This window comes from Schistocerca nitens, chromosome 9 (assembly GCF_023898315.1).
Source record: "Schistocerca nitens isolate TAMUIC-IGC-003100 chromosome 9, iqSchNite1.1, whole genome shotgun sequence".
Lineage (NCBI taxonomy): Eukaryota > Metazoa > Arthropoda > Insecta > Orthoptera > Acrididae > Schistocerca > Schistocerca nitens.
In genome coordinates this window covers 88226868-88298956 of record NC_064622.1, presented here as the reverse complement: position 1 = coordinate 88298956, position 72089 = coordinate 88226868, and the positions used below count along the sequence as shown (strand labels likewise).

Below are 72089 nucleotides of genomic sequence, written 5' to 3'. Positions count from 1 at the left end.
AGTTGGAGTGTCGGTCCGGCACACAGCTTTAATCTGCCAGGAAGTTCCTTATCAGCGCAAACTCTACTGAAGAGTGAAAAATCTCATTCTGGATGTATCAGGCTGTTTCAAAATAGCATCGCGAATTCCATCGTTACAAACATTGTGAGCTATAGCGTCATGCAGCATGACGTCACTGTACGATTGTCCATAACGAGACAAAAATTTACAATGCCTAACTAAACAGTGTAATTCAGTGATCCACTGGTTACGATTTTGACCTAATTCTCGCTGAAGACCGAAAACCTTGAACTCTGCAGCAACCACGAGTGTTTGTTCGTGAAATTATGTGTTAACTAAAGTCTTAAACTACAACTGTTCCTGGTTTTTTGTCGGAAAAAATTTCTGTGTGAGCCTGTGATCTTCTGTGCCCAATTCGGAAACAAAAAAAAAGTTTTGCTTCTCGTACCCTGCGGTCAGTGTGCTCCCAAGTGATTCGTCAACTGAGCCCAGTATTCCGACCAGTTCTCATGCTGTTTGCTGAACTGTGGAAGGGAGGAATGGCGATATGGAAATGGAGGCTGCGGTTGATGCTACTGTTCGGCTTGTAGACTCTGCTGTTGTTGTTGTATTAGCTGCTTGACGGTTTGTAGAAACTGCTGGTTTTGCTTGTCCTGTAACAACACGCGCTAGTGAATCTTCTTGTGACGCAGAAGATACGCCTGAAAGTATTTGGATCAGACACGGCACACAAAATAACACACCCGTCCCAGTAGTGGTGTCCGTCGTGAGTCAAAAGTCCACACACTAATGTACTGGGCATATAAAAAGAAATAGCAAGAAGTAAATAACAAGTAACTGGGGTGGATGGGTAGGCAAAAACAAAACTTAATCCTGTGACTTGGGCAGACCCTCTCCACCCTCGGTGCCAGTTGTTGTTTCGTACGTTTGCTACAACCAAAGAAAGAGATTTTATTCGTCGCTACCCTGGATTACTTACTTACAGTGCGCTAAGGTAAACAATATGACAAGAGCAAGAGGAGCAACTGAAACGCTCATAATGATTATTGACAAGAACACACATATTTATCGAGAAATACTTAACTTTGTACAGATCGGCTCAGGGACCTGATCCTGGAGTTCAACAACTATTCCAGAAAGTAATGCTGCCGGCCGGTGAGGCCGAGCGGTTCTAGGCGCTTCAGTCTGGAACCTCGCGACCGCTACGGTCGCTGATTCGAATCCTGCCTCGGGCATGGCTGTGTGTGATGTCCTTAGGTTAGTTAGGTTTAATTAGTTTTAAGGCTAGGGGACTGATGACAGATGTTAAGTCCCATAGTGCTCAGAGCCATTTTAACCACTTTAAGGTATGCTGGATAGTAAGCAGTTCTTGTCCACTAGCATGTTCACTGAAGACGGATTGGTGTGGACTCGCTAGAAGCAGACAATGTGGCGCGAGGTACACAACAAGAAGGCGGTCTTATAGGTCGTTGAGCTGACTCGGAATTGCCCTTCTGTTGTGGCGTCGGCACATACACTATCACTTCTCTGTCTGCGCCGCCGTTGATACTTCTTGGTGCGGCAATCGCTGGGCTATACTCCTTCTCTGGAGTGGGCTGTCGACCTGGGAGTGCGTTCTGTGCCAACGACACCACAACGCCAGAAGATGAATCATGCGTCACAATGGTATGAGTCAAAGTTGTACCTCGGTGTTCACCTGAGTGGTCAGCGAGGTCACTTCAGGTACACGTTAGACCCCTGGTATTGTGCTAACAATTTCTTTGTCTTTCACTTAATAACATACGACTTGCTCAATAATACTCACTGCCTCACACGATACTTGGGCAGCATGGAGATTCCTTTTATGCACCTTCCTGCCACGCTATGGCTATTGTCTTTATTTCTTTATCTTGGCGCTATATGCCCCTCAATATCTCAGTAAAATTACTTGCAGCTGAGACGTCTTCCCCGGGGCATGGTTTGCACAGTTTGAAGGGAGTGGGTATCTTCTGATGGAGTGCATCTTCTGCTCGTAAATTATCCCACATAGTGATATTGCCGTACTTTGAAGCACTTATGAGTCATAAGCTGATACCACACACTATAGCAGAGCATATCAGCTTCTATGGCAACTATTTATGTAATAATTTAATATTTTTCCTAGAGCTTTGTGCGCCGATTTTACCCTCCCATCTCCCTGTGGATGAAATGCACTTGTACATGTTTTCATAATGTGAAAGTTTACGTAACTCTTTCATTAGATCGAACATATAATCGGTACGCTTGTGTGTTATCACAGTATAACTTTGAAATCGAGTGGTTCATATTTCTCTTAGTTGCTATTTCTGCTGCTGCTTCAGCACAGACGTCGTAGATAAATAATGTAAAAGGTGATACATTGTAATCGAGAAATATCAAGTGCCCAAAGATATCTATGCAAATGATTTCAGAATGTCCATACCAATCATTTGTATCTGCTGGATTCTCGAAAACTCTGGAAAGTAATGTGCTGATGGTTAAGCTCAGCCGTTTGTGCACAGGGTTCACAGGTTTTTTTTTTTTTCAGAAATTGTGCCATGAAGTGTTTGGACGATTTCCGCCAATAATTATCCGTAATACGTCATTCTGTAGTTCCTGTGCCCTTCTAAGACAGAGTCAATGTTGCGCATCAGCTACTTGTCACGTAAACTTGTCGGTGTGACTGTATGTTGACTGCACTTTGCTTGTTTGTACGTTACCCACGGTCAGCGTGGAACGGGACTTGTGTCAAAGACTGCTGACAGTCTCTGCAGACTGAAGCCACTCATCTGTAGAAATACCGAGCCACTCCACCGTGGATACCTTGTAACCCAACGAAATCGCTATGTACTTTCCAGTAGCAGTGTGCTACTTGAGAATAAAACTTACTGTGCCATACGGCCCGTAAGGTTAAATAGCTGGTTGGATCTCTTAGGCCCTTCAGCTGTTTTAATGCTACGTCATCTTTTAAAATCGCAGCATCGAACAGTAGTAGCGTGGAAATCAGGTTTCCTTCAAACACATCCTGTAACGTCGTGAGCATCAGTTACCTTGATATGTAGAAGTCGATGTAGACGTAGATAGTTCATGGTTAGTTTACGTTGGTGAAGAATATCTCTAAGGCTACAAAGAAGCGATTATCAGCTCCCAAGTGAGTTTAACGATTTCTTGTAATAGGGCTGTGAGAAGCTGGATGTTCCTTCTGCGTCACTGCAGACAGATTTGGCAAGAATGTAGCCATTGTATATGACTGCTGGCACTGGTGGTGACGACAATGTACAGTCAGAAGAAGACCGGGATCCAGATGGGCTCATGGCGCTACCGAGAGGAAAGACCCATCATGTTTGGCTTATGGCCCTGGTGCATCATACTGCATCTGCAACATCAATTTGAGTATCAGTTGGCACCACAGTGACACAACGAACTGTTACTAATCAGTTACTTCTAATACAGCTACAAGCCAGAAACCCTGTGGCTTGTATTCCACTGATCCCAAACCACTGCCATTTGATACTTCAGCGAACTCAAGTGCGAGCTCAATGGAAGCCAGGGTCGAGGTCCATTGGGTTTTCTTATGAAAGGTGACCCTGCCTCGATGCCATTGATGGAGTGCAGTTGAGCCCTACAACCAACCTGTCTGCATGTTAGACACGCTGGACCTAGACCTGGAGTTATGGTCTGGAGTGCGATATCGTATGACGGCAGTAGCACTTTCGTTATTTCCCAGTACCTGATTGCAAATTTCTAAGTCAGTCTTGTGATTCCACCCGTTAAAATGCCATTCATATACAGTATACCATAGGGTGTTTCCCAACAGGATAACGTTCGCCCACATACAGAAATTATAGCCCAGTATCTCTACAAAGTGCCGACACGTTGCCTTGGCCTGCTCGATCGCCAGATGTGTCATCATCGGGCGACAACTCCAGTGTCAACAATAACTAACTTTAACTTTCTCTGAACTGATCGACCAAATGTAAGAGACATATAACTCCATCACAGAAACTGACACCTGGTACCTGTACAAGACAATGCATGCACATTTGCATTCTCGCTTTCATCACTCTGGCGGTTACACCTGTTATTAATGTATAAGCATTTCACATTTGCAATATCTTCTCTCACGGTTATATTAACTTGTTGTCTTGAAATGTTAATCACTTAATTATGTTAGCTGGACAAATTTGCTGTCAAACTTTCCTTGCTCTACGTTAATTATGTATTGGTGCACCGATTTTTTCCCGTTATTGTATATACCATACGAAATATGAGATGAACCAAGCTTTTCTGTAGCTGACTAATGGTTTACTACGTTATTCAGTTGCCTAGAAGCATAGCCCACCTGGCGCTTTGACTCTTCCACATTGTTGGTCTAACATGGACCCTAAGGCATTATTACTGGCATCAAAAAGTAGTACCAATTGTTTTCGTAAGCTGGAAATTTGAGGACAGGACCAGATGTTGATAGGTCTTTTAAATGCATAAAGACCTGATCACAATCCTTCGTCGACTGAAACTTTATTCCACATCTATATCTACGTACATACCACGCAAGCAATAGTATGGTGCATGGCAGAAGTTGTCCTGTATCACTTCTGTTCATCTCCTTTCCTGTTCCACTCGCCGGCTGCTGTGGCCGAGCGGTTCTAGGCGCTTCAGTCCGGAACCGCGCTGCTGCTACGGTTACAGGTTCGAATCCTGCCTCGGGCATGGATGTGTGTGATGTCCTTAAGTTAGTTGGGTTTGAGTAGTTTAATTCTACGGGACTGATGACCTCAGATGTTAAGTCCCATAGTGGTTACAGCCATTTGAACCTGTTACGCTCATAAACACAGCGAGGGAAAAACGAATATCTGTATCCGTCCATGCGAACCCTAATTTCTCTCACTTTATCTTTCTGACGAAATGTATGTTGTCAGTAGTAGAGTCGTTCCACCGTCACGTTCAGATGTCAGTTCCATAAATTTTCCCTGAATGTTCGTTGAAAATAATATCGTCATCCCCTCAGGGATTCCCATTTGAGTTACTAAAGCATCTGTGTAATCAGAATGAGATTTTCACTCTGCAGCGGATTGTGCGCTGATATGAAACTTCCTGGCACATTAAAACTGTGGGCCTGACCGAGACATGAACTCGGGACCTTTGCCTTTCGCGGGCAAGTGCTCTACCAACTGAGCTACCCAAGCACGACTCACGCCCCGTCCTCACAGCCTTACTTCTGGCAGTATCTCGTCTCCTACCTTCCAAACTTTACAGAAGATCTCCTGAGAACCTAGCAGAACTAGCACTCCTGCTAGGTTCGTAGGAGAGCTTCTGTAAAGTTTGGAAGGTAGGAGGCGAGATACTGGTAGAAGTAAAGCTATGAGGACGGGGCGTGAGTCGTGCTTGGGTAGCTCAGTTGGTAGAGCACTTGCCCGCGAAAGGCAAAGGTCCCAAGTTCGAGTCTCGGTCCGGCTCACAGTTTTAATCTGCCAGGAAGTTTCATATCAGCGCACACTCCGCTGCAGAGTGAAAATCAAATTCTGGAAACATCTCCAAGGCTGTGGCTAAGCCATGTCTCCGCAATATCCTTTCTTTCAGGAGTACCAGTTCTGCTAGGTTCGCAGGAGAGCTTCTGTAAAGTTTGAAAGGTAGGAGACGATATACTGGCAGAAGTGAAGCTATGAGGACAGGGCGTGAGTCGTGCTTGGGTAGCTCAGTTGGTAGAGCACTTGCCCGCGAAAGGTAAAGGTCCCGAGTTCGAGTCTCGGTCTGGCACACAGTTTTAATCTGCCAGGAAGTTTTATCTCTGTAATGCTTGCGGGCTGTTCGAACCTATTGCTAACAAATCTACCAGTTCACCTCTGAATTGCTTCAATGTCTGCCTTCAATCTGTCTTGCTGTAGATCCCTATTACTCGAACAGTACTTAAGAGTGGGTCCTCCTAGTGTCCTATATGTGGTCTCCTTTATAGATGACGCACACTTCCCTAAAATTCATTCAAAAATATTAAGTCGACCATTCGCCTTTCTTCCGGCTCATTCCATTTCATATCAGTTTGCAACGTTACGTCTAGATATTTAAGTGACATTACTGTGTCAAACTGCACACTACTAATGCTCTATTAATCGGAGAAATTAATGAAACAGAAGGCCAGATTCCTAAACTGCCATCCGTTTGCGATATGACTTAGTTGGTCACGCAGTACACACAGCTTACAGTTTTTCAAGCGTTTGATACTTCCTCAGTAATATTTTTTTTGCCACTTGATTACTGTTATATCTTAAAAGTAGGCATTTTCATTAGTATATATAAAGAGCACATACATCGTTTCTCATTGAGATACACACACACACACACACACACACACACTGAGAAGACACTTAAAAAATGTTGTGTCATGATAACATTTACTACACAGAGCTCCAACTTTGCACAATAAACTTAAAGTAGTTTAAATAACGTGTACTGGAATATGTTAGTAGTGTTATAAAGGTATTTCCGTTAATGCTCAATATTTCCTAAACATATGAAAATTACAAGAAGGTTTTGTAGTGTCACAAACAATAATAGATGGCAACTCGATTTTTAGGACTGAGGTTTCTATTGAACTGTACAATTTCGTGTTTGTAACTATTAAACGGAACTTCTATAACGAGGCTGCAAAAGTATTGTTACTGTATCAAATGTCACGAAACTCCGTACCTTCAACTTTTTTTTGCGTATCAGATTGTACAAATAAAGTAAAGGGGTTCCCTTATCATCAATTTTATTTCAGGAGATAGTGGGCTTCATACATGCAATGTGGAAGCGTTCAGTAAAGAGATAGCTACAGGTGTAGAGTAGAGAAGACACACCTGCTACGCCTGAAACTCACAATGACTGGCAACATTTTGAACCGAGTGGTGTAGCATGAATAACAAATTTCGCACAATTCTGGTTGAATCAGCATGAATATCCAGTTTCGCACTACCTCAGCCTTTATCGGTTGAGAATAGATTAATGTCTCCTACAACGCACAAAGGCTGTATTAGGGTAAAGCTGGCACTAGTACGACTACGAGAGCTTCCATACAGTGATAATATTTTAAGTCAGAGCGTTTCTCTACTCTCGAGCTTTCTGCCTGCTTGAACTCCTTTATTTATTATTTTTTTCATTTCATCTACAAATTGACACGTGGCAATAGTGTTGGCATCCAATGTGCACGCTAGTTGTACTCCTCCCTATGACTGTGTAAACTAAAATAATTAAAGGCTACATGAGCAAGGAATAATATATTTAGTTGCGTAGAAAATTTTATTATGAGAGGTGTTCAATAAGTAATGGAACACTTTTTTATGAAAGCTGGTTGGTTTTGTCTAGGACTCCAGTACACCATATTATTTCCCTCGGTCCTGGCTACAGAGCCATATTTTCAACGTAATCTCCTTCCAATGTGATGGCCCTAAGCCTCTTGACTGGGAGGGCTTGTATGCCAGCATCGTACCACTCTACAGGTCGACATCGGAGCCGACGTCTTTCTTCATCAGAAAACTCCCCATTATGAATATACTACTTCCGACAGAGTGCATTCTTTCAATGGGCCACACAGATGGAAGTCGGAAGATGTGAGGTATGAACTATACGTTTGATAAGAAAGAAACGTACACTTTGTTTTGTGAGCTCCTCTCCGGTACACAGAATTGTGTGAGGCCTCGCGAAGTCATGAAGAAGGAGAAGATCTCCTCTCATTAGAGTGTCCACACGTTTCAACATTGCTGGAGACACAGCCGTGATCAGCTGGCCGACATGTGGGAGATCGGACAGGATTGTGCGACCAGATGCCTAACTCTCCGACTCAAAGTGCTTTTGTTCACTGCCAGATCTCCGTAGACATTCTCGAAACGACTGTCAGTATCTGTGAAATGTGATGCTGTGGCTTCCCGGAGCTACGAACGCACCTCCGTCACAAACGCCGTTTTGAAGACTACGTACACTCTGCAAGCCACCCAACGGTTTGTGGCGGAAGGCACTTTACGTGTCACTGTCATTACCTCCCTTTCCTGTTCCAGTCGCGTATGGTTCGCGGGAAGAACAACTGCCGGAATGCCTCGGTGCGTGCTCGAATCTCTCTAATTTTACATTCGTGATCTCCTCGGGAGGCATAAGTAGGGGGAAGCAATATATTCGATACCTCATCCAGAAACGCACCCTCTCGAAACCTGGCGAGCAAGCTACACCGCGATGCAGAGCGCCCCTCTTGCAGAGTCTGCCACTTTGCTAAACATCTCCGTAACACTATCACCGTTACCAAATAACCCTGTGACGAAACGCCCCGCTCTTCTTTGGGTCTTCTCTGTCTCCTCTGTCAACCCTATCTGGTACGGATCCCACACTGCTGAGCAATATTCAAGTATAGGTCGAACGAGTGTTTTGTAAGCCACCTCCTTTGTTGATGGACTACATTTTCTAAGGACTCTCCCAATGAATCTCATTCTGGTTCCCGCCTTACCAACAATTAATTTTATATGATCATTCCACTTCAAATCGTTCCGCACGCATACTCCCAGATGTTTTACAGAAGTAACTGTTACCACTGTTTGTTCCGCTATCATATAATCGTACAACAAAGGATCCTTATTTCTATGTATTCGCAATACAATACATTTGTCTATGTTAAGGGTGAGTTGCCACTCCCTGCACCAAGTGCCTATCCGCTGCAGATCTTCCTGCAATTCGCTACAATTTTCTAATGCTGCAACTTCTCTGTATACTACAGCATCATCCGCGAAAAGTCGCATGGAACTTCCGACACTATCTACTAGGTCATTTATATACACTCCTGGAAATGGAAAAAAGAACACATTGACACCGGTGTGTCAGACCCACCATACTTGCTCCGGACACTGCGAGAGGGCTGTACAAGCAATGATCACACGCACGGCACAGCGGACACACCAGGAACCGCGGTGTTGGCCGTCGAATGGCGCTAGCTGCGCAGCATTTGTGCACCGCCGCCGTCAGTGTCAGCCAGTTTGCCGTGGCATACGGAGCTCCATCGCAGTCTTTAACACTGGTAGCATGCCGCGACAGCGTGGACGTGAACCCTATGTGCAGTTGACGGACTTGGAGCGAGGGCGTATAGTGGGCATGCGGGAGGCCGGGTGGACGTACCGCCGAATTGCTCAACACGTGGGGCGTGAGGTCTCCACAGTACATCGATGTTGTCGCCAGTGGTCGGCGAAAGGTGCACGTGCCCCTCGACCTGGGACCGGACCGCAGCGACGCACGGATGCACGCCAAGACCGTAGGAACCTACGCAGTGCCGTACGGGACCGCACCGCCACTTCCCAGCAAATTAGGGACACTGATGCTCCTGGGGTATCGGCGAGGACCATTCGCAACCGTCTCCATGAAGCTGGGCTACGGTCCCGCACACCGTTAGGCCGTCTTCCGCTCACGCCCCAACATCGTGCAGCCCGCCTCCAGTGGTGTCGCGACAGGCATGAATGGAGGGACGAATGGAGACGTGTCGTCTTCAGCGATGAGAGTCGCTTCTGCCTTGGTGCCAATGATGGTCGTATGCGTGTTTGGCGCCGTGCAGGTGAGCGCCACAATCAGGACTGCATACGACCGAGGCACACAGGGCCAACACCCGGCATCATGGTGTGGGGAGCGATCTCCTACACTGGCCGTACACCACTGGTGATCGTCGAGGGGACACTGAATAGTGCACGGTACATCCAAACCGTCATCGAACCCATCGTTCTACCATTCCTAGACCGGCAAGGGAACTTGCTGTTCCAACAGGACAATGCACGTCTGCATGTATCCCGTGCCACCCAACGTGCTCTAGAAGGTGTAAGTCAACTACCCTGGCCAGCAAGATCTCCGGATCTGTCCCCCATTGAGCATGATTGGGACTGGATGAAGCGTCGTCTCACGCGGTCTGCACATCCAGCACGAACGCTGGTCCAACTGAGGCGCCAGGTGGAAATGGCATGGCAAGCCGTTCCACAGGACTACATCCAGCATCTCTACGATCGTCTCCATGGGAGAATAGCAGCCTGCATTGCTGCGAAAGGTGGATATACACTGTACTAGTGCCGACATTGTGCATGCTCTGTTGCCTGTGTCTATGTGCCTGTGGTTCTGTCAGTGTGATCATGTGATGTATCTGACCCCAGGAATGTGTCAATAAAGTTTCCCCTTCCTGGGACAATGAATTCACGGTGTTCTTATTTCAATTTCCAGGAGTGTATATTGTCGCACTATCGGCCCCTACGGCTTAAAGTACAGCCAGTTTCACGATAAACACCGTGGCAAACCGTTTCGCATTTCGGTTGCACATGATCAATTTCATCACTTACGATCACCCTGTTACACCAATACGATTCTACACTGAAGAGCCAAAGAGACTGGTACAAATGCCTAATATCTTGTAGGGCCACGGCGAGCATACAGAAGTGCTGCAACACGATGTGGCATGGACTCGAATAATGTCTGAAGTAGTGCTAGGGGGAAAGTACCAGGAATCATTAGGGGCTGCTCATAAATCCTCAAGATTACGAGGGGTAGTGATCTCTTCTGAACAGCACCTTGCAAGGCTCCCCAGATCTGGTCAATAATGTTCATGTCTGGGGAGTCTGGTAGCCACCGTAAGCGTTTAAACTCAGAAGAGTGCTCCTGGAGCCACTATGTAGCAATTCGTAACGTGTGGTGTGTCGCATTGTCCTGCTGTAATTGCCCAAGTCCTTCGGATTGCACAATGGACATGAATGGATGCAGATGATCAGACAGGATGCTTACGTACGTGCCACATGTCAGAATGGTATGAGGGGTCCCATATCACTCCAACTTCACACGCCCCACACGATTACAGAGCCTCCATCAACTTGAACAGTCCCCTGCTGACCTGCAGGATCAATGGATTCATGAGGTTTTCTCCATAACCGTAGACGTCCATCAGCTCGATACAGTTTGAAACGTGACTCGTCAGACCGGGCAACATGTTTCCAATCATCAACGATCCAATATCGGTATAGACGGATCCAGGCCAGGGGTAAAGCTCTGTGTTCTGCAGTCATCAAAGGTACACGAGTGGGCACGCTGAGACTTGTTTATGGCCCAGCATTGAAATCTGCAGCAATTTGCGGAAGGGTCACACTTCTGTCATGTTGAATGATGCTCATCTTGGTACAGTTCTTGGATTATCGTTATCCGGCCGCAGCGATGTCGGAGATTTGATGTTTTACTGGATTCCTGATATTCATGGTACACTCGTGGAACGGTCGTAGGGGAAAATCCCCACTTCATCGCTACCTCGGAACTGCTGTGTCCCATCGTTTGTGCGCCGACTATAACACTACTTTCAAACTCATTTAATCTTGATAACGTGCCATTGTAGGAACAGTTACCGATCTAACAACTGCGCCAGACACTTGTTGTCGTACATTGTTTTCGACCGCAGGGCAGTATACTGCCTGTTCACACATCTCTATATTTGAATACGGATGCCTACACCGTATACTGAAGTGCATATATATTCTTTAGGAGTCATTACTGATCACATCGAGGTAATAGAATCTATCTCCTCTGGTTCAAAGACTATGTAAGCTAGCCAGTATCGATTTGGTTTCGCGCTGGCTGGGTATATAGCGCATGTCCGAGGCAAGCAGTGTGGCTGACGGAACTGAGTGAACAGGAGGCGTAACTGTCGTACTCTGTGGCTGGAGCACAGTGTGCGAGAGAGGCGAGTGACGGCTGGACTGCCTTGGTTCAAAAATGTTCAAATGTGTGTGAAATCTTATGGGACTTAACTGCTAAGGTCCTCAGTCCCTAAGCTTACACACTACTTAACCTCAGTTATCCTAAGGACAACCACACACACCCGAGGGAGGACTCGAACCTCCGCCGCGACCAGCAGCACAGTCCATGACTGTAGCGCCTGAGACAGCTCTGCTAATCCCGTGCGGCGGACTGCCTTGGTGTTAACACCGGACGTTGATCTGTTCTCCGCCCTCAGACGTTGGTTATGGCGCTCCGTTTCCATCTGCTGGAGTTTCAGTCTCACCGATAATCTTTCTAGTGAGCATCATTCCAACGACAACTGTGGTTACCGCAAAAATTAAAGAATTGCGCAGGCTCGTTCGTCGTATAAAAACTTTCTCAGTTCAGATTCAGATTATGATACTGGTGCTGTTCATTACGTGTCGTTAATTAATATTCGATTAAGCCGGGACATGCTAATTGGTGGCGAAAGAGGCAGTTTGGTTTTAGTATGTGTATATCAGTGAATTTTCTTTTCATTCATTGAAGAGAGATGTATAATTGTTAAGGTTTTTACTCGTAATTAAGTTGCGGGGTTGTTTTCTTAATTGTATGGCCACTATTTTATTGTTTTATTTGCGTGTTAAAGACTGCAACGTATGTATAAGGCCGTGGGTAGAAATGTTTCTAATAGCAGATTTCTGTGTGTTCTAGAAGGCTTTCTTGTTCTGGTTTCAACGTTTATGTACCTTGGCCCGGAGGAGTAAGCGGGTCGTGTGGGTCCGTTCGGAGAGCAAGAAGGGCATGTGTCCAGAGCAGGACTGTCATAAGCTAAATTGTATTTTCTTCCTGTAATTTAGCACTTATATTGAGCTATAATTGTCTGAGTAGCTTATGCTTGAATGTGTGATAATTAAACTCGAAGAAATTTTGCTTTGTTCAAGGTCTGCTAAGATAATGTTGAACGTTCAATAATTTTATTAATTGGGTGCATACTTTTTTAAAATGCAATTATGCATGTGTCTTTTTAACGTTGAGTTTTTTAGTATATTTTATTTAAGGGAAAGGTAAACTTTAGCCTGGTTGTGAGGCGAATTTCTGAGTCCACTTCGAAAGCCTTTGCTTAAATTTTTGGTGTACTAAAATGGTTTAAAGAGAATTTGATAGTGATCGTATTTATTTCAAAATTTGTTTGCTGAAGGATAAAGAGTGTAATGAATGTAAATTGTACAGTATATTTTTTTGAGTACCGAGGAATGTGAACATGTGCTGACGAACTACGCTATAAAAAAAATTTATTATATGTGTAAACTTGGGCCTAGTCCTTCCTTAATCAAAAGCGAGAGCCTGTTCTAAAGATTTTAAGTCATTGCTACAGATACCTAGCTCAAAGTTCTCCACTTGTTTATGAGTTCGCCTTCGATCTTAATGGTGTGTACTTTTGTGATCACTGATAGGGCGTCATTTTCCTTTCGGTGTTCATGGAGCAAGTTAACTGTTTGTTTTGAAGATTTCTTGAACGTCGACGAAGTCCATCTACTGAGAAGTGTAACACACACTACTCAAAAACGGTTGATCTCTGTGACTCCTGTCACACATTCTCTGTCGCCATCCTGATGAACATGGTGAGACATCAGCAGCTAATATTTTTCCTGTCATAACTGTTTAATTACACTTTCAAATGAGCTGCACTAAAGGCTGAACTTGCGACGTCCCTCTCCATGGGTTCCTCGTTAGTATGACGTCATTTTCGCCCAGGTGGTGTAAGAGACAGGAGAACGCGTCACTATTAGGGAAGATCGCCGGTGGGATTTGAAGCGAGCTGACGTATCATAAGCCTGCTCTGCATTTATCGAAAAATGAATGTGTTCGCGCGTATTTTATAAATAATGGTTCATATGGTTCAAATGGCTCTGAGCACTATCGGACTTAACATCTGCGGTCATCAGTCCCCTAGAACTTAGAACTTCTTAAACCTAACTAACCTAAGGACAACACACACATCCATGCCCGAGGCAGGATTCGAACCTGCGACCGTAGCAGTCACGCGGTTCCGGACTGCGCGCCTAGAACCGCGAGACCACCGCGGCCGGCTATAAATAATGTTGTCTAAAGTCAAATTACATGGGAAATGAATTTTTTATGTGGGAAGTGAATTTGTTTGGTAACTGTGTTGTTTGCTTTGTGGGATACTCAGAGACTTAGAGGATGCCAGACGAGGCGCCAAGCTTTTGGCAGTCGCAACGCTGTTGCTACAACGCAAGTAAGTAAATTGGCTGTCTTTATTTTTCCCCTGTATGTGTGTCAGTGGTGTGTAATTAGCGTCGCTGATGCCAGTTTGGCGGCTAAAGGTAAAGATTTTAGTCAGTCTGTGTTAGATGCAAAAGTGTCAGCAATTACGCTGGCGTTTTGTGGCATCAAGACCCGCGTGGTAGGAGCAGTTTCAAATAGAACAGTGTGAGATTATTATTGTACGCCTACGGCCCAGGTAACTGATCTTGCATGTCTGTAGTTTCGGGCCGAGAGACAACAGTTACGTTCGCGAGTGCACCGTGAATTCTGATCGAAGAAGTTGATGCGTCATGTGAGTGCTGTAACGAATAAACGCATACGAAACAGGAGGACACTGGGCTTCGACAGTACATCCAGATTTTCCAGCTTTTTTTGTGGTTAACTTGAGAGGGCAATCAGTTCTCCATGGCAGTATTTTCGTAGTACTTTCGTACTCAGATTTCGCAGGCAGGGATGAAACATGCAATAAGCTGTCCTGAGGGTAAGTCAGTTAAGTTCGACAGGAGATGGAGATGCGTTTGGACTTCAGATTTTCAGAAACACAAAGGTAGGTCGGCAAAACTCTCGATCCAAGCAACCGTGTTACACCACAGCGTCCCGAAGCAGTTGTGTTGTACATTGCTCAACAGAATTCTTACCTTTGACCGAGCGAGGTGGCGCAGTGGCTACCACACTGGACTCACATTCGGTAGGACGACGGTTCAATTCCATGTCCGGCCATCCAGATTTAGCTTTTCCGTGATTTCCCTAAATCGCTCCAGGCAAATGCCGGGATGGTTCCTTTGAAAGGGGACGGCCGACTTCCTTCCCTGTCTTCCCTAATCTTGTGAGGCCGATGAACTACTATGTGGTGTCCTCCCACAAAACAACTCAACCCAACCCAAGTTGCTACCTTTGGTATTTCCTCTCGCCATATATCGATGTGATTTAATTTGGAAGACACGAAAAAAATTATAAGACAAATTCATTTAAAATATGAGAGGAACGACAGAAGAGTTTACAATATGAAACTAATGTTGTAATTACCGGTTTCGACACTACGAGGGTATTGTCAAGTGACCTTCCTAGGAAAATAGAAAGGTTCGCTGTAAAAAGGAAATTAAGTTAGGGATCAAACCAGATTCTGTATACAACTATACGTTCTTCAGTTCGTTCAAATGGCTCTGAGCACTATGGGACTTAACATCCGAGGTCATCAGTCCCCTAGAACTTAGAACTACTTAAACCTAACTAACTTAAGGACATCACACACATTGTAACTCCTGAGCCACTTTGATGTATATAAAATTGAAGATCAGAAGAAACGGTTACATGGGTTACATGTAATGTTTAATACGAAAATTCTGTTGTGTCGTATATATATATATATATATATATATATATATATATATATATATATATATATATATTACAAAGGATTGAAGCGATTTCATAAATTCACTGTAGCTCCATTCACTGACATATGGTCACGACACACTACAGATACGTAGAAAAACTCATAAAGTTTTGTTCGGCTGAAGCCGCACTTCAGGTTTCTGCCGCCAGATCGCTCGAGAGCGCAGTGAGACAAAATGGCGACAGGAGCCGAGAAAGCGTATGTCGTGCTTGAAATGCACTCACATCAGTCAGTCGTAACAGTGCAACGACACTTCAGGACGAAGTTCAACAAAGATCCACCAACAGCTAACTCCATTCGGCGATGGTATGCGCAGTTTAAAGCTTCTGGATGCCTCTGTAAGGGGACATCAACGGGTCGGCCTGCAGTGAGCGAAGAAACGGTTGAACGCGTGCGGGCAAGTTTCACGCATAGTGATGTGAAATATTCAGTATTTAAACCTCCTCTACCAAGAAACGTGCCAGAACTGCGAGCTCGCATCAACAATGCTTTCGAACTCATTGATGTTGACATGCTGCGCCGAGTGTGGGAGGAACTTGATTATCGGCTTGATGTCTGCCGAATCACTAAAGGGGCACATATCGAACATTTGTGAATGCCTAAAAAACCTTTATGAGTTTTTGTATGTGTGTGCAAAGCATTGTGAAAATATCTCAAATGATAAAGTTATTGCAGTGCTGTGAAATCGCTTCAATCATTTGTAATAACCCTATATATATATATATATATATATATATATGTGTGTGTGTGTGTGTGTGTGTGTGTGTGTGTGTGTGTGGCCGGCCGAAGTGGCCGTGCGGTTAAAGGCGCTGCAGTCTGGAACCACAAGACCGCTACGGTCGCAGGTTCGAATCCTGCCTCGGGCATGGTTATTTGTTATGTCCTTAGGTTAGTTCGGTTTAACTAGTTCTAAGTTCTAGGGGACTAATGACCTCAGCAGTTGAGTCCCATAGTGCTCAGATCCATTTGAACCATTTTGTGTGTGTGTGTGTGTGTGTGTTGTGTGCGTGTGCGTGTGTGTGTGTGTGTGTGTGTGTGTGTGTGTGTGAGTGTGTTGGATTGGATCGTTTGGGGGAAGAGACCAAACCGCGAGGTCATCAGTCTCATCGAATTAGGGAAGGGCGGGGAAGGAAGTCGGCCGTGCCTTTTCAAAGGAACCATCCCCGCTTTTACCTGGAGCGATTTAGGGAAATCACGGAAAACCTAAATCAGGATGTTCGGACGCAGGATTGAACCGTCGTCCTCGCAAATACGAGTCCAGTGTGCTAACCACTGCGCCACTTCTCTCGGTTGTGTGTGTGTGTCGACCTGAACTATTGTAGGTGAGTGTGTTCATAAAAATGGGTCTAATGGCTCTGAGCACTATGGAACTTAACATCTGAGGTCATCAGTCCCCTAGAACTTAGAACTACTTAAACTTAACTAACCGAAGGACATCACACACTCATGCCCAAGGCAGGATTCGAAGCGCCTAGAACCGCTCTGCCACCGCGGCCGGCTGGTCTGTTCATAAAGCTATTTTAAAATTGTAGCACTATCCGGTGCTAACAAATAAAACTCAGTATTAGTATCGGTATTAATAAGCAGTTTAAAGGTATACAAAAACAAAACAAAGGAAAACCCGGGATGTAGTACTGACAGTATTATGAAAAGATTGGAGAGACTGGGTCACGGACAGGAGTGACTTTGAGCCATGCGCTAATCGTGTTCGTGCCGTTTATTACTTGACATCTTGTCTTTGCGGTACTTCCGTCCCGTTTCTTATTCGGTTTACTGGCGTCACTAAGTTGCTGGCCTGCCTGCCCATCAGTGGCAGCAGCAGCGCTATCGAAAAGAGCACTGTCATACTATATATGGAGCGACCGCTAGTATTTCCCGGTCATGGTGTGAGGAAAATTCATCGGGGGATGGAGCTCCAGTGAGGTCTGGACAGCCAGTACTCGCCCGACCGCTGGGGACACACGCGCACTGTCCGACAGAAGGAGACTTGAATGGCGACGACCGTTGGTTGGTCGTTCGGTCAGTCATCTCATCAAGCGACTTGTATTTGTTCTTCCGATCGCTTCTGGGCCCCTTCAATTGATCATCTTGCCGTACCTGGGTCGGTTCCTTCCTTGGGCAGAGCTGTTGGATGGCCAATGGGCAAGTGTTCCCTCTGCATGGTTGGGTCCGAGCCAGTGTCTCTGGGTCGTTGTGTGTCCGAGTTGCGAAACGACATAGAGGGAGTCAGGATGGACTAGCAGTGAAGTCCGCATGACTCGCCCGATCGTTGCCGACACACATGACTTGAATTGAACGACCTTGGTTTGTCGTTTGGCCAGTCGTCTCATCGGACGACGTGTATTTGGTCGCCGACCGCTTCTGGGATCTCTGTGTGTGTCGGTTTGTGATTCGTTCTTGTTGTTCCACACTGAATGGTTTTAGTATTGTTCGAGTTGTTTGTAGAAGGGTTTTCCAGAACCATGTGTATCTTGTGTGGTTTTGACTGAGAGGTTACTTTAATGCTGTCGGCGTGCTGGATTGGGTCAGTCGGTTGGGAGAGAGCAGCGAGGAAGTCTCCAAAGTGCGCGGTCAGGCCAGGGTCGCTGGCGGCGTGCACACACAGTCGGATTTGTGAGGCGCTAGCTGCGAGAGCTACAAAGTTCGTCGCCCACCGAACGCGGACACTGAAGTTGAGTTAACCTGTTACGAAACCTCAACTGCTATGACATCCCTTAGTTCAATGCCGGTTGTTGCTTTCTTGGCTGTTCCCGCAAGCAGCAACGTATGTTGTGTTGGAGTCGGCGAAATTTTGCAGCCGTCTTCCTGTGTGGTGTTTAACTATTGAATTGGTTGATACTCATTAGTGAAGTGCACCAGCGGTATCTTCTGCCTTGTGGGCGTTAACGTTCCAGCTACCTGGCCTGGTCGTTAGCGTAGTTTCTGGCAGTGTGTTTATCCTCACCGTGTTGATGCTGTCTGGCACGGCGTGTAGTTCAACAGCTTTTGGTGTTGTTCATATTCTTGAGTAGTTGTTGTGTCTTAACTGTAATTAAACGCCTATTTTGAAGATGTAGTGCTGCTGGTATCTTCGTCCTCAATGATTTTTCCGTTGTGGTGCTGTTGGTCGGGCAGAAGGGAATTGATCAGTTTTTTGGTCAGTCCTTCAGCCGTCCCTGGGTCGGGTTGCCATCCGATTATTTAGTATTACTCTTGGCTGCCTGTCTCACCTAAACTTATGTCAGAGTTACCTCCTCAGGCCGACCCCTGCAGCACTTCTGAGCACCACTGTTCTGTTGTTTTAGATTGTGATTTTCTTTTAGTCTCAAGTACTGTGCAAGGCCTTCAGCTGTCTATTAATTTAGTTTGTTTTAATGTTAAGATAAAGCTTCCAGCCGTCTTAAATTAAATCTTTGAACATTTTTACTTTAACTAATTCTTTTTTAAAAAAAGGGGATTTGATCCGTTGTAAATCCTTATTATTATCCAGGTCTTAAGCTCTGAATTGTTCTATATCCAGTATGTGGCCTTCAGCCGAATTTTAAGTGAAATATTTTAAGATAAGGCCTTCAGCCGTCTTAAATTAAAATTTGAAAAGTCACTTGTTTAAAACATTTCAAAATTTTCTTCTCCATCTGAAATTCTTGTTATCCAGACCTTAAGCCCCCAGTTCTTGTATCTGCAGTGTGTGGCCTTCAGCCGAGTTTTTATGTAAATTTTGTTACTTAGGCCTCAACCGTGTCTATTCCTCAAGGCAATTTTAATAACTTGTATTCGGGCCATTAGCCGTATTGTTTTTGAATGATTTTATGGGCATGTGTGATTAAGTGATTTAGGAAAATAAAGTTTGTATTTTTGTGCAACTGACAGTAACAGATTTTGGCCCCTTTCCACAACTATGACTTGAGCCGCTCGGTCCTGCGAAATCAGCTTTAAGACTTATTTAACAGTGGTAAGTCCAGGATGAAATATTGACAATATTATGAAAAGGATATAATGCGAGTCAGCAAGTGGTGGAGGCTTTGAGTCGCAGACAAGCATGACTTGTATGTTGTGGTCTTCAGTCCTCAGACAGGTTTGATGCAGCTCTCCACGCTACTCTATCCTGTGCAAGCTTCTTCATCTCCCAGTACATACTGCAGCCTACATCCTTCTTAATCTGCTTAGTGTACTCATCTCATGGTCTCCCTCCACGATTTTTACCGTCCACGCTGCCCTCCAGTACTAAATTGGTGCACCCTTGATGCCTCAGAACATGTCCTACCAACCGATTAGTGCCACAAACTCCTCTTCTCCCCAATTCTATTCAATACCTCCTCATTAGTTATGTGATCTACCCATCTAATCTTCAGCATTCTTCTGTAGCACCACAATTCGAAAGCTTCTATTCTCTTCTTGTCTAAACTATTTATATTCCATGTTTCACATCCATATATGGCTAAACTCCATACAAATACTTTCAGAAACGACTTCCTAACACTTGAATCAATACTCGATGTTCTTCAGAAACGCTTTCATTGCCATTTCCAGTCTACATTTTATATCCTCTCTACCTCGACCATCATCAGTTATTTTGCTCCACAAATAGCAAAACTCCTTTACTACTTTAAGTGTATCATTTCCTAATCTAATTCCCTCAGCATCACCTGATTTAATTCGATTACTTTCCATTATCCTTGTTTTGTTTTTGTTGATGTTCATCTTATACCCTCCTTTGAAGACACTGTGAATTCCGTTCAACTGCTCTTCCAAGTCCTTTGCTGTTTCTGACAGAATTACAATGTCATCGGCGAACCTCAAAGTTTTTATTTCTTCTCCATGGATTTTAATACCTACTCCGAACTTTTCTTTTGTTTCCTTTACTGCTTGCTCAATATACAGATTGAATAGCATCGGGAGAGGCTACAACCCTGTCTCACTCCTTTTCCAACCACTGCTTTCCTTTCATGTCCCTCGACTCATAACTGCCACCTGGTTTCTGTACAAATTGTAAATAGCCATTCCCTCCCTGTATTTTACCCTTGCCACCTTCAGAATTTGACTTGTATAGAAACCATTTTTTCGTATCACCCGTAAGCAAGTTTATATTTCACCGCCACCTCAAACAGTGTTGACAACTTTTAACAGCCAGAAAAATCTGTGTTTCCGTTAAATTAGAACGTATTTAGGTTAAGGAAGGTTCTTTTGGATAACTTTCTCTAATCTTCAACGTTTTTTACGTTTTACTAACTTTATTTATTCTGTCACAAAAAGTCCGCTTCAAAATAAATATTTACTGAGATGCATCAAACAGTGCCCATCGCCCATATACGTATCAGTTTCTCGCTCAACTGAGATCTTCTGCAGCAGCTGACAATTTGTGGAGCCCTGCTCCATCAGGCATTATTGGTCAAGCATGGAGATGGTAAGATGTTGGTGAGCTATGTAGTAATCAAAGATATTAATTTAGAAACTGCACGCTACAGTCGCAGGTTCGAATCCTGCCTCGGGCATGGATGTGTGTGATGTCCTTAGGTTAGTTAGGTTTAAGTAGTTCTAAGTTCTAGGGGACTGATGACCTCAGATGTTAAGTCCCATAGTGTTCAGAGCCATTTGAACCATTTTTAGAAACAGCAGATAATTCCTGACCTTGGCGCCGATTCGCTCTCCCGCCGTGCCAGTCTCGCTACTAAAGCTCTCTGAACGGTATTGGACTAGTTTGTCCTGGGGCTGAGGTACGAACACGTTCCGTGCAAAACACTGGACGCCCAAATAGTGATGTACTCAGTAGCGTGGTGTCAGTTTTGCTTTAAACTCTCACTTTTCTCGTAATCTGTGCTTCGGTCCTCACGGCATTTAATATTACAACAGATAGTCCGTTTATAGTTCGAATTCTGTAAATTCGAAAGATGGCTAAAGACTTTTCACAATACTACCCATATTACCGACGTAGTTCACAGCCTCTACTTAGCCTAACAAATCTGATAATTGCTCAGTACACTGTCTTAGCGTATTCACGTCATACTTCGGTTTAGTGATTACTGGTTCTTTCACGTACTTTCGATGTTTATATTTATGTGTTCTTCTGCATCGTTTCACTGCCGCATTTTTAGCTACTGAATGCTCATTCTTGCTGCCTTCTCCCTTGCAATCTTTTCCACATGGTTTCCTCTTCTTCCATAATGTCTTCATAATCCGTGTCCTCCTTTAAAACTTAGTATTTCGCAGCAGAGAACGCTGCAACAATAGGTTTCTGGAAACTTCTGTACTCTGTTCGTTTCGGTATAACCAAACAACTTCCCCCAACTCATTACTGTCATTTCTCCTCTATATAAACCCTTCTTGCTATCATCACAAGAAATTGACTCCTTTTCTTCGAAATTATCATTGTTTTTTCACCAATTAAAAGACGCTCCCTATCGAACCAACATTACTCTACTAACTCCTAGCATCGACTGACCCCTTTCATTTCTCAGTTCCTCCGTAACAAAACTTTTGCTCAGAGAAGACTTTTCCCACCAGAGCAAAGAATTCTTGTGATTGTAGTGATGTCCTTATTTGTTCATCAACTGAGTAATGTTCTGCACGATTAATTACATCAAGAAAAGTAGCCTTTCATCTAATTTCCGCACATTGAAACATGGCACATAGTAGATTCATTCGGAGTGCAGTATTCGGTAGAAGTCACGATATTCTTGTATATCCATTATCTATGTTATCGTCTTTCTTCTCTTTGGTGACTAGAAGCGACGTCTGAGACAAGATGGTGACTGAAAGTGACGACTGATACAAGACGGGGGGCTGATCAGGGTCAAGTAACTCATAAGTCGGTGGAAACACTGGATGAGAATTCCACGGACGCAGAAAATTGAGTGATAACTTTGCGTAAAGTGAAAAAGGGTCATCGTGGGGCACTTTAAGATACTTGAAGTCTGTTATATTCACTTAACGTCTTTTTAGTCCAGCCATCTGGCACTGACAATCTTTGAAGTCGTGTTCACTCAACTCCGTCATACAGAACGGTTTTTTCATCCGAGATTTGGCAATCACATGTGTCCAGTCTTCAGGAACCATAGGTATAAACGAAGACGTGGTAAGAAGCTACGGCTAATTTCTAGTGTATTTCTGTAAAATAACTACTACGAATAAACTACATACGTACGGAAACAACGCATCAATTTTTTGTATATAGACTGAAGCAGCGAGGGAAAATTCATACATAAACCTTGAATCGAACTCGGGTCTCCCGCTTGCTAGGCAGGTGCGTTAGCTACTAAACCAACTTGCCACAGCGGTTAGCACAACTTCACGGATTACCCTTACACGCCTCCTTCTTCGTTCCAAATTGTGACTGCCGCCCCAGTCTAAAATATAACTGTACGAAATCAGTGAAGTCTCTGAAATTGTGACATTTCATTGGTAAGTACCTGCACCTGGATTTGCCGGCTGTATCCCCCATTTATGTTCGATGTTGAGGCATTACTGCAGAACATAGAGAGCCTCGGCCATTCTGTTCGTGTGTAAGGGGGAATTTAAAGTAGACTGAGGCATCAGTGAGATATCAGATCGAGGAGGGAGGGATGCCAGGTTAATCCGTGCAGCTGTGTGAACCATTGTCCCACTGTGGCTTGGTGGCTAACGCACCTGCGTAGTAAGTCGGAGATCCAAATTCGGTTCCCGGTCTTCGTACAGATTTTCACTTGCCGCTTCAGTCTATATACTTAAAATCATACCTGTATGGGACCAGCTGGACTGTGCCGCAGACGGAGGAACTCCTGCTCCCTCCCCCCTCCCTCCCCACTGCTAACAACTGAAGCTCCCCTCGCTGCATTTCTACACTGAAGAGCTAATATCGTGAAGGGCGTCCGCGAGCACGCAGAATTGCTGCAACTCGATGTGGCATGTACTCGACTAAAGTCTCAGGTAGTGCTGGAGGGAAGTGACACCATGACACCATGAGGCTGTCGGCTGTCACGTGCTACTGTCGTAAGCGTCTGTGGAAAATGGTTGAACAATGCTGAAACTCCAGAATGAGGTTTTCACTCTGCAGCGGAGTATACGCTGATATTAAACTTCCTGGCAGATTAAAACTGTGTGCCGGGTCGAGACTCGAACTCGGGACCTTTGCCTTTCGCGAACAAGTGCTCTTCCGTCTGAGCTACCCAATCTCGACTCACGCCCCGTCCTCACAGCCTTATTTCCGCCAGTACCTCGTCTCCTACTTTCCAGATTAGATTAGTACTTGTTCCATAGATCATGAATACTACACTTATGTGGAACGTGTCAGGTTAATAAAAGGTATCTATACAAGATATTACATTAGACAAAATATTACATGACACTCAATAATTTTTTTTTATGTTGGGAAATTACCCACTTACTATATCCAAAAATTCATCTAATGAGTAGAAGGAGTTGCCATTAAGAAATTCTTTTTATTTCCTTTTAAATGCTATATGGATATATGTCATACTTTTGATGCTATTAGGTAAGTGATCAAAGACTTTTGTGACAGCATAATTTACCCCCTTCTGAGCCAAAGTTAGATTTAACCTTGATTAGTGAAGATCATCTTTTCTCCTAGTGTTGTAGCCATGTACACTGCTATCACTTTTGAATTCGTTCGAATTGTTAATAACAAATTTTATACGAGAATATATATATATATATATATATATATATATATATATATATATATATATATATATATATATATATATATATTGTGAGGCTACAGTGAAGATTTCTAGCTCTTTAAATAAGTGTCTGCTGGATGATCTTGGATGAGCTCCAGCAATTATTCTGATTACACGCTTTTGTGCAATGAACACTCTTTTACTCAATGATGAGTTACCCCAGAATATGACGCCATACGAAAGCAGAGAATGAAAATAGGCGTGGTAAGCTAATTTACTCAGATGTATATCGCCAAAATTTGCAATGACCCTAATAGCATAAGTAGCTGAACTCAAACGTTTCAGCAGATCCTCAGTGTGTTTTTTCCAGTTCAACCCCTCGTCAATGCATACACCTAGAAATTTTGAATATTCTACCTTAGCTGCCGATTTATTTGTGGGGTCATTCCATTTACTGTGTGGAACTGTATATACTGTGTTTTGTCAAAGTTTAATGAGAGCCCATTTGCAGAGAACCACTTAATGACTTTCTGAAAAACATCATTTACAATTTCAAAGTTAATTCTAGTCTGTTCGGTGTGACAGCTATACTTGTATCATCGGCAAAAAGCACCAGCTTTGGATCTTCGTGAATATAGAATGGCAAGTCATTAATATATATTAAGAACAGCAGAGGACCCAAGACCGAACCTTGCAGCACCCCATTCTTGATTGTTCCCCAGTTTGAGAAATCACCAGTTTTTTGCATATTATGTGAACTGTTTATTTCAACTTTCTGCACTCTTCCAGTTAGGTATGATTTAAACCATTTGAGCACCGTCCCATTCATACCACAATACTTGACCTTATCTAGAAGTATTCCATGATTTACACAACCAAAAGCCTTTGATAGATCACAAAAAATTCCAACGGATGACTTCCGGTTACTCAGAGCATTTAATATTTCATTAGTGAAAGTATATATAGCATTTTCCGTTGAAAACCCTTTCTGGAAACCAAACTGACATTTTGTTAAAACTTTATTTTTACAAAGGTGTGAAGCTACTCTACTTCACAGAAGCTCTCCTGCGAACCCCGCAGAACTAGCACTCTTGGAAGAAAGGAAGTTTGGAAGGTAGGAGACGAGATACTGACGGAAGTAAAGCCGTGAGGACGGGGCGTGAGTCGTGCTTGGGTAGCTCAGATGGTGGAGCACTTTCCCGCGAAAGGCAAGGTCCGGAGTAGGAGTCTCGGTCCGGCGCACAGTTTTAATCTGCCGGGAACTTTCATATTAGCGGACACTCCGCTGCAGAGTGACAACCTGATTCACGTAGACTGGTTGATTGCAGACTATCAACTGGTATCCGTCTATCCACCGCACGGGCGTCACTGCCAATGATGGAGAACCAGCTTTCACCAGAAAATGCAACAAGAATTTATCTTGCCCTCGAATGAGCTCTCTCTTGACACCACTGAAGTCCCTAATGGCGGTGGGTCACGCTACGGGGAATCTGGCTCAGAGCTGTTTTTGAAGTAACCGATTTGTAACAGTTCGTTGTGTCACTGTGGTACCAGCTGCTACTCCAATGCTGCTGCAGATACAGTAAGATGTGCCGGAGTCATACACCGAACATTATGGCCTTCCCCCTTGGTTGTGCATCGTGTCCGTCCATATTCCCGTCTCCTAGCGACCGTACCTTCTCGTGGACACCGCTGTAAGCAATCATGCACGGTGGCTACAATCCTGCCAAGCCTTTCTGCAACGGTGCAGCTCTATGACACGTCCTTCTTCAAACTCAGTAATGTCTTGATTGGTGCCTTTGTCGCCTGAAAAGCATTCTTGACTAACTTCGGTTCACCATGTCCAGTCTCGAAGGTAAAAAACGCTCATGGCTGTTACAGCGTGTATTTAAAGCAATCGTGGTTTGCATTCCCGTAGTGCAGCTATGGGGTGCCTGATGCAAAATTAAAATAGACATCGTCTTTCAGATGTAGAAACACGCCTGTCATCTTTCGTCTATGTCCCACAACTCCGTCATGGAGTTAGAATTTTTTCCGTCAGTGGATTTGTAGGAAAATATATGTACGAGAAAATAGAGAACCTAAAACTTTATTTTATATATACACTCCTGGACATTGAAATAAGAACACCGTGAATTCATCGTCCCAGGAAGGGGAAACTTTATTGACACATTCCTGGGGTCAGATACATCACATGATCACACTGATAGAACCACAGGCACATAGACACAGGCAACAGAGCATGCACAATGTCGGCACTAGTACAGTGTATATCCACCTTTCGCAACAGTGCAGGCTGCTATTCTCCCATGGAGACGAACGTAGAGATGCTGGATGTAGTCCTGTGGAACGGCTTGCCATGCCATTTCCACCTGGCGCCTCAGTTGGACCAGCGTTCGTGCTGGACGTGCAGACCGCGTGAGACGACGCTTCATCCAGTCCCAAACATGCTCAATGGGGGACAGATCCGGAGATCTTGCTGGCCAGGGTAGTTGACTTACACCTTCTAGAGCACGTTGGGTGGCACGGGATACATGCGGACGTGCATTGTCCTGTTGGAACAGCAAGTTCCCTTGCCGGTCTAGGAATGGTAGAACGATGGGTTCGATGACGGTTTGGATGTACCGTGCACTATTCAGTGTCCCCTCGACGATCACCAGTGGTGTACGGCCAGTGTAGGAGATCGCTCCCCACACCATGATGCCGGGTGTTGGCCCTGTGTGCCTCGGTCGTATGCAGTCCTGATTGTGGCGCTCACCTGCACGGCGCCAAACACGCATACGACCATCATTGGCACCAAGGCAGAAGCGACTCTCATCGCTGAAGACGACACGTCTCCATTCGTCCCTCCATTCACGCCTGTCGTGACACCACTGGAGGCGGGCTGCACGATGTTGGGGCGTGAGCGGAAGACGGCCTAACGGTGTGCGGGACCGTAGCCCAGCTTCATGGAGACGGTTGCGAATGGTCCTCGCCGATACCCCAGGAGCAACCGTGTCCCTAATTTGCTGGGAAGTGGCGGTGCGGTCCCCTACGGCACTGCGTAGGATCCTACGGTCTTGGCGTGCATCCGTGCGTCGCTGCGGTCCGGTCCTAGGTCGACGGGCACGTGCACCTTCCGCCGACCACTGGCGACAACATCGATGTACTGTGGAGACCTCACGCCCCACGTGTTGAGCAATTCGGCGGTACGTCCACCCGGCCTCCCGCATGCCCACTATACGCCCTCGCTCAAAGTCCGTCAACTGCACATACGGTTCACGTCCACGCTGTCGCGGCATGCTACCAGTGTTAAAGACTGCGATGGAGCTCCGTATGCCACGGCAAACTGGCTGACACTGACGGCGGCGGTGCACAAATGCTGCGCAGCTAGCGCCATTCGACGGCCAACACCGCGGTTCCTGGTGTGTCCGCTGTGCGGTGCGTGTGATCATTGCTTGTACAGCCCTCTCGCAGTGTCCGGAGCAAGTATGGTTGGTCTGACACATCGGTGTCAATGTGTTCTTTTTTCCATTTCCAGGAGTGTATATATATCCCCGAACATGTTGACAATACGCTCTCTATTGAAGGAGGGGATGAGGTTGTGGATAAAGTGACAGAGAAGTTGCGTCAACGATACGACGATAGTCTTTCGTCTATCTCCCCGAACATGTTGACAATACGCTCTCTATTGAAGGAGAGGATGAGGTTGTGGATAAACTGACAGAGAAGTTGCGTCAACGATACGACGAAAGTCTTTCGTCTCCTCCGGAATGAACTGATGTCTTTGTGTCAGACGCAAGTTACGGAGTATTTTATTCCACAGGAATTTAGCTGAAGATCGTACATGTTGCTAACAGTTTGAGGAAGTGATACTGAAACACTTTTGAAACTCCTGATTTTTCATACTAGTTTCCTGGCAGATGGTAAAGAGGATAAATCTAGATTCTCACCATGAGTCAGTAGTCAACAGCTGCCACGTTACAGAAACTCGCTGAATCTTAATGAACTGTGAACATCCGTGGCTAGCAATAAACTACCGATGTCATGCTCACACGGGTACTGAGACAGGTGATCTAGCTTTGAGCTGTGTACGTAATTTAAGATAATACGCTTGAATGCCTCTCTCGTGGAACCCCGATGGAAACGTTCTTATCGCACGCTATTAGCACGTTTCTTGACGGCAGTAAGTTATCATCTCTTTCCCTGCCGTCTTAATGCAGCTCAACGGTGCTGTAACAAATGATCTGTTTCCTGATACTACAGTTTGTGTTAATACCACTGTTACTTTAAGAGCTTGTCCTTCAGGATATTGTGGGTAGAATTTAAAAGATACTTTGTACGTAAAGGTGAGATGTAGCGAGTTTTGTCATTTACAAAAGTAACAGTACAACACATAGAGCAAGAAGCACTTATGTTCCATATCAATGATCGCACCTAGTCTCATTTAGAGGTGCAAAAAGCAAGTTACTGTAATAGTGGAAACAAAAGATGGACACGACAAATAATCTACAATCTACAGCTTTGCTAACACTTCTGGTATGGATGTATATCATTCGTAATTGTTTGTAGACGTTCTTATTACCATACACTGCGCAGTCTTCCAGTTAAGTTGGACAACACGGGGCATTAAATCTGATAAATAATCAGTAGTATTAAACTGTGTGCATAAATGTCACACTATTTAGACAAAAGATCGGAGCTGAAAATTTGAGCGATCTTCGACGTTGAAGCGGTACCAAATCTGTTACAAACGGTTAACGAATTTCCTCCAGTCCTTATTGTTAATGTAGCTGATATTCGTACAACACGAGCGTGAAATGGGAGCTGATACATTCCAAAACATTGCATACAATATTCCGTAAGATTCCGTAATATTCTCCAGTAATATAACTACGTTTCTAGCACGTATAGCTTAACAACAAGAAAACTTGTAGTTACATATGAAATTAATGTTTTACACCTTTTTTGTCACAATATTTCAAATCGATCCTCTCGTTCGTTCATCAAACCTCCCACACATTGGGTATCTGCTTAGACGAAACCGACTTCCAGTGAAAATTTAATCAATATTACTGAAATATAAAGTGTTAAATAGCCGTATGTTGTATACCAACATACTTGCTTTTCCATTAAAAACTAGTGTTTATAACAAAACCTAGGGATTATTTTGTTTCGTAAATTTTTAGCTTCAAATCGTTTTCTAAAATTCACTCTGTAAATAAGGGACCTGTTATCACGCCTGGCCGCGATTGACATCTATCTTAAGCTCAACACTCATCTCTTCTTTCAATATTTGAAACACCTACATGTGTAGCAAGCGTGACGACTGTGTGCCAGGGGTAAGAGGCTACCTACACATTCTAAGGTGCTCTATGTACCATGCGTTTGTTGTCATACCTTTTGTAAATTGCTCTGAAACTACTGTTCTAACTAAGCAATTGAATTTTTTGATCACAGGATGATCTGAGGATGGTACTGTGTACGGAAACCGGTGGCCAGGAGATAAATTAAATAAATTTACACTTTAGACACGAACAGATTCTTCTTCAGTACTATATTGGTCGCTGTTCCACCGACAATATATCGTGAATAAGTATTATAAAAAGAGTTCAGTAAATTCGAATTTTTATTTCATAGCTCCATCAAAATATTTTTGTTTGTGGCCGACGAAAAGTATTTCTCTTGCTGTAGGCCTTGATAACAATTCTTCTCTCAAAGAGAAAAATTGTTCTTTTCTTTTGTGTAACGGTTTGGTTCAAATGGCTCTGAGCACTATGGGACTTAACATCTGAGGTCATCAGTCCCCTATAACTTAGAACTACTTAAACCTAACTAACCTAAGGACATCACACACATCCATGCCCGAGGCAGGATTCGAAGCTGCGACCGTAGGGGTCGCGCAGTTCCAGACTGAAGCGCCTAGAACGACTCGGCCACAGTGGCAGGCTTGTAACGGTTTCACTGAATGCAAAATTAAGACGCACTAACCGCACATTGGAATAGTTCTTTTGCCCACAGTCAAACTATAATCAAAATTAAAGATTTACCTATTAAAATAATAGGAATCCATCCTCAACTGTATTTCCATGCTCGAGTCAATTAGTCGTTCTTACATTTATATAAATTTTGTACGCAAATTTTATGTTCTTTCTTTTACAAACGAATGACGAAATATCAGCCTTTAATTTCTCGCGACGATGGGGTTCTTAGGGAGGGACTACTCGCTTTAATTCGTGTGTTAACCGATTACGTGAAACGATAGAAAACCTAAATGTTCTTAGCCGGACGGGGATCTGAACAGCTGAACTCCAGGACACGCACCCAATCGACAGCGGTAAGCACGGTGACTGGGATACAAGGACGGAAACGGACCTCCAACAGCCGTGGGATTTGCAAACATTCCTGTAGTACAGAGTAGCGCAAATAATTGTGTCCAGGAGGAGTGGATACGATTGAACGTGAATGTATGCGTATATTCACACGAACAGGATGGAGCAGGTGCCCATACAGCCCGCCGAACCTTCGATCATACTGTATTTACACAATCTTCGCGCCTGATAGAGTTGTTAGCAGAGGTCAGCCTGGTCGCTGCCCTAGCTGGCCACCGAGGTCACCTGATCTGTCAGTCTGCGATTACTTTGTGTGGGAAGCCCTCAACTTAAGACGTATCGTAACAACCCTCACAGTCCTCAAGAACTGCAGCAAAACATTTCAGATGAGACTGCTGCAATTCCAGCAGCCCAGACTCGATCCGCCTTCAACATCTTTCTGACCTGGGTCACAAAAGTGCCAAGAACTGATTGGTGGTCACCTACTGTAGTCGGCTTAGTAGAGTATATCTGATGTGTTTCTTTGTACCCTGGGAATCTGTTCTCCGTACCAATTTTAATTCTCCCACCCCGTATAAGGAGCAATCAAAAGCTTTCTGTTTGAGGGCGTTGCTGCAGTGTATATGCAACGTAGCGTGGCTCCGGTGCTGGTATTTAAGCACCGACATATAGGCAAGGTATTAGTGTGGCACATTTGTTTCCGACACGTGTGCGGTAGATGCGGAAACGTGAACAATGGCGATGCTGTGGCCAAATGCATCCAAACAGGACTGGCGTATTGATATTCTTTTCTTGGCTGCAGAAGAACAAAAACCGACAGACATCGATCGGAGATTGAAAAATGCATGTGGGCGACCGTGTCCGTCGAAAACCATCGTTGTGGAACGATGCGCTAGTGGATGCTGCTGCTTTATGGTAGCGCTCGTTCCCATATCGTAAACATCGAAACGCAGAAGTTACCGCTACTCAAATGAGCGCACGCAGGCACCCGCCCTATTGACCTGATCTCTCGCCATGCGACTATCACGTCTTCTCTCCCTTAAAAATGGAAAATGCTCTCAAAGAGTCGACGACTCCTGACAGACGTGGATGAACAGCAGGCGATTACGGACGCCTTCTTTCAGCGGGACAGTGTGTTTCACCAAACAGTATTCTCCATCTTGGTGGGTCGGTGGGATGCATGTCTCAATGAACACGATGATGTGCCTGATTGGTATACCGATTCTGGGTTGTATGGCCTTCGAAGTTTTATATCGCCCCATATACTTTAGCTGCCTTTGCTACGCTGGGGCGCTGGGCGCTATGCAATCGGATGTTAGGCACATACCCGAAAATCGTACTATTGACACTCTCCTTTAACCTCTAGGCGCCGGCCGTTGTGGCGTCTGGAACCGCACTACCGCTACGGTCGCAGGTTCGAATCCTGCCTCGGACATGGATGTGTGTGATGTCCTTAGGCTAGTTAGGTTTAGCTAGTTCTAGGGGATTGATGGCCTCAGATGTTAAGTCCCATAGTGGTCAGAGCCATTATTATCCTCTAGGCATAAATAGGTTATTATTAGGAATATTCCCAAATATATCTGAATCGACGCAACGTTTCATCCGCAAAGTAATTATTACTGCTGCGTATCCATGGAGTGCGTATCCGTGCAGACATCTGTGCATGTAGCGTCTTGCTATACCGCTCATAAGAATTAGAAGATCACTGTTTTGAAACCACATTGCGGTGCGTAAGTAAGAAATTTGGCTCTGTAACGGTGCAAATATGTGGTGACCTGCGAAGTCACCTTTGGGCTCGGCCATGCTTAGCTATTGACCCATGCAAATAAAAACAGAATAAATAGATAAAAAAATGAGACAGCTCTGAAGTTCATGTGAGCTAGTTCACGATGACACAGTGACACCAAATTTCACTACAATTTTGCCTAACCCCACCGTGGACTTGTCACATGATGGGAAGATCCTCGTAACTCTTTTCACTCATTTCTTTTGACACCTCTGCGATGGATGTTATAACCCAGCGTCCAGCGTTGAAATCAATCGGTTTTCTTATGGTTTTCCCTGGAAAACGTTTCACACACAACGCCTCTCTGGATCGACCAGAAAAGACCTCGGAGTGAGGCACAACGGTTGTCAATGAAATCACCCGTTACTCTTGGGCGTTAATTCCCAAATATTTCTCGGTCGAAACCGACAGATTTCAGTGTACTCGGCAACAGGAAGACGTTCTTGGCATCCCTTGACAGTGCTGACACCCTCAGACGTTCAACCATTCTTCAACGACACTGCGCGGCTGGATCCGCACTGGACGTCATCGCATCACTTTAAGAGTGCAACACGACTACAATTTTTGCTCCAATGTACGGGTTGGAATCACAACAGGCCGTTCAGTCCTTTTACATGAAATCTGAATGTGATCCGTAATAGCACAGTGTTCTTTCTTTCCATCCACCTGTAGCGGGATCACGGAGGAGTGCAACACTAACACATGCGTGAATAGAACAGCAAAGGGTCCTTCTAAGACCACCAGCAAGAGGTCTTGTGACGATCTTTCGATCGCGTGACACGGACGCGGTGGCGTTGGGCAGAACTGCGGTGAAATTTGGTGCCAAAATGACATCATTAACCTACCTTGCGGCTCACATCAAGTTCTAAGCTGTGGCCTTTTTTCGCATCTGTCGACACGCTGCTGTTTGAAGCGCCGCCGAGACAGAAGGTGACGTCGCTGGTATCCATGCTTCGGCGCCGTTCCAGAAGAAGGTTGTGGTCACCTTTTAGTGAAATTTCGGTTTCATCCTTTAAAATCGGAGACAGTTTCGGGGTTTCGATGTAGTGATCCTATAAAATGAGAAAGAGAAAATACAGAAAATATTATATATTCCGTGACTATAAGGCAATTTACTACAGTTTTACTTAAAAATTTCATATATCCACATATATATAGCGCAACGGCTTTGCCGCAGTGGATACACCGGTTCCTGTCAGATCACCGAACTTAAGCGCTGTCGGGCGTGGCCGGTTCTTGGATGGGTGACCATGCGCTGTTGCCATTTTTCGGGGTGCACTCAGCCTCGTGATGCCAAATGAGGAGCTACTCGACTGAATAGTAGCGGCTCCGGTCAAAGAAAACCATCACAACGACCGGGAGCGCGGTGTGAAAGTGGCCTGAAGACGGACTCTGACACACACACACACACACACACACACACACACACACACACAACTCCATTAACAGTCAAAGTAGAACATTGTATATTTTTAAAAACTACACAGAATTTTATAGATGTAGTACGTAAAGTGGCCATCAATGCCTTACGTGCAATGAAAAGCAGTTGCTAGAGAAATTTACCAGCTCGTGTTTGGGGGCACCGCATTGCGGCGTATCATGACGACTGGCTACTGGATATACCCAACTGAGGCAGCGTGAATAGAGAGTTTGCGTTGTAGGGGCAGGGAAAGTTTGAGACTCAGTTTCGTGTCGTGTGTATCGCGAAGTAAAGTTAAAGGTAGTCATCGCCTCAAATAGGCAACAACTAATCATGAGATCAGAGCGTTTGATGAACATTTTGCCACAAAAAAAAAGGTATAGTCTCGTTCAGCAACCTATGGTGCTAAAATGTCAGTCACCACTTACGCAAGGTGAAGCGTATCTAATAAAAAGTTGTTATTGTTTTATTACCAAATTTACGAAGATACCTTCAACCTCTAAGAAACTCTTGTATCACAAAATATAAATGGAACATCAGTGATAGAAGAACATGTATTAGCTGTAACTCACAAACAGGATGCCTAACAAGTAACATCTGTTTCAGATTTTTTTTCTGTGAAGCAGACAGTGTATTAGGAAGCTGAGACTTCCTTTTCTGTGTACTCACTTTTTTCAACCACTCGATGGATTAGGAGGTACTAGTTTTCATTCCTGCGGAATGTCTGATTTAACATAAAAATAATGTTATTCACGAATGGTGGTGTCCGCAGTTAATGTAACAACGCTCTCCTAACTACCTGATTAATTTTATTTCATAATGTTATATTTTTCAGGTGGATGTACCAGAAAATGGTGTACACGTTATTTGTGGACAAAAGGACCTCCCGCTTGTCACGTCGAGAAGTATTTTATTCTACACAAATCGAACCTGCGAGTCTATTTTCACGAAGTCTGAAATCATATACGTACATTACCACTTTTTACGTCGGAGTCGTTACAGTATTTTTGCCGTCAACGAGCCTTCGAGCTATGGTGATCCTCAGTAACAGCCATTGTCTGTACATGAAAAGGATGTGTGATGATTAAGAATTTAAAAAACGCTAATTTAGTGAAGTAGAAAATTAATTGTGTCTCGATGAGTATAATATTCCTAACAATATCGTGCCGTAGCATTTGTAACGTGTGTTACCTCATGTAAACCTGCTTTGATGCGTTGCATATTATTACCAAAGTTGAGACATTTCTCTCACTTTTATCTGCTAGGAAGAAAAGATGCGCCACAAAGACTATGGACCGTGTTTCACAGTAGGTTTACGTGTCAGTGGTCCATTGCCGAAGGGGAGAGCTGTCACAACAACAATAATCATATAAGCTGAATGATTAGAGCACAGCGTCTTTATGAGTATGGGTCTCATGTGGAAGACCTTCGTTATTTACTGGATCTAAATTTCCCCATTGCAACAGCTGTATGCGTTCTGTATACCGTCCATGGCATTGTGAAATATTCTTTATTTGCAGCTACAACGTTTTGATCTTCCTTAATTCTACAGTAGTTTTCACTTCCTCCTTAGTTAACAGATGTGATTTGGTTTAATACGGGTGGTAGTGTTAAAAGTAACAAATAAATTTTGAGCTGTACTCCAGTGTGTGTTAATTTGTCTGATGGGCCCTTACTACTAAGCAGCCTGTGCCCAAGTATTTGTAGCTATATATGAAAATCGCTGGTGAACCATAACTGAGCCAGGCCACAAATCGTGTGTAACCTTTTGATACTGTACATTACTTCACCACAGACATGTACCTTCAGCAAGACAACGCAACTTCACATATATCTTAATTGCCGCCTAGAGGTTCCATGACATGTCCTTGTTGAACATGACTCTACGTAAGCGGCCACCGAACACAAGTGACTTTTCCTTTTGGACGTGCTTTCTTAACAAGGGTGATGGGCAAAGCTAAGCTAAGCAGGTTACAGCGTAGTGAAAGGACCCATCCAGCATCAGACACAATCCATTCCGTGATAAACTTCCAATATTTTCTGCCTACAGCGAAATTATTACGAGAATGCTACACTAGAGGAAGAGGAAGCATTAGAGGATGCTGAACTGGTATTTCTTTATGCAAATGAGACGATAATGAAATGATCATGGGTGACGCGGTAGTAAGGGAAGGAATTGAAGAAACAGTTACCAGAGAGGAGATAGACTAATTAAATTTCAGCTAGCAATAGAGAAAATGCTGTCCAAAAATCACAGGATGAACAAAAGGGCTAGGGACATGGTAAGACTGCAGCTGAATTACATAATATTAGACAGAGATTTAGAAATCAGAACTGGATAATAAAGGGTACCCCGGAGCAGATACAGACTCGCATCACAAATTAATAATTATGGAGAGTGGGCTGAAGTTTAAAAGACTCTTCCCGAAATACCAAAGAGCAGAGAAGTGGGATACTGAAATACTGAGGAATGATGAGATGCGTTTGAATCCCTCCGATTCTATAGATACTGTGGTAATGAATACTACAGTAGGCAGTTCAGTTGAAGAGGAATAGACATCTCTAGAAAGGGCAGTACCAGAAGTTAGAAAGACAAACAAGGGTACAAGAAAGGCAATTGCGAAGAAACTTTCGACAACAGGAAAGATATTTTAACTGGTCAACGAAAGAAGCAAATATTAGAATTCATACAGAAATATAAGCCACTTAAGAATGAAATAATTAGGAAGTGCAGGGAGGCCAAGACAAAATTTCGGAGATGATGTGAAGATATACAAAGACGAAATTGTCAGGAAGACCGAACCAGCATATAGAAAAGTCGAAACAGTTTTTAATGAAATTAAAACCATGAACATCATCGTTATGAGTTCAATGGCAATTCCTGCGTTTACAGGATAGGTATAGGAAGGCCTGTACGAGGGGAATAACTTGTCTGTTGACGTTGTTGAGGAGCAATGTGTAGTGAATATGTAAGGCATAGGGTAGTCACTATTAGGGACTGAATTTAATAGAGCTCCGTAAGTGTTGTGAAGTTATACATGAAATTCTTTCGGAATTTCTGAAATCATAGGCAGAAGTGACGTCCCACAGAGTATTTAAATAGGTGTGTAGAATCTATGAGACGTGAGGAAAATATCATTCACAAAATCTCCAAGATACCAAGGGCAGATATACGCGAGACTTATCGAAAAATCCGCTTAACGGCTCATACGTTAATGTTACGGAGAAGGATAGTAGGCAAAAGAATGGAAAATGAAACTAAGGATCTATTAGACAACGATCTGTTTGGCTTTCCGAAATGGAAGTGCCCCAGAGAGGCTGTTCTGACATTGTGACATTCATTCATCGATCTGAAAAAGCTTCGAAATTCTGATAGAAGTGGGATTAAGCCATAGAGAAAGACAGGTATTACACAGACAGGTATTACACAGTATTGGTAGGTACCTTGAGGGAACATTACGAAGGAAAGACGTGGAACGCTGTGCTCACATTGAGTGTACGATCAGGGATGCAACCTTGCAGTTGTCATTACTATTCTGTCTGTTCATCGAAGAAGCGATGCCGGAAATTAAAGACTCAAGAGTCGGAGTAGGCAAAGTAAAATTCTGGGAGAAAGTATATCAATGTTAAGATCTGCTGATGACATTGCTATTCTCATTGAAAATCTGAAAACTGGGCCCACATAAGTGGAGCTTATGTTACTTATTTTTAAATATGCAAAAGACGGGCTAAACATTCTAATGACGATGGTAGTAAGCTAGACGCATTTACTTTCTACGCGTTCCTTATGTGAAATTCGGTGGTAGCGGCTGTCGTAAGAACTTTGCTGGTGCCGTGGCCTCCAAAACATTTGCACTCTACTACAGATTAGCAAAGGCGCTTCGTCACTGTGGCAGTGCTACACAGCGCCCTAGAGAAGTAGGGGGGGGGGGGGGGGGAGTGAGCCGCTGCAGAATGGTACATAAAGGCCAGTGACCTACGGCAACTCAGTGCAGTAAGGATCCCTCACCAGAGCGGTTCGAGTTGGTAAGTCTGCTAACTACTAACTGTGTCTTTTATTGCTCTGTCGTCACGCTTTTACATTGTCATTTTTCCTATCTCCAAAGGGTCTTCTCCTCAAAGTAACGAAATGGACTTTTTAACATACCAAATGTCGTATTGTTAACTGTACCATAAGTAAATGTAACGAATAAATCGCATTTGCAAGACAACATAGTTTGTGTTTTTGTCTCTATATTTCAAAATTTTTAGCCCCTACCTCAGAAAGTTCAGCGTCAGTTTTCAACTTTTCTTTTCGTGTGTGTTAGCTGCTGTTCTGCACGACTTCTGATACAGTCACCCAGAAACCTATGATCAGTAGCATATCCTTTTTAAGACGTATTCTCTCTTCTTTCTCTATGGTATGAGCGTGATGTGACTGGCTTCAGTTATGACATATTATCGCTGTAGTGAAAGGACACGGCAAGCTTGCAAGCTACATTTCTGTACATTAAAACGGCCAACCGCTGCCCTAGGGCGCCAGTTATTAAGACATACCTGGATATTGCTGCAATTTCACTAATATTTCCTAACATTTAAATGCGCCATATAAAACAAAATAAAAAAAAGAAACTTCAGGAAACCAAGTGACATAACTCGCTTTCAAAAAATGGTTCAAATGGCTCTGAGCACTATGGGACTCAACTGCCGAGGTCATTAGTCCCCTAGAACTTAGAACTAGTTAAACCTAACTAACCTAAGGACATCACAAACATCCATGCCCGAGGCAGGATTCGAACCTGCGACCGTAGCGGTCTTGCGGTTCCAGACTGCAGCGCCTTTAACCGCACGGCCACTTCGGCCGGCTAACTCGCTTTCGTCCATACATGATGACAAGTAGTAAAACATTCAGATTTAACGTCTGTATGTGAATTGCCATTACTGTGTGCTGTTATATCAGTCGCTCGATAAGATTCAATGCTAGAAACCTCAAATTAATTATCGGTTCCTTTTACTGACCCGAATCACAGATGTAATAGTTGCTGAAACGTTCAAGGAAAATTTTAGCCTCATTTCAAATTGGTATGTAACTCACACACCTATAGTACATGAGGACGTCAATCTATCCTCAATATGTTGCAAAAAATAAATGTCTTAATAAATGTCATAAGACATGTCTAAGCCAGGCTTAAAACATCGTCCGGTATTGCAGTTAATGTTTTCTCCTAAATTTCTTTTGATGAATTAGTTAAAACACGCAAATCCACATAATAATAGCTATTTAAATATGCTGGTAAATCTTTACTTGACGCCTTCGTAAGAGACAATCTCCATCCTCTCCAAAGTAACTATGTAAGCAGCTGTAACTTTAATTGAGGGAAATAGTACTGACGGCAGTTGAGGCTTTCGTTTCACGTTTCAATTAAAACAATATTAGACAGATCTGATCTGATCATCATTTTTTTTTTTTTTTTTTTTTGTCATCAGTCTACTTACTGGTTTGATGCGGCTCGCCACGAATTCCTTTCCTGTGCTAACCTCTTCATCTCAGAAGAGCAATTGCAACCTACGTCCTCAATTATTTGATTCACGTATTCCAATCTCTGTCTTCCTCTACAGTTTTTGCCCTCTACAGCTCCCTCTCGTACCATGGAAGTCAATCCCTCATGTCTTAGCAGATGTCCTATCATCCTGTCCCTTCTCCTTATCAGTGTTTTCCACATATTCCTTTCCTCTCCGATTCTGCGTAGAACCTCCTCATTCCTTACTTTATCAGTCCACCTAATTTTCAACATTCGTCTATAGCACCACATCTCAAATGCTTCGATTCTCTTCTGTTCCAACTTTCCCACAGTCCATGTTTCACTACCATACAATGCTGTACTCCAGAAGTACATCCTCAGAAATTTCTTCCTCAAATTAAGGCCGGTATTTGATATTAGCAGACTTCTCTTGGCCAGAAATGCCTTTTTGCGCCATAGCGAGTCTGCTTTTGATGTCCTCCTTGCTCCGTCCGTCATTGGTTATTTTACTGCCTAGGTAGCAGAATTCCTTAACTTCATTGACTTCGTTAATGACTGATGTTAAGTTTCTCGCTGTTCTCATTTCTACTACTTCTCATTACCTTCGTCTTTCTCCGATTTACTCTCAAACCATACTGTGTACTCATTAGGCTGTTCATTCCGTTCAGCAGATCATTTAATTCTTCTTCACTTTCACTCAGGATAGCAATGTCATCAGCGAATCGTATCATTGATATCCTTTCACCTTGTATTTTAAATCCACTCCTGAACCTTTCTTTTATTCCCATCATTGCTTCCTCGATGTACACATTGAAGAGTGGGGGCGAAAGGCTACAGCCTTGTCTTACACCCTTCTTAATACGAGCACTTCGTTCTTGATCGTCCACTCTTATTATTCCCTCTTGGTTGTTGTACATATTGTATATGACCCGTCTCTCCCTATAGCTTATCCCTACTTTTTTCAGAATCTCGAACAGCTTGCACCATTTTATATTGTCGAACGCTTTTTCCAGGTCGAAAAATCCTATGAATGTGTCTTGATTTTTCTGTAGCCTTACTTCCATTATTAGCCGTAACGTCAGAATTGCCTCTCTCGTCCCTTTACTTTTCCTAAAGCCAAACTGATCGTCACCTAGCTCATTCTCAATTTTCCTTTCCATTCTTCTGTATAGTACTCTTGTAAGCAGCTTCGATGCATGAGCTGTTAAGCTGATTGTGCGATAATTCTCGCACTTTTCAGCTCTTGCCGTCTTCGGAATTGTGTGGATGATGCTTTTCCGAAAGTCAGATGGTATATCGCCAGACTCATATATTCTACATACCAACGTGAATAGTCGTTTTGTTGCCATTTCCCCCAATCATTTTAGAAATTCTGATGGAATGTTATCTGTCCCTTCTGCCTTATTTGACCGTAAGTCCTCCAAAGTTCTTTTAAATTCCGATTCTAATGCTGGATCCCCTATCTCTTCTAAATCGACTCCTGTTTCTTCTTCTATCACATCAGACAAATCTTCACCCTCATAGAGGCTTTCAATGTATTCTTTCCACCTATCTGCTCTCTCCTCTGCATTTAACAGTGGAATTCCCGTTGCACTCTTAATGTTACCACCGTTGCTTTTAATGTCACCAAAGGTTGTTTTGACTTTCCTGTATGCTGACTCTGTCCTTCCGACAATCATATCTTTTTCGATGTCTTCACATTTTTCATGCAGCCATTACGTCTTAGCTTCCTGCACTTCCTATTTATTTCATTCCTCAGTGACTTGTATTTCTGTATTCCTGATTTTCCCGGAACGTGTTTGTACTTCCTCCTTTCATCAATCAACTGAAGTATATCTTCTGTTACTCATGGTTTCTTCGCAGCTACCTTCTTTGTACCTATGTTTTCCTTCCCAACTTCTGTGATGGTCCTTTTCAGAGATGTCCATTCCTCTTCAACTGTACTGCCTACTGCGCTATTCCTTATTGCTGTATCTATAGCGTTAGAGAACTTCAAACGTAGCTCGTCATTCCTTAGTACTTCCGTATCCCACTTCTTTGTGTATTGATTCTTCCTGACTAATGTCTTGAATTTCAGCCTACTCTTCATCACTACTATATTGTGATCTGAGTCTATATCTGCTCCTGGGTACGCCTTACAATCCAGTATCTGATTTCGGAATCTGTGTCTGACCATGATGTAATCTAATTGAAATCTTCCCGTATCTCCCGGCCGTTCCCAAGTATACCTCCTCCTCTTGTGATTCTTGAACAGGGTATTCGCCATTACTAGCTGAAACTTGTTACAGAACTCAATTAGTCTTTCTAATCTTTCATTCCGTGTCCCAAGCCCATATTCTCCTGTAACGTTTTCTTCTACTCCTTCCCCTACAACTGCATTCCAGTCGCTCATGACTATTAGATTTTCGTCCCCCTTTACATACTGCATTACCCTTTCAATATGCTCATACACTTTCTGTATCTGTTCATCTTCAGCTTACGACGTCGGCATGTATACCTGAACTATCGTTGTCGGTGTTGGTCTGCTGTCGATTCTGATTAGAACAACCCGGTCACTGAACTGTTCACAGTAACACACCCTCCGCCCTACCTTCCTATTCATAACGAATCCTACACCTGTTATACCATTTTTTGCTGCTGTTGATATTACCCGATACTCATCTGACCAGAAATCCTTGTGTTCCTTCCACTTCACTCCACTGACCCCTACTATATCTAGATTGAGCCTTTGCATTTCCTTTTTCAGATTTTCTAGATTCTCTACCACGTTCAAGCTTCTGACATTCCACGCCCCGACTCGTTGAACGTTATCCTTTCGTGAATTATTCAATCTTTTTCTCATGGTAACCTCCCCCTTGGCAGTTCCCTCCCGGAGATCCGAATGGGGGACTATTCCGGAATCTTTAGCCAAGGGAGAGATCATCATGACACTTCTTCAATTACAGGCCACATGTCCTGTGGATAAACGTTACTTGTCTTTAATGCAGTGGTTTCCATTGCCTTCTGCATCCTCATGTCGTTGATCATTGCTGATTCTTCCGTCTTTAGGGGCAATTTCCCACCCCTAGGACAAGAGAGTGCCGTGAACCTCTAACCGCTCCTCCGCCCTCTTTGACAAGGCCGTTGGCAGAATGAGGCTGACTTCTTATGCCGGAAGTCTTCGGCCGCCAAATCTGATTATTTATCAAAATTTAGGCAGTGGCGGGGATCGAACCCGGGACCGAAGACGCTACCCCTAGACCACGGGTACGTGGGCTTACTGATCATCTTTAGTACAGGAAATAGGTCGGAACACTGTTGCAGCATTAACGAAAAAACACAAAATCCCCAGGCTTGATTATGTTTAACAGAAACTCAATGTTTTTAATGGTATCCACAACGAAATCGTTAAGTAACATCTGCAAGAAAATCCAAAGAGATTCTGGCTGTATGTTAAATACACCATCGACAAGGCACCATCAGTACCTTCACAGCGTAATAGCAATGGTAAAGCAGAGTTACTAAGCAGTGTTTACGGAATTCATTCTCAAAATGAAGATGCAGTAAATATTCCTGAATTAGAATCATGAGTAACATACAAGTAGAACCCTCGGGGTAGTAAAACAATTTAAGGTACCATACAGAAAAGTCTCCTCACCAGATTTCATACCAATTAGATACTTTTTGGAGCACGCTGATGAAATAGCTCAATTTTTAACAATCATGTACAACCACTCGCTCGAGGAAACGTCCGTACTTAAAGAACTGAAACTTGCAAGGGTCACACCAATACACAAGACGAATTATAGACCCATATCACTGACATAGAATTACACAAACATATTGCAAGACATACCGTGTTCTCAATTACGAAATACCTCGAATAAAACGATATGTAGGTGCATATGCAGCAAGGATGCAGGAAATATCAATCTTGTTTTTATATACACAAAGTCGTGTGTGTTATTGACGAAGCATTTCCATAATCTTCGTAAACGATGTAGAAATAAAGTGATTGTTTGCAGATGAGGTCGTCACTTTCCGTCTGGCTAAGTCATTAGAAGATCAAAACCAACCGCAAAATGATTGACACTAGATGTCTTTAAGATGTGAAAGTGGCAATTGACTCAACATATTAAAAAAAGTGTTTGGGCCACCCCATCAGTACTTATGGAATCAGTCCGATTTCCTTTACACGGTAACTCACACACATTTAATGGCTGTAATTTCATTAAGTACCCATGGAATACAGTTGCGAACAACTTAAATTCGAACAAATACATAGGAAATGTGATGGGGAAGACAAATCAAAGGCTACGTTTGACGGACAAGACGCTTAGCAGACGCGACAACTATACTAGCTAGCTACACTATAGTTCTCCGTCCTCTTCTGGAGTATTGCTGTGTCCTATAGGTTCTGTATCTGATAGGAATGACGGACGACTACGAAAAGTTTCAAGAAACGGTAGCTAGTTTCTGTTAGCATGAAATCGAGAAGACAGTGTCACAGATACGATATGCGATTTCGGGTAACAATCATGAAAACAAAGGCGTTCTTCTTTGCGGTGATATCTTTTCAAAACTTACCTTCACCGACTTTCTGTTTAGGACGCGAGAATATTTTGTTGACTTCCCCATAAATAGGGAGAAATGACCATAGTAGTTACATACGAGAAATCAGATATCGCACAGTGCCTATTTTTCCAGCCGGCCGTACGAGAGCGGAATGCATGTGAAATAAGCTAAAAATGTTCCTACCGACTCTCTTCCAAGCACTTAAGTGTGAACTGCAGTGTAGTCCTGTATATGTAGATGTAGATAATTACAATACGTTGATGTACACTAAAATGGCGTGAGTAATTATAACACTATTCTATATTTTTCTCAGATTTACGACAGTTACTGTTTAATACTGATGTTATACGATTATCGCCAGGTGCTGAAGTAATAAAACATCCACGTCATGACGCTGGTAACGGGCAGTTGGCTATTGGACGCTGCGTTGCCGTTGCTGTTGGTACCCCTGCTTTACTGGTACGCGACGCGGAACTTCGACTACTGGAAGAAGCTGGGAATCCCCTACATGAAGCCCATTCCCTACGTAGGCAATATGGGCAGCGTGGTGATCGGTCGGAAGCACATGGGGGAACCAGTCTTCGAATGTTACCGCAGGGCCGGAGACGCTCCGTTCATGGGCATGTTCGCCTTCGACAAGCCCATCCTCTTGGTGAAGGACCCCGCTCTCATAGGACGCATCATGACCACTGACTTCTCCACGTTCTACGCCACAAATGCTAAAATCGACCCAGTGACTGACCCGGTCATCGCCACCTCTCTTTTTGGCCAACATGGTGCAGGGTGAGTATGTCATGGAACAAGAAGGCAATCTGCTAATTGCAAAGATAAAAAATTTCAAATCACCCTACAGTCTCTGTGTATTATTCCAGAGTAAAAGAAGAGCATTCCCCTTTAATTCACTCCTTCCTTTTTATTTTCTGTTTTCGCCAGATAGGGACAACATCATACTTCCAATTCCTTCAAATTTGTTCTTTTAATATAATTGCTTCATTTTTCCATCATGTCTTTTTTTTCTTTCTTCAGACTCTTCAGACAATCTTTCTCAACATATCTCTTCCTGCTGCATCCTCTGAGTTTATATTGCGTGTTACTATACCTTTTCTAACTTGCTGGATCGAAATTATTTTTAATTTGTTTGTTCTTTCTACATAAATGTCCAAAAACTACCAAGTTTCTTTTCTATTTTGTTTCAATTAATTTTTTTGTATATTTCTCCTTAAAATTCAGATCGCTTCTTTCTTGAGATTTTGCCGGCCGCGGTGGCCGAGCGGTTCTAGGCGCTTCAGTTCGGAACCGCGCGACTGCTACGGTCGCAGGTTCGAATCCTGCCTCGGGCATGGATGTGGGTGATGTCTTTAGGTTAGTTAGGTTTAAATAGTTCTAAGTTCTAGGGGACTGATGACCTCAGATGTTAAGTCCCATAGTGTTCAGAGCCATTTTCTTGAGATTTTCTGTTATTTTTCGTACATCTAATGTATAACTCACCTACATAGAGGCGTCCCCGTTTCACTACCCTCCTGTAACTAATTATTATTACAGTTTTCGATACAGTCCTTTTTACTGTAAAATTTTTTGTTCCACCCTATCTATTAAGGTTTTTATTGCTCACCGAAAGGAAATATGTTTGCTAAAAGTCTTCAGCAGTTGTGCTGAATCTTGAGATATTGTTAATATAGGGTAACTGCAGGCATCTATAAACTACTGTACTGTCTTTACATTATTGTATCAATGGGTGAAGACATTTCTGGAAGCTTACGTTTAATTCACAATTACGCAAAATTTTAATAACAACTTTACAGTGGTGCCCAGTTTTCTCAGCAAGTATATAAATTTTGTTTTATTAATCCAAACACCCGTTTGTTAGTCCAATATGCAGGAAAAAAAGCGATTAAGTTTTGATTTTAACTGTGAAACGCTAAGCCACCAAAAGAGAGAAAGGGAGTGTTTTCGTTGTTTTGTTTCAGATGGAGGAAATTACGTACTTCACTAACCCCAGCATTCACTTCAGGCAAAATGAAGCTCATGTTTTACCTCTTGAACGAAACTGGACAGAAACTGGCCAATCACCTTGAGTCCGCAGCCTCAAAAGGTTTGGTCTTTTTATGTTCGGAAAGTCTAAATAAGGTGGTTTTAAGAGACTCAGAAAAAACGTTTAATGCTAATGGTCACTTCACTCATCTAATGGAGTAGAAGTGTGCTTACCATTTTTTCATAATGATTTTATGACGTCTTTATGATGTTTTAATGGTAAAAAGAAACGAACTTAAATATGTAAAATATGTGATGTACTTGTTATTTAGGCACTGAAGTGGAGCTGAAGGACGTCATGGCTCGTTATACGACGGACGCGGTTTGCTCCATTTTCATGGGTGTGGACGCTAACTCTCTCGAGAACCCAAAGTCTCCGCTGCGAGAGCACGTGCGGGGAATCTTGAGAGATACCGTCGTTGGAAGGATCGTCACCACGCTGGCGTTCTTCGCTCCACAGATCCTGTCCACACTCCGCATCCGACTCGGCAGCAAGAAAGTAGAGGACTTCTTTGTACAAAACACAGTTAAGGTACGCACTACCAACTCAGATTCATTTAAGTACCAACCAGACACGAGGACAGCAACATTTATTTGTTCACTTGGTGCGTTATGATATGATGCAAGCCCACTGCCCTTCTGCTCAATCGAACAAGCCCGTTTTTTAAACTTCCTGTCAGATTAAAACTGTGTGCCTGACCGAGACTCGAACTCGGGACCTTTGCCTTTCACGGGCAAGTGCTCTACCGACTGAGCTACCCAAGCACGACTCATGCCCCGTCCTCACAGCTTTACTTCTGCCAGTACCTCGCCTCCTACCTTCCAAACTTAACAGAAGGTCTTCTGCAGAACTTGCAGAACTATCACTCCTGAAAGAAAGGATATTTTGGAGACATGGCTTAGCCACAGTAGAGCACTTGCCCGCGAAAGGCAAAGGTCCCGAGTTCGAGTCTCGGTCCGGCACACAGTTTTAATCTGCCAGGAAGTTTCATATCAGCGCACACTCCACTGCAGAGTGAAAATCTCATTCTGGAAGCCAGTTTTTATTTTAAGCCATAGTTGTGCAAGGTATAGCGAACTGTTGCCAGCAGAGATTGAAAGAGGTTACCTACAGTGTTATGCCCTGTTCATATTTTTACATAACGGTTAATACATGAGGGTAAAATTTTGATTTATATTACATTCAGTGAAAGACAAATCATACAATAAAAACCAAAAACAAGATGGAAGAAGGTACTGAAGGAGGTAAGGAGAAAATAGAATAAAACTTGCGTTACCTTTTTTCTATAAAAAGTCACAATAAGTGATTTACTGGAAGAAACTGGGAAGTGAAGACAAAGCTACATTTACGAGTACAAGGTATAACGTACTTCGATGTTGGAAGCCGAGAAATGAGTTGGTCCTCGGATGTTGCCGCGCATATTTTACAGTCTACTGTCTACTCAACGCACGGGGACTTGAATTTATCTATGAACACTTATTACCCTGAGAGGATCTAGTGCGCTCTACGTAGTTCAGTTAATGGGAATCAATGACTCAGTGGTAAAGTTGTTATTTATTTACGTGTGCTGTATTTTAAGTAATATATGAGAGAGAAATGCTATAAATGTAGGGTTTCGAGCACCAGTCTCTGGATTTTATGTAGCAAAGATAACGCTGAGTTGTGGCACTTGTAGGCAGTTGAATGTCAGTATTCGTTTGCATAAGGATATTAAATTACGTGGTAAAATACAGACGTTAACATGGTATATATATATGACAGTGGATCTGGTATTATTTGAGGAACATCTGAAGTTAGTTCTTTGTCTCCTGTGTCTTTTAGACTGTGACCGTTATTGATCTGTTGATTTGAAGGTACTGTTCTGGAAACTACTGTTTCGCAAGATTTGTGATGTTTACATGTAATGACTAATGAAACATAAATGTTTCATACACCTATTTTAGGCGTTGTCTGACCCAGTGAGTGATACGAATGGTGAGTAGGAGTCACCAGAAGGAGAGCAAAATGTTACTCAGTTGACTGGTGTGACTAAAACGAAAATCCTGAAGACAAACTTCTGTAGTGTTCATTCGTGAAGATCATTCGGAAATTATACAGCGTGTTATTATACAAAGATACTTACAGCGAACACAAGTGATATGAAAGCAAACTACAATAAATTTCTCGCATACTCTCACATTGAAAGCATTGACATAAATTTCATTACCATAACTTGAAGTGAATTTTAAACAATTTCTGAAGGCACACTTGTTTTTATTTCATGTGTTCACGAACTTGAACGTTTTACCAGACTTGTGGACATCAGCTAATTATGTGCATTCTGTAAGTTAAAAATTATTGACACATTTAATTACAGTTATTGAAAAGTGGGTAATATTAGACTACACTCCGAGCGGGATTAGCCGAGCGGTCTCAGGCGCTGCAGTCGAGGACTGTGCGGCTGGTCCCGGCGGAGGTTTGAGTCCTCCCTTGGGCATAGGTGTGTGTGGTTGTCCTTAAAATAACTTAGGTTAAGTAGTGTGTAAGCTTAGGGACTGATGACCTTAGCAGTTAAGTCCCATAAGATTTCATGCACATTTGAACGTTAGACTACACGACTGTGATTTTCGTTTCACAATAAATGACTTCAAATTATGTTAATTAGGTTAATGCTCTAGTCAAAAATAAAATATCAATTTCTTGATGACTTATTCTCCTAAAACCCCGGTAAACAAGTTCTGTTAACACCCATGTTTTTTCCACAGCTAATAGAGCACCGGAAGGAAACTGGGATTGTTCGGAACGACGTAATTGACATGCTCACGAAAATCAAGGAAGAGCAGCCAGAGGGCGATAACGAGCAACTCAGTGAGTACAATATCTCATAAATTTAGACAATATTGTCCATGGAGCACAGCGATCTGGTGCCATGCTTTGGTTAAAACAACAGTCGAGATCGGGATAACGTTTGTTTATTATGGCCGGTTTCGGCTTGTGTTAAATCATCTTCAGATTTTTTAGGCCCCTATTGCTGGTGCTCACGGTTCCTCCGTTTCTCACGTGATGCAACGATCGTCCACTGTCGTCGTCTGAAGATGACTTTAACATAAGCCAAAACCCGTCATAATAAACAAATGTTATTCCGATCTCGACTTTTGTTTTAACCAAAGTACAATATCTGTTGCCGGAAGGTTCAAGTTCGAATTTAGACAATTATGGTTACATCTATTTGCGTCTCAAATCGATAGCGTAACTTAAAAATAGGAATCTCAAAAGTAAAGACAACTGAGTGCAATCTTATAAAAACCTTGCGTAGAGTGCTAACATGCTTACGTGCTTACATTACGGTCTTCTTTAGATGTACTGCGATGTCTAACTATCCCATAAGAGGAATAAGATTGTCATTTTCAAACGAAAATAATAAGCTTAACTAAGAAATTTAGAGAGTTCAACATTTAAAAGTGATTCTCCACCCTGTGCGGCTGGTCCCGGCGGAGGTTCGAGTCCTCCCTCGGGCATGGGTGTGTGTGTGTTTGTCCTTAGGATAACTTAGGTCAAGTAGTGTGTAAGCTTAGGGACTGATGACCTTAGCAGTTAGGTCCCATATGATTTCACACACATTTGAACTTTTGATTCACCAGCGTAACTTGGTCAGGACCATTTCTTAGAATTCTGCAACATCACGTAAAGATCATCATCAATGGCCTATACTTACTAACGATAGATTCAAGTAGCATGACGTAGGCACTTTCTTTGGTCACTGTGGAGTCCGGTGAAGAGAGTCCAAATAAGCGCCCACCAGTAACGTAGACGCGTATCACCCAGAAATAGAGGTTCGTCGGAGGCACTTGTTTAGAAACTCGTTTCGCAGCTAAGTTCTTAGGTCATGTGCCATCGTGGAACTTGCTGCCGTCCTTGACGACTTTCGTGCATCTGCTGCGGTCTTCGCAGACAATATTGAATGCACTCATATTACTCTTGGAGCAGTCTTCAAAAACAGAGACGGTCATCCACGTGGTCTCTCGGTAAGAGCTGTCTAGAGTGCGTCAGAGAAACAGCGCGTGTTCAGTACGATGTAAGTGTCTTCGCCACCGCAGGCGACGTTGCTTGAGAGTTACGGTATTACTCGGCAGCTTCCCAGAATTCAGGACCATCTCATCTGTCACGTGATCCGGCCAACATACACTACTGGAAATTGAAATAAGAACACCGAGAATTCATTGTCCCAGGAAGGGGAAACTTTATTGACACATTCCTGGGGTCAGATACATCACATGATCACACTGACAGAACCACAGGCACATAGACACAGGCAACAGAGCATGCACAATGTCGGCACTAGTACAGTGTATATCCACCTTTCGCAGCAATGCAGGCTGCTATTCTCCCATGGAGACGATCGTAGAGATGCTGGATGTAGTCCTGTGGAACGGCTTGCCATGCCATTTCCACCTGGCGCCTCAGTTGGACCAGCGTTGGAGCTGGACGTGCAGACCGCGTGAGACGACGCTTCATCCATTCCCAAACATGGTCAATGGGGGACAGATCCGGAGATCTTGCTGGCCAGGGTAGTTGACTTACACCTTGTAGAGCACGTTGGGTGGCACGGGATACATGCGGACGTGCATTGTCCTGTTGGAACAGCAAGTTGCCTTGCCGGTCTAGGAATGGTAGAACGATGGGTTCGATGACGGTTTGGATGTACCGTGCACTATTCAGTGTCCCCTCGACGATCACCAGTGGTGTACGGCCAGTGTAGGAGATCGCTCCCCACACCATGATGCCGGGTGTTGGCCCTGTGTGCCTCGGTCGTATGCAGTCCTGATTGTGGCGCTCACCTGCACGGCGCCAAACACGCATACGACCATCATTGGCTCCAAGGCAGAAGCGACTCTCATCGCTGAAGACGACACGTCTCCATTCGTCCCTCCATTCACGCCTGTCGCGACACCACTGGAGGCGGGCTGCACGATGTTGGGGCGTGAGCGGAAGACTGCCTAACGGTGTGCGGGACCGTAGCCCAGCTTCATGGAGACGGTTGCGAATGGTCCTCGCCGATACCCCAGGAGCAACCGTGTCCCTAATTTGCTGGGAAGTGGCGGTGCGGTCCCCTACGGCACTGCGTAGGATCCTACGGTCTTGGCGTGCATCCGTGCGTCGCTGCGGTCCGGACCCAGGTCGACGGGCACGTGCACCTTCCGCCGACCACTGGCGACAACATCGATGTACTGTGGAGACCTCACGCCCCACGTGTTGAGCAATTCGGCGGTACGTCCACCCGGCCTCCCGCATGCCCACTATACGCCCTCGCTCAAAGTCCGTCAACTGCACATACGGTTCACGTCCACGCTGTCGCGGCATGCTACCAGTGTTAAAGACTGCGATGGAGCTCCGTATGCCACGGCAAACTGGCTGACACTGACGGCGGCGGTGCACAAATGCTGCGCAGCTAGCGCCATTCGACGGCCAACACCGCGGTTCCTGGTGTGTCCGCTGTGCCGTGCGTGTGATCATTGCTTGTACAGCCCTCTCGCAGTGTCCGGAGCAAGTATGGTGGGTCTGACACACCGGTGTCAATGTGTTCTTTTTTCCATTTCCAGGAGTGTAGAATGTTTCGTAAGCACCGTATATGAAAGGAGTTTATGTTCTTGTTTTGCTTACGATGTCCAAGCCGCAGCAACACCCACGAGTGTGCTAAGTATTTTTGTGGTTACAGTAAGGTCTTTATCGTTCCATACAATTTTGAAGAGCTCGCCTGGCATTTGTCGGTTTCCCAGTTTTCGCGTTTGTTTCGTCGTCCAGAAAACTGATAAAGAGTGCCGAGGTAGCAGAATTTGTCGCCATTACTTCGTAAGGAGCCATCTGCTCTTATGGCACGCATATCCGTTTATCCTGGCGCCATAATCACGGTCTTATTCACATTCGGAGACGCTGAAAAGAGTTTGGATGCAGCAGTAGATTGATCCATGAGCCGTTGAAGGTCGTCCTGAGCATATGACAGCAATGCTGAATCTTCAGCGGGTAATAGGCTGCTTACTGCTTACAATGAGGCGTAGCGCCATGTAACGATTCTGCCTTGGAGGCGGTTAAGTGGGAGATTTGTCTCCGAGCTGGATAGTGACAGATGGTGACGCGAGACTGGACAATATTGGATAGAGGACAATATTGGATAGGGCGACTGTGATTTTAGTTTCGATTGTGCCCACTAGAGTGCACTAAAATAATAGAATGTTTATCATAAACTATTCTAATATTTTCATGAAGTGTTATTATGTCTTTTTGTGTATGTAAAATGTTATAAATGTGTGCTGGCAGTATGAATGATGCGTGAGTGTGGTTTATGGTTAATATGAAGATAATTGTTTAACGAGTTGTGTAGTAGGATTTAGTGTGTGGACATTTCGAAGAAGTATGGATATGAACAAAGGGGATTTTTGTGGAATAGATTTGTAAAGTAAGTTTATGGTAAAGGGAAAGTTAATTCAGGTATAAATAACAATAGTAAATAACTTTATGCAGAAAAAAACTTCAGCATATTAGATAATTACGTCAGTAAAAGGTGCAGTCGTTAGGTTTACTATTTTGCCATTGGTTACTGATGAAAAGCGCGGACTGACGCGAGAGAATGTTGTTTTGCTATTGGCTGTTGAGTAAACTGACCAATGGTAAACCAATATTCTTCGCGCGCCTTTCTCTGCTGGTAGAGAAGACTTAGAGTATTCTAGAGAGGAGTCGAATGCTAGCCATGAAACAGATTGGACGTCTGCATTACTAGTTCCGATGGAAATGATAAGTTGCCGGATCTAGCAGTGTTTCATACATCAAAAGTGTTGGAAAGTGACGGCATAATTATTCCTATGTGTGTGTAGAAATTTCGGAATTTTTAATTGAATTGTGTGACGAGAAAAGACATAAATTCCGCGTGGCGTATTGAGCAGGTCGGTGGCTAAAAACTGTGACTGCATTTGGTACCGACAGACTTAATATTTGGCGAGAATTCTAAATAAATACAATCAGTATTTTTGTAGCTATTACGTTTTCGGGAAATGCAATACCATAAACTTGCTAAAGTGAGTGAAAGGGATTATGAGTGACTGTGTTAAGGCTAGCACGGGCTTGGCAGTGATACTCGTTCACCTAAGTTTCAGAATATATTAACTGAGGACAAAATATCCAACCTTTCATTTGTGCGAAAACTTTCTCCCGAAACGTAGATTAGTGACGTCAATTGCAGCCTGGTTCACGTCGAAGTACAGTAGATTTTTTCGACTTTCCTACTGATGATATACTGAGACAATGTTCACAGGTTGGTGCAGGTTCGTCATAAAAGGGACGGAAAGAACCGCGCCGCCGCAACAAGTAAGTCCTCATGATAGCTAATGGATCTGAGGAGTGAGATGTAATCTTTCCCGTCATCCATGATACGTATATGGATGTCTAGATTTGTTTAGCCGAAAGTAACTTTGACAACTAAAGAAATGAATATGCCAATCAAGGTACAGCGTAGTACACAGCATCAAGAACTCCTCTTGCATAACAAAAGGATTTGATGTGCTTCAGTAATTGTGGAAGATAAGTATTCCCTGAATTAATTCCCAGTAAACTGTCAATGATCTCACAGTCAGGACTTTAAAAAAAATAAGTTATTAGATTTATTTATGAGTTAACTTCGCCCACGCAGAATATTGATCCTCGACTGTGATGGCGTGTATTGTTGCAGAGCTGACGAACGAGCTCATCGCAGGCCAGCTGATGTCGTTCTTGGCTGCTGGCTTCGACAACTCGTCTTCGACGCTGGCCTTCGCCCTGTTCGAGCTGGCGTGGAACCAGAGTCTGCAGGAAGAGGTGCGCCAGCACGTGCGCCACGTGCTGAGCAGACACGGCGGCCACATCACGTACGAGGCCGTCAACGAGATGACGGACCTCACTAACGTCGTCAGCGGTGAGTGCTGCCTAGCAACGGGTACGCTGGAAGTCATGTTCTTAAAACGTTTCGATTACTTCAGCAGCATGCTGCATAAGACGTTCAAAACATGAAGGTCAGTGTATGAGCCTGCGCATTAGAGATAAGACATTCAAAAATTGTAATGTGTGCTTGAGAAGAGGACCACGTAAAAAATAATATTTCAATTCCTCTTCTTATAGAGATCGCCATATTCTGACGTTAGTGTGTTGTGTGCAGTTACCGACACTGACGCAAAACTGCTGCTCACAAAAGTAATTCAGTGTCTTTACAGCAGTCAAAATATCTCAACAAGTAAACTTTCTGCTGTCAATAATTGGCCGGCCGGAGTGGCCGTGCGGTTCTGGCGCTACAGTCTGGAACCGAGCAACCGCTACGGTCGCAGGTTCGAATCCTGCCTCGGGCATGGATATGTGTGATGTCCTTAGGTTAGTTAGGTTTAATTAGTTCTAAGTTCTAGGCGACTGATGACCTCAGAAGTTAAGTCGCATAGTGCTCAGAGCCATTTGAACCATTTTTTTGTCAATAATTTTGAAACACAATAAGTTTGCTATGGGACAGTCACCACACTTGGCTACGTTATTTTTGGGGTACCCACGCCAAAGTAGTTCTCTATAAAAAGCCACAGTGATTGCATTATCCAGATATTTGTAGCGTGCTGTGTTCTATAGCTCCGTCAAGAACGTCGGAAGACCATACGACACGATTGTAACTTGATACAATTTATTATTGTTGTTTTTTCTAATATGGGCAACGGCCTTGCCGCAGCGGATATACCGGTTCCCGTCAGATCACCGAAGGTTAAGCGCTGTCGGGTGTGGCCGGCACTTGGATGGGTGACCATCCGGTCCGCCATGAACTGTTGCCATTTTTCAGGGTGCACTCAGCCTCGTAATGCCAATTGAGGAGCTACTCGACCCAATAGTAGCGGCTCTGCCCACAGAAACCAATCGTAACGACCGGGAGAGCGGTGTTCAAAATGGCTCTGAGCACTATGGGACTCAGCTGCTGAGGTCATTAGTCCCCTAGAACTTAGAACTAGTTAAACCTAACTAACCTAAGGACATCACAAACATCCATGCCCGAGGCAGGATTCGAACCTGCGACCGTAGCGGTCTGGCGGTTCCAGACTGCAGCGCCTTTAACCGCACGGCCACTTCGGCCAGCGGAGAGCGGTGTGCTGACCACACCCCCCTCCGATCCGCATCCTCAGCTGAGGATGACACGGCGGTCGAATGATCTCGATGAACCACTTCTGGCCTGAAGACGGAGTGCTTTTTTTACTCCATTACAGAGAGTAATACTTCATGTGTTTATTTAGCAGCGAATTGTGTTGTAAACGCAAAAAAGACAGATTGGAAGTAACTGCCAACTAGTTGGAAAATCCATGTTTATTCAATCCTTACGATGGTTTTCACAGTTTCCAAACTGTCTGCTTCAGTATGTACTGCACCTATTAACAAATATTACAACACTGTGTGTGGAACAAGCATGGTATCATTACAAAAGCAAAATTACAGGAAATCTTTACAAATTATTTTAGTGTTTTAGTTAAAACAAATTATTTATATTTATTTTAATTAAAACACATTACTTAAATAAGGTGTTTTAATTGGTTATTAAGTGGATGACACATGCGTCCACTACACAGAGTCAACGATTCCCACATCGGATGTAGACAATACTATAGGGCTGTATATTAAAACTTTTTTTCTATATTCAGTCGGTCTGATGACAACTTTCAGTGTGCCATTTGAATGAACACTTCACAACAGAGTCTGGAAATCCGCTTCTGATTGTCGGTTTTCCAATTCCGAGAGCGAATTTCGCACCCATGTTTTCAAGTGTTTCGTCTCGTTTTTAAAAATTTTCGGCTACTATCGGCGGAGTGCATTTCCGTACAGTGAAAGGTACATAGAAATATTAGACTGAAGCTGTTTACACATCGTCTGACTGAAGAAAAATAGCGATTGTGTTGACTAAACCATAAACAAGCCCCGACATTGTCGCGAAAAAACAGTGACCAGTATATGTAACAAATTTCCTTTAATTTACGTCTACGGTCACAAACGTTTGTTAACAGAGTACCGGTTTCGGTCTTTAATGACCATCATCAGATCTGTTTCATAGAAACAAAGTCCTAATGTACTGCAGTCATAGTGGCATCGTCAAATGTTAAATGCGGAATCAGCACCAGCATCGTCAAGTACATATAAATAACATCATACGCACGAGTCATGTTGTCAGTAGCACTACTAGCATTTACCGTTTTACGATGCCACTATGACTGCAGTACATTAGGACTTAGTTTTTATGAAACAGATCTGATGATGGTCATTAAAGACCGAAACCGGTAATCTGTTAACAAAAAGTTTGTGACCATAGACGTAAATTAAAAGAAACTTATTAAATCGTAAACTGTATCAGCTGTATCCAGCTGCCATGCATCCATTCGTGTCCGAAGGAGCTTTGCATCGTAATTCAGAATAACACAGGCACTGCAACATCTTATTAATTCACCTACAACGGCGAGCGCCTACAAGTAAAATGTCCCCACTGTAGCGGAATAAAGTATTGGATGTACATGTAAAGGTTGTAGACACGTGGTTGATGACATGCGGAAATTTGTGTCTGGCAGTGCGTCGTGCTCAGATAGCCGAATGGTAAAACGACCGCTCGAGATGTGCTGAAAATTAGGACTCGGTACACAGTCCAGCACAAATTTGCTTGGTCGTCATTCTATTGTACAACAGATGATAGTCCATATTCGCAGCTGCGATTACATTTCTTATATTCATCAGTAGTTGAAAAGAGGTGAGGGGAGAGTCTTAAAAAGTTTGTCATGCAACTTTAATGGCAGACTTTTTTAACTTCCTCCCGTCTAGCTGTTTTCATCTTGTAGTGAATATAAGAAACGTATTCGCAGCTGCGAATATGGAGAGCCAACAGCTGTATAATAGAATGCCATTAAAGCCATATGTCTTGTCTTACAAAAGAGCTCGCAGGTTCAAGTAAAGAGAGCAAAACTCATTACAATACATGCAAAAAACGCACGATAAGCACGTGTGCTTCAATATGCAACTGTAAGAAGCGTGAGGGTAAAAGGAAAAACGCTTTAAAGAAAAACTACCATTGAAGAAAAGGCGCAGTACTTCATGTGTTAACTTGACCCTGACGTGGAGGAACACCGCAAAAGGACACAATGTGACGCAGAAAGTGCAAATATTAAAAGAAAAGTGGAAATTTTGGAACGAGAAGGAGGGGGAAGGACAGAGAGGTGGAAGTGGGGTAGATTGCCACTTGTTAAGTATTATGCACCTTGTTTGGGCAGCAGACGTCAGCCCCCTCAATAATAACATGACCTATTTTTTGTTTTCAGAGACGCAGCGGAAGTACCCCACAGTGAATTTCCTGAACCGCGAGGCGTCTCGCGACTACAGGATAGAAGGAACGGACATCGTGCTGCCCAAGGGCACCGCTGTCTTCGTGTCGGTGGCCGGTCTGCACTCCGACCCCAAGTACTGGAAGGAGCCGCTCAGGTTCTGGCCGGACCGCTTCAGAGAGGAGAACTCCAGGGACAGACCGAGCCACACGTTCATGCCGTTCGGCGAGGGTCCCAGGACGTGCATAGGTGAGTCCCCAGTCACTCAGTTTCCTCTTCCAACCGCGACTTTGTACAGCAAACCGAACTTTAGTATAGAATATACAACGCAAATTCATATGACAGTTACACCGCTTACTTGTGACCCCACCGCAAACTTTTGGAGTTCGAGGAACAGTAGGTAGCAGAATGATTTGTTTTTTTTTTTAAGCAAATGGTCTTTCTGAGACACATTTTTACGTGGCAGTCGTATGAAAACGATGTAAGTTTGATGGTGGATATCAATAACAATACTGAGCCTTCGTATTATTACAGGCATGTCATCAGAAATTTACAACAGGTATTAGGTCTTCGCAGTGGTAGCTGCTCAGATGTTTCTAGTGTTGTTCAGAGTGGGGAAATGGATAAATAATTCCGATAGTCAGCTCAGAACTGCTGTTACCTTCTATTACACACACAACAGCAGTTAGGCACTTTGTGTAGGGAGTAGCAACTGACCCTTAACATAGACAAATGTAATGTATTTGGAATACATAGAAAGAAGGATCCTTTATGGTATGATTATATGATAGCGGAATAAACACTGGTAGCAGTTACTTCTGTAAAATATCTGGGAGTATGCGGGCTGAACGATTTGAAGTGGAATGATCATATAAATTAATTGTTGGTAAGGCGGGTGCCATGTTGAGATTCATTGGGAGAGTCCTTAGAAAATGTAGTCCATCAACAAAGGAGATGGCTTACAAAACACTCGTTCGACCTATACTTGAGTATTTCTCATCAGTGTGGGATCCATACCAGTTTTGGTTGACAGAGGAGATAGAGAAGATCCAAAGAAGAGCGGGGCGTTTCGTCACAGGGTTATTTGGTAACCGTGATAGCATTACGGAGATGTTTAGCAAACGCAAGTGGCAGACTCTGAAAGAGAGGCGCTCTGCATCGCGGTGTAGCTTGCTGTCCATGTTTCGAGAGGGTGCGTTTCCGGATGAGGTATCGAATATATTGCTTCCCCCTACTTATACCTCCCGAGGAGATCACGAATGTAAATTAGAGTGATTCGAGCGCGCACGGAGGCTTTCCGGCAGTCGTTCTTCCTGCGAACCACACGCGACTGGAACAGGAAAGGGAGGTAATGACAGTGGCACGTAAAGTGCCCTCCGCCACACACCGTTGGGTGGCTTGCGGAGTATAAATGTAGATGTAGATGTAGAACATTCTTGACGCGTCCTAGGAGAAACCAATCGAGAACCATAAATCATTGAAAATCTCTGGACATTGGTTCAGTTCGACCTTACCTACATTCTCCTTGGTCGGTTAGGGAGCGGTATATCTCTAGTAACGCCACATAGGGCTAGAACTCGCTTACACTAGTAGCAGAAGTTTATAGAACCGGCTGGAAAGCAGATATACGTAAGCTGGAACAGGTGCAGGTCTTGTAAGATGACTACCATCGACTCGAGCATAAATATTCCCTGCTAAGCACTATTTCTGAAGTCGAAGAACAATCTCACATAAATTGGAACAGACACAGATCAGACTATTGCGATTGTTGCAACCAGTGTCATGGGTACTATAGACATTGAGTAATGGTCAAATATACTGAAGGATTAGAAGCCAAACCGGCTATCGAACATTGCATATCTATCAGTCTCCCCTTATAAATGAAGGGTTGAAAAGAATACACTACGTGATCAAAATATTCCGTACGCTGCCGTGTAGTAAGGACCTGACCAACAGATATCATGGGACATGGGCCCGCCACTATTAAAGTAGGCGGGGAGTATCGTGTTGCCATTACAAGTGCAAGTGGCTCTGAGGTCATCAGTCCCCTAGACTTAGAACTACTTAAACCTAAGGACATCACACACATCCATGCCCGAGGCAGGATTCGAACCTGCGACCGTAGCGGTCGTGCAGTTCCAGACTGAAGCGCCTAGAACCGAAAGGGCTACAACGGCCAGCTGCCATTACAGAAACACTAACAGCAGAATGCTTCGGTTAAGAGGGTTCAGTGGCTCCTAATGTGGATTAGTCTGCCGATGTCACCTGAGTGAGAAATCCATCAGAGACGTTTCAGCACTTCCAAAGGTGCCTATGTCGACTTCTGGTAAGATAATTGTGAAGTCGAAACCCGAAGGTACAATGACTGCTAAACCAAGACCAGACCGACCGGAAGCAGAAACGAAGAGGTACCGTCGAGCATTGCAGAGCTTGCTTGTAAAAATGGCGTGAAATCAGTGGTCACCCATCCAGTGTTGGGGAATTCAGTATATCGATATCCACAGTGTCAAGAGTGTGCCGAGAATACCACATGTCAAGCATTAGCTCTCACCTCGGACAGCTCGGAGGACGACGGCCTTCACTTAACGACTGAGCGCAGCGTCGCATTCGTCGAGTTGTCAGTGCTAACAGACAAGCAACACTGCGTGAAATAAACGCAGAAATCAATGAGTGACGAACGACAACGTATCCGTTAGGACATTGCGGCAAAAGTTGGTGTTAATGGGCTATGGCACCAGACTAACTACACGAGTACCGCCTGCAGCGCCTTTCCTTGGCTCGTGATAATGTCGGTTGCATCTTAGACGACTGGAAAACCGTGGCCTGCTCAGATGAGTTCTGATTTCAGTTAACAAGAGCTGATGGCAGAGATCGAGTGTCGCGCATACCCCACTAAGCCGTGGGACAAGTTGCAAGTAAGCACTGTGAAAGCTGTTGATGACCCCATACTGGTGAAGGCTGAGTCTATATGGAACGTAGTGGGGCCTCCACTATGTTCGGCTATTTGGAGAACATTTGCAGCCATTCACGGACTTCATATTCCCAAACCGCTATGGAATTTTTATGGACGACATTGCACCATGTTACCAGCCCACAGTTGTTCGTGGTTCTTTTGAAGAATATCCTGGACAGTACAAATGAACGATTCGGTCAACCAGATCACCCGAAATGATTTTCATCGAACATTTACGGGATCAGTTCGTGCACAGAACTCTGCACCGTCAACGCATTCGCATTTACGAACGGCTTTACAGGGTGCATGGCTCAGTATTTCTAGAGGGGATTCCAACGATTTGTTGAGTCCATGCCACGACGGTTGCTGCACTACGCCAGGTAAAGGAGGTCCGACCTGATTTTAGGAGGTATCTAATTACTTTTGTCACCGCAGTGTGTAAGTTCCCAAGTGCCACCAGTCGTCCATCTAACGTAATGGGAGTAGTGGATAAAAAGTAAAGTGGTTCAATGGGCAAACAGCTCATAAAGTATCAGTTTCAACATTCAGTGACAATCGTGGCTTGGGGTGATACCGTTAGCTACGTAAGCCCATCCCCCACGGCAAGGTCATATCACATCGGATGGGAAAAATCGGTTTTTAATTGTCGTGAGGCTGAAAACCGCATAAAAAGCACATGTCACATCGGATTCTAATCGTTCTGAGGACAAAACCGCTTAAAAAGCATCAGTAAAAATCAAATAGCATTATTAATTTACGTGAGACTGGCGCAAAAGATGTTTAATATGCTGTCCACCGTTTTCCGTAACAAGTTGAAATCGAGTAACAGCATGTTCCACAGCTGATCTGTTTCCGGGTTCACGTTCGGAGTGTGTTGCGCAATGCGTGCCTTCGATGCAGCTAACTTTGCAGTCGGAACACTGAACACAACATATTTCAGATACCCTCACAGCCAGAAGTCACACGGATTAAGATCATGTGATCGGGATGGTCAGGCTGTAGGGAAATGGCGCCTGATCATTCTAGCATTTCCGAAAAGGCACTGCAGCAGCTGCTTAACAGGATTTTCAATCTGCGGAGGTGCGCCATCTTGCATAAAAATGATCCCATCCTCACATCCACGCTTTTGGAGAGCTGAAATGACGTGGTTACGCAAAAGACGCTCATAGCGCTTACCAGTGACGGTACACGTAACAGGACCGAAAACACCTGTCTCTTCGAAAAAAATATGGCCCTATGATAAATGATGCTGTAAACCAGCACCACACACCTTTTCAGGATGAAGTGACACTGGTTGATTTGTGTGTATGTTTTCCGTTGCCAGTATTCGACAATTACGTGTATTGATTGACATATCCTGTCAGATGGAAGTGGGCTTCATCTGTCCACAAAATCTTCCACGGCCAATCACTGTCCACTTCAATTCGAACAAGATATTCTAAAGCGAAGGTCTCTCTTGATGGCAGGTCAACAGGAAGCAACTGGTGCACGTGAGTAATTTTAAATGGATAGCTAATAAGGATGTTTCATAGGATTTTACGCGCCGTGATCACGGGTACGTCCAATGTTCGTGAAATTCTCCGTGCACTACACGTTCGCACACTACCATTCGCCTCCTCCTGCATTGCTGTGGCCACTGCTTCCACTTACGTCGAATCAATTCATTTCCCCCCTCTAACACGTAGCACACCAAAATAACCCGCCTTTTCGAATTTCCGAATCACTTTGTCCAGACTCACGGCAGTCATTGGACCAATGCCATTTTCCAAACACTTCTGCAGAGCGCGATCTTGCATTGAGACAGCCCGCATCTCGTGGTCGTGCGGTAGCGTTCTCACTTCCCACGCCCGGGTTGCCGGGTTCGATTCCCGGCGGGGTCAGGGATTTTCTCTGCCTCGTGATGGCTGGGTGTTGTGTGCTGTCCTTAGGTTAGTTAGGTTTAAGTAGTTCTAAGTTCTAGGGGACTGATGACCATAGATGTTAAGTCCCATAGTGCTCACAGCCATTTGAACCATTTTGCATTGAGACAGTAATGGCGAACGTTGCAGACACGAAAGTAGGAAAAGCCTTGCACCGGGCGTGTTTACATCAACTCCAATAGGTCGTGCGCATGACAGGTGTTTTCATTTACGCATACTGACACATATAGCGCCATCTATTAATCAGTTTTCACACTATTGTTTTTTTTATTCAGCCATATGTTTTCCCCCTTCTCCGATAATATTCTGTTGCAATTTGACTTCATTATGACCAGTGGTGTTGTTTCCTCAGTGTTTTTAAAGTTTAATTATAATCACCCTGTACTGTATTTTCCGGCTCTTCCCTGAAAGTGGTCTCTCCCAAAATGTGCAGTAAAGCTAAGAATCCCAGTCTGGCAACTGCTTTTCCTACTATTTGTATTATATGGTCATTTCACTTAGATATTATGCGGTAGATACTGTTTCCAACAGTTTCCCACCCACAGTGTAGTTGCACTGTATTGGCTGTCTTTATCTATGTATGCGCAATAAGTAACATTTATTTAGGTTAGTGCTCTGCTTCCAGAGCCTGCACCATTCATCGATTCTCTGCAGGTCATTCTGCAAATCGGTATTGTCTTCTTGCGTTGCCACTTGCTTACAGACAACCGCATCCGACACTTTCTACGAGATCATTTACGTACACTCTAAACGGTCTTTTCATACTTCCTTGGGGCACTCCATAAATTAGCCTACCTTTACATACGGCGGTTTTGTTCTGCTAAGAGTGACGTGTTGAGTTCTATCTGCAAAGGAGTCTTGAATACAATGGCAAATCTGGTTCTTCTAATTACAGTCATTAAGTCATATATCGTTAGAAAAACTTAGTTTCCTAAGATGCAAATGACCTACTTCCCAGCAACATCAAACGTGCTGTGAAATGAGGAGACTGTGCCAGTTTAAACACTGTTTACGCACAAAGAACAGAGCTATTAAAAAAAAAATACTTGTTTCGAAATGAGGAACAACGAAGAATCAAAACTTGTTAGTGTAGCTGACCAAAAAAGTCAACAGGTATTTCAAGAGAAAGCCAAACGACCGCTTCAGGCGCCAGGTGAGAGACCTGGTTCTTATCAACAGGAGGTGTAGACAAATAAGGAATAGAAGAGTGATCAGTCACTCGAGTCGGAAGTAGTCGATGTGAAATCTGACACTAGAAAGTAATTCCCATCAACGGAATATGGTTGGTATGGGAACAGAATGAGAAGATCTACACCTCCAGTCGTCTGAGTCCTATTACTCCACCTCTTGTCTTCACAATGAATTGTACTCCAGCTTAATACATCGCTGTAGCTGTCCGTCTGTTTGTCTGAAACGCTGTACCTGATGACCAGTTCTTTTCTAAGTCCAGTGCTTATCTATTTTAATGAGTTATATGAACAACCGTTATACAATACAGATGTGTTATTCAATAAGTTCAGATCTAGGCAGTAATGAAATTCCGATTATAAGCACTAGTTACACATTATAATGGTACGCAGCGTTAGTATCTAAGGTCTTTTCACAGTGAACTGTTCGTGATACATAATGTGCTCCCATTACTATCAATAACCCCGTTGTTTTGTTCTTTTCAGGCATGAGACTCGCGTACATGCAAGTGAAAGTGGCTCTCGTGCACATTCTCAACAACTTCGAAGTGCATCCAGCGCCTTCGACTCCTACCACTTTGAGTTACCATCCGTCCAGGCTTGTCGGAACTCCAGCTGTAAATCTGTCCCTACTCTTCAAGAAAACCAGCTGTTCATGATGGTCAGCAGTTCGCAGGAGTGTAGCTGCTACATCCTTTACCGGAAACCTCAGTAATTTCCTGGGCGTGGCCAAGTGATTGCCGTATTCCTTTCTTTAGCCAAACAGTATCATTGAGTCTGATTGTGTTTGCAATATTGATTTGTTTGCATAATACGGATACTTTTCCAGACCCAAGTATTCTATTGTATTGTTTTCAGTTACGTGTACTTTTTTGATGTTCTGTAATAAAAACATCTGATAAATTCCTTACCCCTCGTGGGTTTAACGCATTATTTCCATCCTCTCTACCTTAGATGTCTTGTTGAATTTCGTATTTCATCCAGTTTGCTCGTCGTAGCTTCAATTATTTAGAAACGTAGTGCAACAGAAGTGAAGCAATGGAAAGAGTTAATTACAGACACACTTCACACTAAACTCAGTTTCTGACCTATTATTTGAAATACTTTCTCTGAAAAAATACTTGTAGTCTTAAAAATAATTAGAATATCACTTAGCACAAAACAGAAATATGTATCGATTGAGCATTCAGATGCGAAAGTGGATTTTTCAACCTCAAACAACAGCCTCTAAAGTTATCTGAGTTTGTGATACTTCCCTGCGAAAGGTAACTGTTCATTGTTTCGAGTAGCAATAGCAGCAGTAAGAAAACAATTGTTCTTATTAACAGATAAATTTATGACAATAGGATAAACACGTGCTTCATTCAAGTGAAATACTTCAACAGCCAAGATCGCTAGCTACAATTTTATTTTGATGACCGGCTTCGGCTAGTCAAAATTTAAATATAATTTACAACCATGCTTGTTGCACTATTTTACTTCTTTGTCTCTCATTACTGTATATTATCTCCATACTTCAATCTTGTCAAGTATAGAAGTTATATTAGTGTTTCACTTTCAGTGCAAAATCAGAATAAACACACTTATATTGAAGTCACGTGACACATTTCAGCTTGATGTGGGCCACGTGTAAAATATACTATCCTCTCTTCGTCTATATTCCTACTGTATTGGCTATAAGCAGGTTCCCACACGCTGAGGTTATAGTGACATTGTAGCCTATAAGAAACAACCGCTGTTATACAATACACGCTAACAGCTTTGCCGCAATGCTGAATCTGGTTCCCATCTCATCACCGAAGTTAAACGATGTTGGGCTTAACGATCTCCAGGGTGGGTGAAAGTCTACATCTACATCTACATTTATACTCCGCAAGCCACCCAACGGTGTGTGGCGGAGGGCACTTTACGTGCCACTGTCATTACCTCCCTTTTCCGTTCCAGTCGCGTACGGTTCGCGGAAAGAATGACTGCCGGAAAGCCTCCGTGCGCGCTCGAATCTCTCTAATTTTACATTCGTGATCTCCTCGGGAGGTATAAGTAGGAGGAAGCAATATATTCGATACCTCATCCAGAAACGCACCCTCTCGAAACCTGGCGAGCAAGCTACACCGCGATGCAGAGCGCCTCTCTTGCAGAGTCTGCCATTTGAGTTTATTAAATATCTCCGTAACGCTATCACGGTTACCAAATAACCCTGTGACGAAACGCGCCGCTCTTCTTTGGATCTTATCTATCTCCTCCGTCAAGCCGATCTGGTACGGATCCCACACTGATGAGCAATACTCAAGTATAGATCGAACGAGTGTTTTGTAAGCCACCTCCTTTGTTGATGGACTACATTTTCTGAGCGCTCTCCCAATGAATCTCAACCTGGTACCCGCCTTACCAACAATTAATTTTATATGATCATTCCACTTCAAATCGTTCCGCACGCATACTCCCAGATATTTTACAGAAGTAACTGCTACCAGTGTTTATTCCGCTATCATATAATCATACAATAAAGGATCCTTCTCTCTATGTATTCCAAATACATTACATTTGTCTATGTTAAGGGACAGTTGCCACTCCCTGCACCAAGTGCCTATCCGCTGCAGATCTACCTGCATTTCGCTACAGTTTTCTAACGCTGCAACTTCTGTGTATACTACAGCATTATCCGCGAAAAGCCGCATGGAACTTCCGACACAATCTACTAGGTCATTTATATATATTGTGAAAAGCAATGGTCCCATAACACTCCCCTGTGGCACGCCAGAGGTTACTTTAACGTCTGTAGACGTCTCTCCATTGATAACAACATGCTGTGTTCTGTTTGCTAAAAACTCTTCAATCCAGCCAGTCGGAGTCGGCTAAGTGCTGTTGGCAAGGGGAGTGCACTCACACCTTTTGTTGCCTACTGAGTAGCTAGATGACTGAGAAGTAGTGGCTTCGGTAGCGAAAACTGACAATGACCGGAAGGGCAGTGTGCTTACCACACGCCCCTCCATATCCACATCCCGTGATGCCTACTGGCTAGGGATATCACGGTGATCGTTGCGTAGCGTTCGGTCCTCCTAAGCAAATTGCGACGGGTTTCAGTTTTCAGTTTTAGTTTTTAAATATTCCTTCGCTACTTGGAGGAACATAGATTATATACATGTATAAATACACAGTGTTAATAACTCTGTCTCGAAAATTCGCATAAAATCAAAAAGACATCCTCGTCGTGTGCAAAGTACACCAGGAGAAAGACACAGTCAGTACCTTCACCGTGCAATAACAATGGTGGTGTCACGGATGACAGTACCACTACCGCAAAGATACTAAATACACGTAAGATGCAGAAGTATATATTCCTCGAATCTAGAACAACTGGTAACATAAGTAACTTGCAAGTAGATATTGTCTGTTTAGCGAAGCAGCTTAAATCACATCATAATGGCAAGGCCTCTGCTACAGATTGTATCCAAGTCAGACTCTTTACATAGTATCTGTGCACAATATATCCATACTTAGCAATCATATACAACCGATCGCTCATATAAAGATCGCTACATAAAGAATGGAAAGTAGCAAAAGCCACACCAATAACTAAGAAAGGATATAGGAATAATCCGCTGAATTACATACCCATATCGCTAAGTCGATTGGCAGTAGGATATTGGAACAAACACTGTGTTTGAACACTATGAGTTGTCTCGAAAAAAGCGATTGACTGACGAATATCCCCACATTCAGAAAATATCGTTCTAGTAGAACGGAACTAGCTCTTTATTTTCATGCATTAATGGGCGCGATCGACAGCGGATTCACATTAATTCCATACTTTTAGTTTTCCAAGAGGCCCTTGACAACATTCTTCACAAGGGACTTCTAATTCAAAATATGTGCCTCTGGAGTACCGTCTCTGTTGTGCGAGTGGATTTCAAAGGTTACAGTATGTAGTAATCGATGAAAAGCGATCGAGTAAAACAGAAGTGATATCTGGTATTCACGAAGTAAGTGTTATAGGCCATCAGCTGTTCCTGGTCTACATAAACTATTTAGGACACAATATGAGCAAGCCTATTAGATTGTAATCAGATGACCGAAGTAAGTTGCAAAATGATTTAGAGGAGACAGCACACACAAGGTGTGAAAAGTGGTTTTTTTATTGTTATTTCACTCCCCAAAATGGGGTGGGCTGGCAGCAGCACAGTACGCCCCTATTCAGAAAAAAAGTAGTTAAATTAGGAAAGAACACATAACATAGAATGATATAAATTGATGAATAAACAAGAATAAAAATAGATGAACAGAAATGGTAGATTTAAAGACAACATAGACGAGAGCCCCACACACATGGAGAGAATAAAGACTGTGAGTCGACACGAAAACAAAGACGTACCACAGTGGAAACACAGATGAGTGACACTGGTGACACTGTTGGTGGTGGTGGAACGCAGCACCGCACAGGGCACTGGCGAAACACTGACAAAACAACGAAAACGTTAAAAAAATCACTTCACCGAAGGGGACCTACCATGGGTGAAGGGAGGAGGGGGTGGAGAAAAGAGAGGGGGGAGAGACGGTAGGGGGAAACCAGGAGGACGGTAGGAGGGGGCAGTGGAGGGGAGAAGGAAAAGAGCCGGAAAGGAGCCAGAAGGCGGGGGGGGGGGAGGGGATGGAAAGGAGAAAGAAGGTGGTCAGCAGGGGAAAAGGAGGAAGAAGGGAAGGGGTAGAGGGAGGGAGAGAGGGAGCCCTGAGGTGGGGGGGGGGCGGGGAGAAGAAGGAGGGATTAGATCTGGTAGGAGGGGTAGATGGAAGGCATGAGGACATCGTCTGTGGTACAGGCGTGGAGCGGGCTAGGGTGGGAGAGGATGGGGGAAACCAAAGGCTGGAGGGGAACTAGTTTTCAGGACACGTAGAGGATAAAAAATGGTTCAAATGGCTCTGAGCACTATGGGACTTAACTTCTGAGGTCAGTCCCCTAGAACTTAGAACTACTTAAACCTAACTTAACTAAGGACATCACACACATCCATGCCCGAGGCAGGACTCGAACCTGCGACCGTAGCGGTCGCGCGGCTCCAGACTGTAGCGCCTAGAACCGCTCGGGCACTCTGGCCGGCCGTAGAGGATCCGTATTCGTTCAAGGAATGTGTGGAAACTGGCAATTGACTCTAAATAATGGAAAGTGTGTGGTCATCCTCATGAGTATGAAAAGGAGTCCACTAAATTTCGGCTGCTGGGTAAAACACACAAATCTAAAGGCTGTAAATTCAACTAAATACTTACGGGCTACTATATCGAATAGCTTAAACTCCATTGGTCACGTAGATAATACTGTGAGGAAAGCAAAGCAAATACTTCGATTTTTTGGCAGAACACTTAGAAAATGCAGCAGGTCCACTAAAGACACTGCTTACAGTGCACTTATACTCCCTCTTCTGGAGTACAGCGGCGTTGTGTGGCATCGGCATCAGCTGGTATTGACGGAGGTTTTTTACTACGGCGAAATAGGAGAGAGAGTGTGCCACGGATGTGAGATATGAAAAGGGGTGGTAGTCACTAAGGCAAAGGCGTTTTTTCTTGTGGCAGAAACTTCTCATCAAATTTCAATCGCCAACTATCTCCTCAGAGTGTGAAATAGGTTTGTTGGCACCCACCTACTAACGGAGGAATGATCACTATCATAAAATAAGAAAAATGAAAGCTGGCACAGGTAGATTTATATGTTCCTTTTCCCCGAGCGCTGTTCTACAGTTGACTGGTAGAGAAATGGCTTGAATGGGTTTCGATGAACCCTCTCCAAGACATTTGTGATTTGTAGACTAATTACGTAGATACAGATAGAGCCACATGGTCTAGCAGTAGCGTCTTTAATTGTATGAGAACCCGCACGTCGTCTGGTTTTTCACCTGACTAATGTGACTGATACAGCTACGGAAACAACAGCGAGTGCTGATTAATTGTGTCATGCAGTGGAATTTAAGAAAAACATAACTAATGTGGCCCTGAGCACCGTTATTCTGATTATGTCTCAAACTGTGTAGTGCTTGTTCCTATCGTTATGGGATTCATATAATTTATTCCCAAGTTGCCCGTTCCGTTGTAACATAGAGCCTGATGGGCCTAATCGAATGAGTTCAATTAAATAAATAAACAAAATCTATAAGTACTTATTCTTGGAGGGATCAAACTTTCAGTACTAGTAGTTTCGTTTCAATCAGTAGGGTGCTGGTCACTTTCATGAAAGTAACTAATTGTAGACAACGCTCTGGGACGGTTTGGAGTAGCATTTTGTTTGCTACAGTTCACTAGCACCGCTGTTCAATCGCGAAGTTACATGACGAGTACGCAGCGAATGCAAGAAGTGGCGATGACAACAAGTGAAAACAAACGTGTTACTGGGACAGAACGACCGATAGAGTTTTGGCCACTTCATAAGTTACTGTATCTATTCATCCCTGTTATGCTATTGTTGCGATGTGTTCTGATTGTTAAGTACGGCTGGTCGAAGTGCAGTGGTTTAAATGGTGGGGGCCATCCGTCTCTGCTGATCGGGTGTGTACACCTCTGACTCAGACTGCCTCCGAATCTAGTTCCCAAATTTCCACTCAGAATGTTAACGCTCGAATCTCTGCACTTCGATGTTCAAGCCTGAATATGTGTACTGAACATCTTGAAATTTACTTCCCACCCATCGGCGGTATTCTTTCGCGTACCTAAACTTTCCAGCCAGTCACCAGCATGAATAAAAGAATACATTTTCTGATGTAGGTTGTATTGTGCTTTATTTAAATCTTGCTACTAGCTAATTTCAGCCTTGACTGCCTAAAATAAACCATCGTGGAATAGCGTCACGTGACTGCATAGATCGTCATGTGTAAATGAAGCTTTCCATAACTCCCAATAAAGTAACCAGAGTATGGTGCAATTATATTGTTTTCACTTGCCATGTCATGTATTACGAGGCGTGTTTTTTAAGCGCTGCGGTCGGCGTTCTGTGCATGCGCGCTGGGTACCTACATCTGTTGTCTGCACACTGACGCCATTACAGTCTGATTCTTCCTTGTTTGCGTTGTGTACTGAGTGTTTAAGATGCCTCCGATAATCGTGAGTCCCGCCGACTGTGAAGTACGGGCTGTTATAAGATTTCTTAGTGCAAAAGGCCTAAAAGCGATCGATATTCATCATTAGATCTGTGCAGTTTACGGAGAAAACGTTATGAATGATGGAATGGTAAGAAAGTCGGTGAGAGCATTTAGAGATGACCGCACAAACGTGCATGATGAACAATGGAATGGGCGTCCTTCGGTCGTCAATGGAAGTTTGGTGCAGGAAGTGGGCAATAAGGTAAGAGAAATCAGACGTTTTATGATTTCCTCCTTGCGGGATGACTTTCCTAATATTGCTCATAGTGTTCTGTACGGCATTGCGACCGAGCAATTGAATTACGGAAAATTGTGCGCACGTTGGGTACGGAAAATGTTGACGAATGTGCACAAAACCAAACGTTTAAACACTGGATTGACTTTCCTTGAGTGGTACCACAACGACGGTGACGATTTCTTAAGCCAAACCGTTACGGGCGATGGGTGGCCTACGTCACACCACGATCAAAGTAACAGTCCATGGAATGGCGGCATTCAGATTCGCCCAGAAATGCGAAGTTTAAGCAAACAATTTCTGCCCAGAAAATCATGTGGACAGCTTTTTCGGACAGAAAAGGAGTATTGCTTGTGGAATTTCTGCCTAGTAATGAGACAATCAATGCAGCAGCTTACGTAAGACATTGCACAATCTGCGTCCTTCAATTCAGAACAAAAGAAGTGGCAAGTTGAGCAAGGACACCGTTTTGCTGCAAGACAATGCCCGTCCGCATGTGGCGAATCAGGCCAAAGATCTCATCACATCTTTTCGATGGGAAACTCTAGATCATCCTCCGTACAGCCCCGATCTTGCGTCCAGTGACTACCATCTGTTCCTGCACTTGAAGAAACACCTGGGCTGTCAGCGTCTTCAATTCGATGACGAAGTCAAAACAGTGGTGATGCAGTGGTTAACAAGTCAGGCGGCAGACTTCAATTAGGAGGGTATTCAAAAACTGGTACAACGTTATGACAAGTACCTCAATATTGACGGAAATTTTGTATAAAAGTAGATTAAGGTAAAGCTTTTCATGTAAAAATAAAATTATTGATTTATTTTAGCACGTCTTTTTTTAATTTCAAAATGGTACTTACTTATAAAACACGCCTTGTACATATCACACTCATCGCATTCTTTTATGTCACGCACATAAAACCAGAAGTCGTACTACGCCTTAACATACGCCGGCCGTTGTGGCCGAGTGGTTCTAGGCGCTTCAGTCCGGAACCGCGGGACCGCTACGGTCGCAGGTTCGAATCCTGACTCGGGCATGAATGTGTGTGATGTCCTTAGGGTAGTTAGGTTTAAGTAGTCCTGAGTTCTAGGGGACTCATGACCTCAGTTGTTAAGTCCCATAGTGCTCAGAGCCATTTGAACCATTTTTGAACCTTAACATACTCTAAGTGTTGCTGCCTGACAACTAAAACAGCTGTTACGATGTTCTCAAAGATGCAGTTACTTCCAAACGTTGGAAACCTATCCATAGCTATGTGCAATTACATTACCTTCAATGTGGGGTGCGAGACTTAGTTGAAGTATCATGAAATATTGACAGGCAAAGAACTTATTAACTAATGGCACACCAGACTTAACGAAAATATTATAGCTAAGTTCATTTGCGACTTAACTTTACATACGGATGTACAGAGACAAGCTTATTGACATATTGTACAGATGAATGATTAATTAAAATACAAATTTCAGAAATATTTTAAGTTTATCTTATCTGTGATAGGTCAGTGGGACCAGATGATAATTTATGACAAGCAAATCTGTGACTATAGGTCTCCCTTTTATTACACCAAGATGGGCAGGAAGTAATAATAGGAACCAACAACGACATAGGTCTATGACAACACTTAAAATTCATTAGCAACAATATTGTGCACAGAAAAATGCAAAACTTCTTCCTAAAAACCACCCACGTATGTATCTTGCATTAACCAAAACACATAGCACAAACCGCATTTTGCAAAG

At 43.6% G+C, this 72089-nt stretch overlaps 1 protein-coding gene across 1 annotated transcript; it reads left to right on the top strand.

Annotated features, from left to right (window-relative positions):
* The first annotated feature begins 43966 nt into the window (after window positions 1-43966).
* LOC126204025 (cytochrome P450 6j1-like) lies at window positions 43967-63652 on the top strand. The gene is made up of 7 exons (XM_049938452.1): window positions 43967-44361; window positions 45546-45670; window positions 45882-46141; window positions 48355-48457; window positions 53310-53531; window positions 56932-57183; window positions 63480-63652. The coding sequence occupies exons 1-7, from the start codon at window positions 43967-43969 to the stop codon at window positions 63650-63652; spliced, it is 1530 nt and encodes a 509-aa protein (XP_049794409.1).
* The last annotated feature ends 8437 nt before the right edge of the window (window positions 63653-72089 follow it).

What these genes read in the sequence shown, in the direction of transcription:
- LOC126204025 (XM_049938452.1), top strand. Translation starts at nt 43,967, where the DNA reads ATGACGCTGGTAACGGGCAGTTGGCTATTGGACGCTGCGTTGCCGTTG. An exon ending in TTTGGCCAACATGGTGCAGG is followed by an intron (nt 44,362 to 45,545) that starts GTGAGTATGTCA and finishes GTTTTGTTTCAG; the next exon opens with ATGGAGGAAATTACGTACTT. An exon ending in GGGTCCCAGGACGTGCATAG is followed by an intron (nt 57,184 to 63,479) that starts GTGAGTCCCCAG and finishes TGTTCTTTTCAG; the next exon opens with GCATGAGACTCGCGTACATG.